The sequence below is a fragment of the Erythranthe guttata genome, chromosome 14 (genome assembly GCF_056151865.1).
Source record: "Erythranthe guttata isolate IM_541 chromosome 14, IM_541, whole genome shotgun sequence".
In the NCBI taxonomy this organism is placed as follows: Eukaryota; Viridiplantae; Streptophyta; class Magnoliopsida; order Lamiales; family Phrymaceae; genus Erythranthe; species Erythranthe guttata.
In genome coordinates, this window is record NC_142546.1 from 15,012,932 (window position 1) to 15,081,713 (window position 68,782).

The 68,782-nt window shown below is 34.4% G+C and overlaps 12 protein-coding genes across 15 annotated transcripts in view; 5 read left to right on the plus strand and 7 right to left on the minus strand.

The window, feature by feature from the left end:
- Positions 1–424: 424 nt before the first annotated feature.
- LOC105952352 (benzoate carboxyl methyltransferase) lies at positions 425–2,223 on the minus strand. The gene is made up of 4 exons (XM_088813941.1): positions 2,069–2,223; positions 1,411–1,803; positions 1,077–1,334; positions 425–971 (listed from the first exon to the last, which is right to left on the minus strand). Exons 1-4 carry the CDS (start codon positions 2,189–2,191, stop codon positions 615–617), a joined length of 1,131 nt encoding a protein of 376 aa, XP_088670067.1. The 5' UTR covers positions 2,192–2,223; the 3' UTR covers positions 425–614.
- An 18,555-nt stretch (positions 2,224–20,778) lies between these two features.
- On the minus strand, positions 20,779–24,012 carry LOC105952434 (benzoate carboxyl methyltransferase). The gene is made up of 4 exons (XM_088813942.1): positions 23,796–24,012; positions 23,306–23,698; positions 21,274–21,528; positions 20,779–21,153 (listed from the first exon to the last, which is right to left on the minus strand). Exons 1-4 carry the CDS (start codon positions 23,877–23,879, stop codon positions 20,800–20,802), a joined length of 1,086 nt encoding a protein of 361 aa, XP_088670068.1. The 5' UTR covers positions 23,880–24,012; the 3' UTR covers positions 20,779–20,799.
- Positions 24,013–26,063: 2,051 nt separating this feature from the next.
- LOC105952380 (pyrophosphate--fructose 6-phosphate 1-phosphotransferase subunit alpha) lies at positions 26,064–27,691 on the minus strand. The gene is made up of 4 exons (XM_012975923.2): positions 27,323–27,691; positions 26,757–26,854; positions 26,552–26,642; positions 26,064–26,322 (listed from the first exon to the last, which is right to left on the minus strand). Exons 1-4 carry the CDS (start codon positions 27,371–27,373, stop codon positions 26,197–26,199), a joined length of 366 nt encoding a protein of 121 aa, XP_012831377.2. The 5' UTR covers positions 27,374–27,691; the 3' UTR covers positions 26,064–26,196.
- A 1,603-nt stretch (positions 27,692–29,294) lies between these two features.
- LOC148765277 (uncharacterized) lies at positions 29,295–32,194 on the plus strand. The gene is made up of 2 exons (XM_088814457.1): positions 29,295–31,904; positions 32,000–32,194. The coding sequence occupies exon 1, from the start codon at positions 29,340–29,342 to the stop codon at positions 31,440–31,442; it is 2,103 nt and encodes a 700-aa protein (XP_088670583.1). The 5' UTR covers positions 29,295–29,339; the 3' UTR covers positions 31,443–31,904; positions 32,000–32,194.
- A 1,763-nt stretch (positions 32,195–33,957) lies between these two features.
- On the minus strand, positions 33,958–37,851 carry LOC105952432 (signal transducer, putative (DUF3550/UPF0682)). The gene is made up of 10 exons (XM_012975982.2): positions 37,576–37,851; positions 36,703–37,090; positions 36,367–36,567; positions 36,026–36,262; positions 35,854–35,917; positions 35,559–35,765; positions 35,183–35,274; positions 34,837–35,019; positions 34,450–34,586; positions 33,958–34,344 (listed from the first exon to the last, which is right to left on the minus strand). Exons 1-10 carry the CDS (start codon positions 37,701–37,703, stop codon positions 34,161–34,163), a joined length of 1,821 nt encoding a protein of 606 aa, XP_012831436.2. The 5' UTR covers positions 37,704–37,851; the 3' UTR covers positions 33,958–34,160.
- Positions 37,852–41,375: 3,524 nt separating this feature from the next.
- Positions 41,376–42,683, plus strand: LOC105952379 (RING-H2 finger protein ATL52). Its single transcript, XM_012975922.2, has one exon. It carries the CDS (start codon positions 41,503–41,505, stop codon positions 42,508–42,510), a length of 1,008 nt encoding a protein of 335 aa, XP_012831376.2. The 5' UTR covers positions 41,376–41,502; the 3' UTR covers positions 42,511–42,683.
- A 504-nt stretch (positions 42,684–43,187) lies between these two features.
- Positions 43,188–49,870, plus strand: LOC105972464 (AMP-dependent synthetase and ligase family protein). Of its 4 annotated transcripts, none has more exons than XR_016029492.1 (17): positions 43,188–43,628; positions 43,864–44,343; positions 44,537–44,733; positions 44,816–45,019; positions 45,208–45,879; positions 46,018–46,571; positions 46,657–46,732; positions 46,852–46,938; positions 47,207–47,250; positions 47,348–47,456; positions 47,596–47,663; positions 47,791–47,875; positions 48,302–48,366; positions 48,475–48,534; positions 48,632–48,676; positions 48,798–48,886; positions 49,472–49,870. XR_016029492.1 is itself a non-coding variant. In XM_088812902.1 (17 exons), the coding sequence occupies exons 1-17, from the start codon at positions 43,289–43,291 to the stop codon at positions 49,689–49,691; spliced, it is 3,387 nt and encodes a 1,128-aa protein (XP_088669028.1). In that variant the 5' UTR covers positions 43,188–43,288; the 3' UTR covers positions 49,692–49,870. The 4 variants fall into 4 exon arrangements, 1 of the variants encoding a protein (XP_088669028.1); XR_016029494.1 differs by having other exon boundaries at positions 46,852–46,933; XR_016029493.1 differs by having other exon boundaries at positions 46,852–46,933; positions 47,604–47,663.
- A 1,346-nt stretch (positions 49,871–51,216) lies between these two features.
- LOC105952378 (cytochrome b5) lies at positions 51,217–52,258 on the plus strand. The gene is made up of 3 exons (XM_012975921.2): positions 51,217–51,379; positions 51,577–51,643; positions 51,906–52,258. The coding sequence occupies exons 1-3, from the start codon at positions 51,299–51,301 to the stop codon at positions 52,016–52,018; spliced, it is 261 nt and encodes an 86-aa protein (XP_012831375.1). The 5' UTR covers positions 51,217–51,298; the 3' UTR covers positions 52,019–52,258.
- A 1,231-nt stretch (positions 52,259–53,489) lies between these two features.
- Positions 53,490–55,041, minus strand: EMB2768 (Tyrosyl-tRNA synthetase, class Ib, bacterial/mitochondrial). The gene has a single exon (XM_012975980.2). The coding sequence runs from the start codon at positions 55,039–55,041 to the stop codon at positions 53,602–53,604; it is 1,440 nt and encodes a 479-aa protein (XP_012831434.2). The 3' UTR covers positions 53,490–53,601.
- Positions 55,042–56,154: 1,113 nt separating this feature from the next.
- LOC105952428 (Sec23/Sec24 protein transport family protein) lies at positions 56,155–60,872 on the plus strand. Its single transcript, XM_012975979.2, has 13 exons — positions 56,155–56,781; positions 56,961–57,239; positions 57,595–57,768; positions 57,904–58,065; positions 58,286–58,428; positions 58,546–58,621; positions 58,701–58,876; positions 58,977–59,058; positions 59,260–59,337; positions 59,512–59,673; positions 59,763–60,026; positions 60,182–60,286; positions 60,404–60,872. Exons 1-13 carry the CDS (start codon positions 56,317–56,319, stop codon positions 60,545–60,547), a joined length of 2,310 nt encoding a protein of 769 aa, XP_012831433.2. The 5' UTR covers positions 56,155–56,316; the 3' UTR covers positions 60,548–60,872.
- Positions 60,873–61,102: 230 nt separating this feature from the next.
- On the minus strand, positions 61,103–64,251 carry LOC105952427 (transcription factor bHLH91). Its single transcript, XM_012975978.2, has 5 exons — positions 64,061–64,251; positions 63,069–63,943; positions 62,190–62,588; positions 62,005–62,106; positions 61,103–61,151 (listed from the first exon to the last, which is right to left on the minus strand). The coding sequence occupies exons 2-4, from the start codon at positions 63,894–63,896 to the stop codon at positions 62,005–62,007; spliced, it is 1,329 nt and encodes a 442-aa protein (XP_012831432.2). The 5' UTR covers positions 63,897–63,943; positions 64,061–64,251; the 3' UTR covers positions 61,103–61,151.
- A 2,233-nt stretch (positions 64,252–66,484) lies between these two features.
- LOC105952426 (transcription factor bHLH91) overlaps positions 66,485–68,782 on the minus strand; it is a 3,838-nt gene continuing 1,540 nt past the window's right edge. Inside the window, exons 2-5 of the mRNA XM_012975976.2 lie at positions 68,641–68,782; positions 67,529–67,918; positions 67,349–67,450; positions 66,485–66,670 (exon numbers count right to left, since the gene is read on the minus strand). The exon at positions 68,641–68,782 is cut by the window's right edge and continues 744 nt beyond it. Coding sequence (XP_012831430.1) covers positions 67,349–67,450; positions 67,529–67,918; positions 68,641–68,782 — 634 coding nt within the window. The 3' untranslated portion in view covers positions 66,485–66,670. The remainder of the gene's footprint in view (positions 66,671–67,348; positions 67,451–67,528; positions 67,919–68,640) is intronic.

The following is a 68,782-nucleotide window of genomic DNA, read 5'->3' on the forward strand; positions in this document are numbered from 1 at the left end:
ACAAAGACGAAAACAAGTTCAACTACTTTTATGTTTTGCGTTTTTTTTCCCGATTGAATTAGACTCAAGGTCAAAAATTGTATTCAATACTGTTGCCCCCAATCTTACTGACGAATTGACACTAAATCACGTATTCTTTTGACCTCTTTTTTTTTTGTTGTAATTTTCGCATTCGAATTCTAATCGCATTGATTCAATTTGCATTAGAAAGACAGAGAACAAGTTCTACTAACTTTCGTGCTTGTGTTTACGAGCTTTTATTTGGATAAATCCAATATAAGTTTTACAACATGACCAATAACGGCCGTAGTGTACATACATTGTCGATGGTTTTCTCATTTCTTAGTTAAGGAGATGACCACGGTAAGGAACGGTGGTGCCTCCCTAGCAGAGTGAAGCCCTCCATCGCAAACCTTTCATACACTTAATCCGTAATGGAGCTCCCACAAGTTCCCATTTAAATGAAAATAAAAATATTACAAATTCGTACAATACACTGGATGAGATACATTAGGTAGATCTGTATCATTTATTAAATGAACGACAAAGATCTAAACAGTTTAAATTTTATTGTGTGTAGCATAGATCAATTAACCGCGCGTGGTTAATAATATTCATTTCTTAGTTAAGCAAATGACCACATTGGGGAACGGCGGTGCATACTCGGATTGAAGCTCTCCCAATTTCTTTCCGTACCTTCCGTAAACCTCATCCATGACGGAGCTCCCGAAATGCGCGGCCAAGATTGGCTCGGTGAAAGCCCGAATGAACTTCAACACAAGTTCCCCAATTCTATACTTGTCGTCTAGATTATCGGTACTCGTAACATGAACATCCCACGGGAGCACAAATTCATCGAGTTTGTCCAAATTAAACGACCCTTCACTAAGAACTATTTCCTCGATTTCTTGCTTGCGTGGTGCGTACATAGGCAAGTTGAACGAATACAAATCGGCCTCCTTGATCAGCCCCTAATTATATGTAGTCAATTAAAAAGTGAAGAAACAAATATCTACTAATTGTCGAATACTTATGTATGTATGTATGTATGTATATATGTATGTATGTATGTATACCTCAGCGACCATGTCAACGAGTGTATCGGCTAGAATAGTGAACTGTAAGCACTCGATATCTCCTATAGATCGACCATCGATGCTTCCACCGGAGAAAGTCAACACCATACGACCCCCCTTGACCACTTCTAGGCCCCTTGACTCGAGAAAATTGGTCAAATCTTTGTTATATTGCTTCGAATACGCTTCAAATACCTCCGGTGGACTCTTTTTAGCTATGTGTATGTTTTCTTTGTTGCTTTCCACTCCTTTAGGAACCTATATGAATTTTTATATAAATATGTATATATACAAGAAATACATATATATATTTATATATGAAATAATTAATTACCTGGGAGAGCCAATGAAGACTATAGGATGAATAAACAAAATCGAGGCTATTGGATGGGAATAGGCGGCCGTAGAACGAACCCGGCAAACCCGATACGAAGCATCTTGTACTTGGATTACTAATGTCGAGTTTTTCGTAAAAATCGGGGAGCATTTTGAAGAGGTTGTTGAAGTCATTTCCATGTAGATCACTCAGAAACACTTCATACTCATTATTGTTTTCTTTGGAGAGATATTCGATTTTTTCAATTATACGAGAAATTACGGAAAGACTATTAGGGCCCGATGAACAGCCTAAATCAGCTATCTTGAAGCATTTTGGGAAGCCGATATTGGTTATCATATCTTTGATTGCTTCATCCAGTACATGCAATGATTTCGATATCCCTATTTTCTGCAACATTATTTCAAACACATTATTAGTTAATAACCTTGCTTAATTAATAATAAATTTTCTCGACCCCGACTCGAATGACGTGCTGAATAATAATTCGATGATTTAATATTTCGCTAAAATTAATACAATTTTGCCGGTCCCAATTGTACTAATTTACATAACTTGAGAGAGAGAGAGAGAGAGAGAGAGAGAGAGAGAGAGAGAGAGAGAGAGAGAGAGAGAGAGAGAGAGAGAGAGAGAGAGAGAGAGAGAGAGAGATTACCTGTGGGGCAGAATTGTTGGTGTAGCTAGTTTCACCATCTCCAGCATTCATATGCACAGAGAGATTATTACTATTTGCTGCCATTGTTTTTGGTATTTTGTGTGTGACCATGCACAATTGCATATCTTGAGTCTTTTATATAATAGACTTGTGAAATAAACTCTTCACTCTATGGAAGCTCAACATCAAAAAGTCAATGATTCCCTAGATTTACGTGAAATTGTAGTTTAATGCAACTACACAGAGTCACGCATAATGGAAGCACGGTAAAAAATTAATTTCTACGAATTAATTATATAGATCAAATTAACATTCGGAATCCACCGAAAAACCCTGGAATCCACTAGAAAAAACTCTAAAATTTTATTAAAATTCAAAATTCTTCTCAAAATAAAGTCCTAAGGCATCTATTTATAGTAAAAAAACTGAAAACTCTAATTAAACTAAGAAAATACTAAAAATTACCAAAAACGGTAAAAACGAGTTAGAGTTTGATTCTAGTAGATCTCGTAATTTTAGGAACAACCCAATCTACGGAATCCTAATGCCCATTTTTTTTTTCTTTTTTCTTTTTTCTTTTTTCTTTTCTTTTCTTTTATGTTGCAACAGATTTGGATCTGGTCGGACAATTAATTTAAAAATCTGTTATAAAATGATTCATTCAAAACACGAGGTTAAAAAATTAGTACAGCTTGATTGATGCTTCTTGAGCGTTGACTTTTGGAACCAGGCATGTGGACAAATCCTTTCATTTGATATTTATTCTAAAGGGTCCAAAAAAAAACTATTCTATATCTATACTTATACTTATTATTATTATTATTATTACTACTTATAAAAGTGGGAATGTTAGGGGAGGTTTCTTCCCTTTTTTTGGATGACCAAAATGCCCCCATCAAAATTAAAATAATTAATATTAATTTATAATTAGTCTTTTAATGTATGTTTATGAAAATAATTGATATTTTTTAGAGTTCAATGTATAAAGGCATCTGAAAAGATGAACTCATGTATCTATTAAATGTTAGTCATATAAGAAATTCAAAGAAACTCAATGGTCGATAATTCAATATGAATTTCAATTTTGCATCAGTTACACCAAAGAAAGAAATAAATGATCGTAACTTCCACTTTCAAGTTCTCATTCATCTTTTCTTTCTCTTCTCGATTTCTTTTTCGTTTTCTTCTTTTTTTTTTTTTTTTTTTTTTGTTGTTTTCAGTTCTATGCTTAATTGTTTGAACCCTAAATTTTGAGAAATTGATAAAGTTTTCTAGATTAATGAAGGAATAAATCCTCCATATCAAGATCGGATTGAATTAGGGGTGAGCAAGTCGGACCCATCAACCCGCTACACCCGTCAAACCCGTGAAAAACCGCCCCGTTGGAACCGGACGGATAGATCCATCCATAGGATTGGGTCCTAAAATGGTGAAGAACCGTGGGTTTGGGTCTTAGACGGGTTCAATTTTTTTTAATACCCGTGAAACCCGTCCCGCCCCGCCATACAAAACGACGTCGTTTTGTTTACATTATATAGTATAATAAATTAATAATATTAATGAATAAATAAAGTATCTCTAGTGTATCAAATACATAAATCAACTAAACTATAATTGTGGAAGTAATAGCTATAAAGATTATGAAAATCTCTAAGAAAATGTAGGAAAAAAAAAGCATATATATACAACGGTCAACACACGGCAGAAAAAAAGGAAGAAAATGGTGTTGAATGGAGCTGAATAGCGTTGGTTATGCTTGAAAAAGCTATATTTATTTTATTTAAATTTTGTCTTTTAAGTTATGAATTAGTTATTTTTAGTTTTATATTAATTTTTATTTACTCTTGACATTTACATTATTTATGTTTGGTTTCAATTTAAAATTTTAGGTTATTCATTTTAGTTTCTAATTATTCTCCCGTAAAACTTATAAATTATATATAAAAAAAAATAGTTTAGACGATAACGGGTTTCGACCCGTAAAGGTTGGGTCCTACTACAAACCCGCCATGGACCCGCCTATCATAAACCCGTTAAAAACCCACAAGTTCGGTTCTTCAAAATCAAGAACCGTTGTTTGACGGGACGAGGGCGGGTTCTGATAGAACCCGCGGGTTTATGGCCCGCGCACACCCCTAGATTGAACCTCTATTAATAAAGTTCATAAGTTATTTTGCATATTTTTCCCACTTCTATGTACTAAGTTAATTTTTTTTATTCATTTGAATTGATTGACCTAATGAAACATGTATAGGTTATATGCATGGGGATTATTGATTTAAAATTATTTCTACTCAGGTAATTCAAAACACGTGTTTCAGTTTCATAAAATTAATGGTCTATGCATGGGGATTATTGATTTAACTTTTATCTACTAAATTTACTTGCAATTACATTTTATTTTTCCGTTCAATTCTTTATTTATGTATTGGCAGGTAAGATTCATTGTGATATAGTTTGTGACTAAGAATGTTATACGTGAAGTTTGTACGGACTTTCTATTTCAATTGACTTATTCTTGTCATCTCAAATTCACGTATGTACGTTATCAGGGACTCATAACAAAAGAAAGAAAATGTATTGATCCTGCAACTGCTTTATTTGCTTAATCCAAAGGTGATGTTGCACGACTTTGGGTTTAGCCAGTGATCCAATCTCATCAAAGTTGTTAGTCTTTCTCCACCAAGACTAAGCTATACATTTTCTGGAAACCATAATTTAATTTTTTATTTACGTGGCTCTTGGTATTCCACATCCCGTTTATGAAAACAAGAATTGAACTGCCATGTTATTAATCTTTGCTAATGTTATGAATTGTGAGTGGATAAATAGGAAATAATCTGTTAAATGAGCTTTATATTGCTATTGGTAATTTTGCATTAGATGATTATATTGGATTGTCATGTTTTAGTTACTCGGAGACTTCACTTTTGGTGGCTTGACTATCTCTATTGGTTAGTGATATAAATTTTAGGGAAAATTCTACTTTTCCCCCCTTTTACTTTGGCTCGGTATCACTTTACCCCATTTGCCCCATATACTTGAAAAATTGTCTCAACGTGGTCCTCGTTGTTAGTTGTCTGACATTTGACCTTAACGCCGTTTGATCTAAGCTCTAAAATTACAAAACTACCACCCCTCCCAATTTAAATAATTATTTAAAAATAATAATAATAATAATAATAATAATAATAATAATAATAATAATAATAATAATAATAATAATAATAATAATAATAATAATAATAATAATAATAATAATAATAATAATAATAATAATAATAATAAGAATAATAATAATAAGAATAATAATAGTAATAATAATAATAATAATAATAATAATAATAATAATAATAATAATAATAATAATAATAATAATAATAATAATAATAATAATAATAATAATAATAATAATAATAATAATAATAATAATAATAATAATAATAATAATAATAATAATAATAATAATAATAATAATAATAATAATAATAATAATAATAATAATAATAATAATAATAATAATAATAATAATAATAATAATAATAATAATAATAATAATAATAATAATAATAATAATAATAATAATAATAATAATAATAATAATAATAATAATAATAATAATAATAATAATAATAATAATAATAATAATAATAATAATAAAAAATTAAGAAACGAGAAAACATAGTCAGCGACGTCTGCCACCATTTATTTATTTATTTATTTTTTGGATTTTTTAATAATTATTTAAGTTAGGAGGAGTGGTTTTTTTTGTAATTTCCAGGCTTAGATCAAACGGTGTTAATGTCAAATGTTTGAAAACTAACGGCGATGGCCATATTGAGACAATTTTTCAAGTAAAGTCATATTCAGCCAAAGTACAAGGGGGAAAGTGGAATTTACCCTAAATTTTATGCACTTGACTAATGGTTTTATGTTGTCTAATGGTAGACAAATATAACATGAAATTAAAAGTTATTTCTCATGTAATTTATTTATATAAACTTGTTTCCGTGATTTTTATTTTGATGGCAAAAATTTTAATGCCCCTTGTTTGTTTTATCTTCTATATTATTAGAATTTTTAGTGATTTTATTTGTTCATGAACTTCTTGTTGGGTTTCGGGCACGCATACGCAGCGGAAAACAAAAAATTAATGTGATTTAAACGACTTTAAATCACACAAGTACATGCCCGACAAATTAAATCAATTAATTGCGTACCTTTGCGCTTCCAGCGAAATTAAAAACAACATACATGCTAAATATTTAACCGAATTTAAATCAATTAACATGCTCGCGTTTAAACCAATTATCATGCTTGCAAAGATTAAAACGATTACACACAATCACATAAAATCATACGATAGCAAACATGAAATCAAAGTTTAAACGAGAATGAATCGAAACTAGGGTTTCGCGTATTTACCTCTTGAAGCGTGAGGTAGGAGCGATTAGCAAGTCGAGATTGCTACGGAAACCATCCGTACAATCGGGGCAGCAGCAATGCGGTGGCAGCAGCGGCAGATTGGCACAGCGGCGCGTGTATCTCACGCGCGGGCTTCGAGGCGGCGCGTGTGTCGCGTGCGTCGTCGGCTTGATGGCTGTTCTTCGATTCTTCAATCTTCCTCCTCTCGGATTTCACCTCGTATACTTCGATCTACTAAAACGTGGCACTAGACACGAAGTAGTTAGAATTAACGGAAGAAAAAGAAAGAAGAAAAGAGTACCGAAAAGGATCGGCCAATTGATGGCCGATTCCGGTCACGGCGGAGCAACGGCGGCGCGGTGGTGGCCGATGGGAGAGAGGCCGAGAGAGAGAGAGTGTAGCGGCTAGGGTTAGGGTTGAGTTGTTGTGTTTTGTGCAAGACATATAAATCAAGTATCTATATGTCTTGCATAAAACCCTAGCGGGCTTAAGTTGGACCGGGCCCAACAGCTTAAGTCCGTTAGTATCTTTACTTGCTCGTCTCTCTTAATTCAATGACCGAAAAAATTGCAACGATTACATTTTCGGATTCATTATAACTTCCTCGTCATTACGAGTGCCATCTCTCATTTTCCAACTTTCCAAAAGTGGAAACCCTAGTTCAGTGCACTTTCTAAATTTGGAAACTTCCCGATTTAGAAAGTTCACTAATGCGTTCGCCTATTCTTTTCCTTTTCTTATTCTCATTCATAATTCCAAATTACGAATGTTGGACTCAATCATATTGACTTCCAATCATGCAAAGATAAACTATTTTATCTCTGACCGTTTATTCAAAGATCTCATGTGCACGAGCAGTGTGACCCTCGATGGTTCAGGTGTAAGCTAGCCGTGGGCCCACAACCCTTTGTGGTCAAAACTCGTCCCCTTCGAGTTACGATTAAGATGAAGCTCGTTTCACCTTAATCACCCAACGAATCAAGATTGGCGTCTAGCAACTACGCGTCATGATTCCCTAGATACAAATGAAGTGCCTGCAAGAACCTTCAGATATAGTTAACGTACAGTACGGTCCCTTCGATACATATGTCCCGATCGAACTAGAGGCATTGGTTCATCGAGACCTCTTTATATGTTCGATGACGGTGCGATCGTTCTAAGTGTTGTAATCCTTACGTGCATGACTTAGAGAATCGAATTTTCTAATCATCACTTAGTCAGCTCTGGCCAGAGACTTAGAATGATTACAAACTATCAGAACACACAGGACATCCAAGACTATTCTAGCGATCGAATCCCCGACTACAATGCACAGACCTCCCACTAGATTTCGGACTGCACGAACACTGGCCCTTGGGATGGTCCTCGGTAGAACTCAGGGACAGGTCACGATACAGCTGGTCCTCTAGTGAAGTCCCGGTGATGTCTAAGTCATAAGGACTAATGGTGTACAACTATACCATAGATATCTCTACTCGATTATTGGGAACCACTTAGAGATTTCTAGGGTGAGGGAGTTCAGTGAACTCGTCAACTTACGAGCACCCACTTATGCATGCCGATATCACAATACCGTTTACTGATGAGATGCAGTACACATACACTAAGTGCTAGTCTTAATGGGAAAGGCCGATATCCTCATTAGTGGCGTAACCCTTCGACTAGGAACACGTTTAACAGTTATAATACTTGAGTAAATATCTCACGATCCTAACGATCAATTACTAGTACTTGTAATAACTGTAAGGACTATATCTATGCTTGTGACAAAGGGACAAAGATATAGAATGCCAAGGTGTTTTATCATTAATACGAATAAAGGCTCGTTTATTACAATAATAAAAACGAAAGACCACAGCCACATGTTGGCTTGTTGGTCACCTACTCTAACACTTCTTATATTTTCCAATTCATATTTTTCCCTCTAAATATTAGGGTCCAATGGCTATAGATAGTTTCCTTTTCAATTTAGTAAGTTTTGTGTTTACTCCAAATTAAAAATCATGATTTAAGTTTTAGGCTTTGATTGAATCATCAGTCTCTTTCTTCTTCGTGCAGACAATACCTCCCACCTTATGTAAAACACTTGTATTCGCTGTCGTGCTCTCATAAAAAAAATTAATGTTATTAGATATTAAATTCCTTTAACACAAATCTTCGATCTGGTTCCCATTACTATTCAGGTGAGTTTTAGGGAGATATTATTATAGAAAATCTACGAGCCATTCAAGGGGATACTAGAGTGAATTATGCCAGTTTACTTTATATGCTTTATCACCATTATTATTGGAGATATTAGTGACAAATGATACACTTCACTAATAGCTTAAACTTTCGGTTGAGATAGTCATTCAACATGGTATCAGAGTCAGACCAAATGAAAGGTCATGAGTTCGAATCCCACCGCCATCCATTTCAATTATTTCAAGTGCAAGGCTTCAAATGTAATTTGCTTAAACTTTAGGGGGCGAATTGAAGATATTAGTATTAAATAATAATAGCTTAATTTTTGGTTGAGGTGGTCATTCAACAACTATATTTGGTTCGTTTTTTCCTTCTTTTATAGCAAGTCAATGTGATCCGTCAAAACTACAAGATAAGGATGTTGGATTTACATCATTTTTCTTAGACATAACAGGCATGGGAAGTACAACCGTACATGTGAAGTCAACAACAAATGGATTCTCCGATCCATGGTGTAGTCACATGATGATGAAACTGATAGCTGAAGGACAAAATGAAGCCATCCAAAATGCATAGGCATAAATTTCAGCTCAATCTTTTATTCTCGAATGGTTTTACTAAATAGTTAGTTTAAGGAAGCTAAGTGAAGAAATGGTTGTACATGTAGTCCGTTCTTTGTTTTGATATTTCATGACATACCAATTGTTGAAGACAAATTATTTTAGTTTCATTAATATATTTCATTGTTTTATTTAACATTGTAGCAGGTTTTACTGTATACATGCCAAGATTATGCTCTTGATACGCTCTTTTAGAATGCATTCAAATAGACATTCAACTCAGTGCTCTAGAATAAAGAAGGCACATTTTACTACCCTTGAGATACAAGTTCACTTGAGATATATCTTTCAATCTTTGTAACATATCAAAGATAACATTGTATGCAAACTTATGGACAATATCTAAAGTTCTTCCATGAATTATTTATTCTTTATAATTAGACATAGTTTCACTTTGTGAAATTATTATGTCATTATTTTGACAGGATGATGGCCTGGTACATAGTATGTCAAAGTCAAAATGCCCTGAGGTATGTTATTAAAATATGCAAGTCTCCTTTTTGTTTATGAGAACCTCTCATCTTCTATGTTTCGAATTTATCTAAATTCTCTAACTCTGAAACGATCGAGACCATTATAGAGCTACTCTAGACTTGCGGTCATGTGGAGTGATACTCTTTGTAAAGGTTGCACGAACCTAACCTTCTCTTTACACTACTGTGAAGCATATAGACCAATTAAATTTGTGTAGAGTATGTTTGGAACATAATTTATATTCATGCTCTTTGCTAGCTGGAAATTATGTTAATGCACAAGCTTCTAAGTTTTTTGTTTCTTTTTCTAATGTATGTTTCATCATTCAATAAGAAAAAAAAAATGGAATTGGTTAAAGAGAGGGTAATCCATAATAAGCAGAGTACTGTTGCATAAGGACTAGGTGTCCCATGAGGAACATTACAATTGGATGATGCATTTTGGTTATCATGAGTACATTTGCTGTCCCACCAGAGAGTTATAAGAGTTGTATTAGTTTTCAATCATTTCACATAGACATCATTAACTTCAACAACTATCATATTACAATAGCAATACTAAACAAAATCTCGTAATTGACTGCAGATCTGATCATAAATCTCGAAAAATATGTTTTCCTAGGATTCACCTGAATTTCAATGTATATGCAATACAAAGAAGATAAGAGAAGCATTTTAAGTTTGATTTGATGTAGTTTACATTTCTCCAATATTTCTAGAAGTAGTGTTAAGTGTATATTTTTACACTTAATCGTACCTTTTAATTGGAGCTTTTGGTGTGTTTTAATGATAATTGGTGCTTAAAATGTCGATTTATTGTATTTTAGGTACAAATTGAAGAATTGGATAAGTATGGGGTGAAAACTGCAATTTTGGAGAAAATATGGGCGAAAAGTGAAGAAGTAAAAAATCTGAAGAATTATAGCCCAGACGTCCCTCTGAGAATTACACTTAAATCTCAGACGGTCGACCGAGAAACATAGGCCATAGGCAGTCTCTGGAATTGAGACGGCGATCCGAGTTTTAGTACATAATCTCAGACGGTCGTCCGAGAAGGCGTAGAAGCGCAGTAAATGAATTTTAATTGCACAGGTAAACTACCTTCTCCTCCAAATTTTTCACATTATATAAGACCAAGCCAAGCACATAATTGGGCATCAATCTTTTACGCAATTTCAAGAGCAACGAAGCAATAACAAAGACGAAGAATTCGAAGATTACAAGCATAGTTTATCTTTTTATGAATTATTATTTTGTTTTTACTTTAATCATGAGTAGCTAACTCTTTAATTCATAGGATTTTATTTCGAACTCTATGTGAGATTTATGAACCCAATTCTATGATTTAATGCAAGTTTTAATTCCGAATTATTTCTTCTACTTGTTTTATTAAGTGCATAAACTTGATCACATTATGTGCTTTTATGTTATTGTTAATCGCATGAATCGGAAGATCGGGTTAATAATTAGAATTGTGGTAGAAGAGCCTTTGTGGTATTAACATAGGAATATAGTTAATCTCTTAGGTAGCCATTATTGAAACTTGTGCTTAATGTTGTGTTCTAGGATTAATTGCGTACGAATACAGTAATTGAATCTAGAGTATTAGAATCGTAATACACGCGGAAACGGGTTATGATTAATTTAGCATCTTAGGTTAATAATCTGAGTTAATTACTTGCAGAATTGAAGGGATTGAGGGAGTAATAATCACATAGGGGAGAATTATCCTAGGTTTGCTTTCTCTGGTTAAATGTTCGATTTTACTTGCTTTCTTGCTTTTGTCTTTTTAATTTGCTTAATTGAGTTTAGTTAATTTAGTTTATTATTCATCTTTCGACTGTGTAGGGTGGGCTTGATAATAATTGATAGGATTTAGCGTCTAGGATTAAGTAATTAAATATTCTCTGTGGGATCGATATCCGGACTTAATTGCCAACTATATTACTTGTACGATACGTGCACTTGCGTGTAGGTATTACCACCAACAAGTAGCAATATGTTTTTGGTCTAAAACCAATTGACTCATATTTAATAAAAGGCATCTTGCAATCTAATATGGACACAAAAAAAATATTTTCACCATATAATAATATTACGACATGTGCAACGCACGTGCACCTTGCTAGTATTAAGAAAAAGGTTGAATACTCTTAATCGTAGTAATATATTAGGAAAAATCAGCAAGAACCCCTTCATTTAGGAAATGTAGTTAACGAAAGATTCCCTCCCAAAAATAATTAGAGAAAATCCCCTTATTTAATATTCCACCCAAATGATATTTTCATAATTTCAAAATTATAATTAATTATCAAATACACCCTCTCTCCTCTTTTTCCTCCTTCTTCTTCTCTACGTACATTTTCCTTTCTCTCACCTCATTTTTCCCCCTCTTCTTCCTCTTTCTCTCTCCTTCTTTTTTTCCTCTACTTCTTCTTTTCACGTACACACACTCTCTCTCTCCTCTATTTTCCTCCTCTTCTTCTCCTCTGGACAAGTGGAAAAAGGTCGTCACTCATATCATCAACGGGATTGAAGCCGTATGCACATTAATATCTTTTTTTATTTTTATTTTTTCTTACAATAAATCGCGTAAGAAATTAAGAGAGAAAATAACAACATCCAATTTGTTTTGATATTAATTTCTGCAAATATGTCATGAGTCTGAGTGGACCTCTCAGAATTTCTTGTTGATTGTGACAAGATTACAGTTTGTTGTGAACAAAGTATGAATTTCCAGATTCTTCATCTTCTTTCTTTTCTGTGTTTTTTTTTCTCTTTTCTGCTTGTTATATTTAAATGGAGTTCTTCAGTAAAGTCGTTAATGGAGGATTTCAATTCTTGAAACTAGGAGACTAAGAGATCGAACTCCCACTATATGGTTGACAAAGTGTGGTGTGGCGGCGGTGCGGTGACGATGGGGAGGTAGATTTATGGTTTTTTGGTGGATCGGGCGGATAACGGCGCCGATAATAAAATTCGCGCAGACTGGAACCTTAATCGACTATGTATGTTTTCAATAGTCGATTAAGTTAATCGATTATGCTCTGGTAGTCGATTAAGGTTGACCAACTCCAATTTTTTTTTTTTTTTATATTTTTTTTATTGATTCCAATTGTATAAACCAATTATAATATTTGTATATTTTTTGTTTTTGTAAAATATAGTTGATTTTGTATTATTTTGTAGTTGTGATTTGTTATTTTTAATAGTCAGATTCTTAATCGACTATGCTTAAATCTCATAGTCGATTAATATACTTGATAGAGAAAAAAAAATATTAAAAAACTAAAAACTAAAAAAAAAAAAAAAAAAAAGGGCTAATGAAGTTGTGGGTGCATGCATGATTGGTGATAGTGTTGATGAGGTGGTATGAGCATAATGGAAAAAAGGTTGACTAAAATTAGAAGGGGTTTTTCTGAAATAGTGCAAAATAGTTTGGACCTCTCTCTATTGAAAAAAGTATTAAGGAGTTATATCAAAGAGCCCCAATATATTAGCTACTTTTTATTTCTTATTTTAATTTAGTGCAACAAATTTAGGGTTTAAGTCATAAGATATAATTAATTTATTTTTGGTATTAAATTAAGGGTAATATATATTTGCTCTTATTTTTTTAATAGCAGTGAATAAAGCTGAATTGAGTAAAATGATAAAAAAAGTATTCTTTTAATTTTTTTGAGCAAAATTTAATTTAACCAACTGTACGCTATTTTGTTCGATTGTTTTCTCTTAAATTATTTGTTTCAAGTAATTCTTTTGATTACTTGTTTTTGTTACGTATATTTACTGTACACTATTTGATATAGAATATAATGAGTCATTAAATTTAATAAAATATTTCATTTAAAAAAATATTATTTTACACTATATAGAATATAATATAATTTATTATTTTAATAGAACTTTTCATAGAAACAACATGTAACCGTGGTAAAAATATTTTTTTTTTACAAAAAAGAAGAAAATCAATATTTTTAACAAATAAGAAGAAGAAATATGAAAAGAGTGAGGAGAGATATCACTTCTATTTTAACGGATTAAATGGAGTAAAAGACATATTTAAGGGAGTTAACCAATAAGTGGCAACTATGATTGTGTCTACATGTACACATTCATTGGCATCCGTGTTTTTCATATAAACGGACCATCGGATCACAATGGGGGAATACGATGCTACACCCGGTGATTTTCACCGGGTGGCTTTTTTCTTGACATGTGTCCTTTTTTATTTATTTTATAATTATATTTCTAAAATTTATTGGGCCATAACTGAACCCGTAGTGGGAATCTTATTAATTAGGGTGTCTGGTTATATTCACCAGGTGTAGCATAGAATTTCCCGTCACAATGCTATCCCTAAACAATAATAAATATTAAAATATCCTTGCATTAACAATTTTATAATTAACTAATTAAGAATGATAAGAGGTCAAATTAAAAAAAAAATAAAAAAAATTAATGCTTTATTGAAATTGATAAATAATTTGAGAAAAAAAGTAATTAAATAAATAAACATCATAAAAAGACATATAATAAGGCACGAATAGAGTTATGTGCACTAATAATTCTCATTTTCTCTATGCCTGGATGTAAAAGTTGACAAGTTTTTTCGTGTGGTTGTAGGGAACTCCTTCCACTATTACACGATACATGTCCACATGATTGCCGGATTTTGCTTTGATGGTCATTCGTACATGCAACTTTACACCTTCCGCGGCTGTGGCTCCGGTGACAAAACCTACGTATTTCAAATCCTTATGCGCCCGCCTGTTGTATTCTTGCACTGCAAACGGGCCATATTCAAGGGCGTTAGGACCATTTGCCGACATTGGTATCCAAACCACATTAGCAGAAGAATCCATGACGGACTGTTGTATAGGAACAATATAATAGAACTGGAGAGGCAGATAATAATCGTCTCTCAATACATATTAATATATATAGTACATGCTGGAAACCCTAACTAATCAGACAAGGAAATTAAGAAATATACATACCAATATTACAAGATATGTATAATACAAAAATAATAATAATAATAATAATCACACATATTTTATAAATATATAAGCAAGGTAGAATCCTAATTCTGCCGCTCAATTTTAGTTTTCCTTTTCTTTTTCTGCAACTTTCCCTGTAATACAGCGTCGATACGAATTTTTCCTTTTTTCTTGTATTTCTTTCCCCCTTTCATTTTCTACCTCAACGTACGGCCAACTTTTATCAACTGGCGTCGATTTTCAATTGTTTACCCCACTCACTATCGCTGCATACAAAAAAAATGTAATGTATATATGGGATCTCTGCATAATAAATCCATATTGGATTAAACAAACCAACAAAAACGTGAACTATCCACTAATTACATTCTCTATCTGTACTAAGCCTTTTTCTGTTTATATAAACCTAGTTTACAAAAAAGTCTAAAAGATTAAAATACTCCCATCACATTTTAAAATGCTCTTATTTCATCCTTCAATTCAATTTGACCTAAATTTTGACAAATTATTCAATTTAATCAACACTCAATTTGAGTACAATTTCATCCGTCGCTGTCGTTGACCGTCGATCTCCAGCGTTGACTTTTTTTTCTTCTGTTTTTCCCGTCGATTTCGACGTTGACTTTTCCACTATAATTCGACCCGATTTATTTTTTTAATTTTTTTTTTACTTTGAAGATCATCAAAAGATTTGAAATGCGTATTACATGATTTTTAGATCCATCACAGTACTGAAAAATAATTCATCCACAACACGATGACATAAAATTACATTTTGATGTTTTCTGGGCATTGACTTTTGAGCAAGCCAGGCCACTCTAAATCGGGTGTTCACGGCTCGGTTCGGTTCGGTTTTTGGCTAAAACCGAATATATCGGTTTTTGTAAAATTAAAAACCGTGTATGTCGGTTTTTTATCGGTTCGGTTTATTTTGGTTTCGGGTTTTTTCGGTTCAAGAGTAACTATATACTCATGAAATTGTACAAACAAAAGAATACAATTACAATTACTTTCATAACTTACTAATGCAATGAAAATATAAAATTTTTAATCTCATAGGACTTAACGTAATTTAGATGATGTATTATGCTTCATTTTTTTCCTACTTTCATCTACCACATTGATCCAGACCAATTACCGGACCAAGAAGCCCAAAACAGAAGGCCCACTAACGAAGGCCCGAACGAATTAAAGAATAGTTACGGATGGCCCAAGAAAGGAAAGCACAGTCCTTCAAACCCACCCCCGCTCCGTCACAAAGCGACAAAAGATGAGATCGGGGTCCCGAGGAGACTAGCGTTACTCGGGAAAACCATTAAAGGCGGAAAGACACAGCAAGCACATGAAGGAAGACATAAATGCTCTGACAACATCCCAGCGCGCATTAAATGTTCTGGCAGAAGCATTTAATGCCCGAATGACTAGGTGCGGCCGGAAAATTGGGAAAAGTCGAAAAGAGGACTACTTAACACGCCTGAAACTGACCACTAGGAGAGTCATCATGATCCGGGCCACCTGTTCTCCAGCAAGTAGAGTAGGCCGCTGGCCGAGATTTAGGGCCTTGGAGGTATGGGCCTGCCAAGGTATATAAAAGGAGGTATAAAGTCCATCCAAAGGACCAGTTTTTTTACACATATATTCTTCTTTATAAGCAATATGCAAGTTTAATAGAAAACCTTTGAGATTACACGTGAGCCTCCACTGACTTGATCGTCGGAGTTCTAACTCCGGCTTCAGTCCGGTTTCCTTTCTTGCAGGGCCATCAACCTCTGCGAAGAAGACTCAGGATCATATTTCTTTCGAACGGATCACACATTATTAAAACCATGAACTCAAGTAAATTTTTAATTACTAAATAAATAAAATACAATGTCTCAATTTATGAACAAAATGCTTAGAATGAGACAAGTAATTGAAAGATAGAAAATAAAAATTAGGGTAAAATAATACATATATTATATGAAATGAAGTAATTTTATAACTTCGGTTCAGTTCGGTTTTTCGATTCGGTTATTTACCTTTCCACCGTACCGGACCGAATAATTTGGTATTTCAAAAATAAAAAATCGTACATGCGGTTTGCTATTCGGTACGGTTTAAAACGGCTCGGTTTTTTGTTTTTTCGGTTTTTCGGTTTTTTGCTCACCCCTACCTAAATCTATTGTTCGTCGCGTGTCCCAAACCGAACAATAATAAGCATTAAAAAAATTGTACGTAGTTCATGTGAACCGGTGATACGTGTTCGTTTTGCATGTTTATTACGTATCTAATCCTCGAGTTTAATTTGGGTCTTTGTTCGACTTTATTTATATATACTATATATGGTTTCCTTGTTTTATTTCAGATTTTTTGGAAAGAGAAGCTATTTTTGACGATTCGAGACTATTTAGAAACAAAGCTAAATATTTGCAAAAACTGTATTCAAGTGGATTGTGGCGGTGTTTGGTATTTCAAGCATAACATGAATCATGGAAATTGGAACGAATTAATGAAAGTTTAGGTATGAACCATCAATTTTTTTTCAGTCTAGGTGATAACGTGCAAAACTTATTGAAGTGCAGGGAGCAAAATGCCATTAACCTTGTTTTATATGAGAGATGATTTTTTTGGAAACAATACAATCCAAAATCTGGGATAATTACAGGTTTGGTCCCCAAAGGTTGCACGTTTTTAACTTTTGGTCCCCATTTATCGCCGTCAACAAAATACATACTAACGTTGTCACATTTTAACACATTGAGTCCATTCATCTGTTTGACCGTCAAGAAGTAACGGTCAACGGTTGAATTAGGGTTTTTCTTTAGGAAAATTGCAATAAGACTCATGTATTCTTTCAAAATATTCTAAAAACCCCTAAAAATTTATCCAACCTTAATTGAACCCCAATTTCATCAATTAACAAATTTTAACCAATGACCCCCCGATTTTGACTTTATTTTTAACTCAGTTGACTCTTTTTTCGATTGTCTTTTTTTTTTTTTACCACTGTTGGCCGATGTTGAATGTCTAGTTAATAGCGTTGACTTTTTTTTCTTGATTTTTATTTTATCTTTATTTAAATTGTTGAGTAATGAGAAAAATATAATTTAAAAAAAAAAGTCAAAGCTCATAACCACGAAGAAAAATAATATCATAAAAAAAAGTCAAAATAAAAGAAAAAAGAAAAAAGTCAACGCAACTCAACGACGGAAAAAATTTAAGACAAAAAAAAAAAGATAAAAATTAACGGTAGGTGCTATCCCCAAAAACCGTTATACTAGAGTGGTTATCTCATTTCCAAATTACTCTGCACATGCCTAGTTCATCTTCTTCATATTTTTTTGGGAAGAAATTTGGGATGCACTAGCGATTCCACGAAGTAAAACTTGAGAGGAAGAAATTGTGAATTTTGCGAATTTTTTAAATTGTATTTTGGCCCCAAAATTTTAGATAAAAACTTTGTTAGAAGTTTGTAATTTTAATATTACGATACTAGATATTAATATAGTATTATAATTGTGTTATACAATAATAATATTGTGTTGATCAGAAAAAAGAGTCACAGGAAAAAGTTGAATAAAAATCAAGAAAAATAAAAAAGTCAACATTGTTAACCGACAATCCAATGTCGGTGAACAACGTCAAAAACAATATTTAAAAAAAAAAAAGTCAATGCCGAAAAAAAGATTAAAAAAAAATCAACGGCGGTCAACGGTCAGCTATGATGGTGGTAAAAATCGGGGTCGTTCCTCAAAATTAATTAAATGATGAAATTGAGGTTAAGGGTTGAATAAAATTTTAGGTATTTTTAGAATATTTTAAAAGAATGCAGGGGTTTGAATGCAATTTTCTTAATGAAAAATCCCAAATTCATCTCTAATTCAATAGTACCGTTATTTCTTGACGGTCAAACAGTCTGAAGGGCGCAATATGTTAAAATGTGACAACATTAGTGTATATTTTGTTGAGGGCAAATTACCAAAACCCCCCTGAGGTAAGCCTAAATAACGAAAATCCCCCACGTTCTCGTAATTACGAAAACCACCCTTGACTAACGGTTGACCGAATTTTTTTTACCGAAAACGTGAAATGTCTATTATATCCTTCTTATATCCTTCCGTTAAATATGTGAAAATAAAAGAAAAAAAGATGAAAATGTGGTGGCGGTCACAGGCGACGGAACGAACGACGCCCCTGCTTTAAAAGAAGCCGATGTGGGACTGTCGATGGGAATCCAAGGCACTGAGGTGGTGGAGCTTCTGAACAAGTTTGCCGACACCGTGAGGCTGAGCTTTGCGGAGTGGGGTGTTTGTGTTGCTATTGCGGCGGTGACGTGGCCGATTGGTTGGGTGGTGAAGTTTGTGCCTGTTGGGAAGAAACCGGTTTTCAGTACTCTTACGTTGTGGTTCGAAGACGCCTGGATTAGTTGGTACTGTCGACTGTCGAGGAATGTAGCGGCGGGGGCTGGTCGCCGCCTCTGTTGTGGCGGCTCGGCCTCGTTTGCCGGTGACCGATACTCGGCATCCGCGGTACTACAAACATTGGTGTAGGGAAGTTTCTTTCTGAAGTATACAACCAATTTGTGATGATGGATGAATAATCTTCACATAATTACAGTTTGAAAAAATTACATTAAAAACGTGGTTTGAACAGACTCAAGGTTTGGTCAACCGTTGACTCCTATTTTTGGACCACCATGGCCATGGGCCTGGTCTTGGTGGCTCACTTGTGATGATTTATTGCTTTTATAAATTTATTTATTACTTTGTAATTTGTATTGATAATTTGATATTATAAATTTTTTATTTTTTTTATTTATATATTTTAATTGATTTTATTTATCCAGAGGAGTATTTATACGGATTTATGCTTTTAGCTTGAATGATGGTTGTATTTCTCGAATTGTAACATATTTAATTTTATATATAAAAAATAATTAAATTTTGAAATCTCATCCATTGATTTTTTAAATCCAATAAAAATACATTGTACATTCATAATGATTGATTATATTTGGGTTTAATTTAAGAAAAATAAGTATTCTGCAGACACTTATATATTTCATGAAGAGTACATATTTATGACCCCTCATTAAATAAAATGCTTACAATTACCCCCTAATGGTAATTTCGTGTACAAGGGCAAAATTGGTATTATCGGAGGAATATTCGGGAGAATCAAAAAGATTCTATCGAGTTTAACACCCTTAGAGCGATTTGTAAGATGTCTGCATACCTCAGGGGGTTTTCATAATTACGAGAACGTGGGGGGAATTTTCGTTATTCAGACTTACCTCAGGGGGTTTTGGTAATTTGCCATTTTGTTGAAGGTAGTAAATGGGGGACTAAAAGTGAAGAACTTGCAAACTTTGGGGGTCAAAACTGTAATTATCCCTCCAAAACCATGTCTTCAAACATCTCAAAAGGTCACATACTATATAAGCTCACAACATACAAATCAAGACATATTTCTTATACAAATACAAATCAAACAATGAGAGTAAACTGCAAAAACTACCCCTGTGTAATCTTGAAATAGCAAAAACCCCCCTGTGATAAATAAACTAGCAAAAACCTCCCCTGTGAAATTATTTAAATAGCAAAAACCCCCCTATGGAACTATTTGAGGGTTGGCTTGATATAAAAAGACACAAATACCCCTGGAGTCTTGCAATTAATAAATTCTTATATTTTATATATATTTTAATTATTTTATTTAAAAAATAATCAATTTAGTTGTTTACTATTTTTTTAATTTCTAAACAAATAAATTAAAAAGAATAAATATAAATATAATATGTATATATATAAATACATTTTGAGGGACAATTTTGTCATTTCAAGTCTAAAAAATCAGCTGGGGGGATTCTGCCTTTGACTAAATTTCACAGGGGGGTTTTTGCTAGTTTATTTATCACAAGGGGGTTTTTGCTATTTCGAGATAACACAGGGGTAGTATTTGCAGTTTACTCCAAACAATGATCAACCTTATATTGTGATCTTATTTCCCCCCACCCCCTCCCCCCCATCACACACACACAATTCTTTTCATTTCTTAGTTAAGGAAATGACCATATTGGGAAATGGTGGTATCTCCTTGGAATCAACCTCCACCATTTTCTTTCCATACCTTTCAAACACTTCATTCATAATAGAGCTTCCAAAATGTGCAGCCAATGTCGGCTCCGAAAAAGCCCGAATGAAATTCGTCACGAGTTTCGCCCAACCGTTCTTGTCTAGTTTAGCACTACTCGTAACATGTACATCCCACGGGAGAGCAAATTCCTCGAGTTCGTTCAAATCAAACGACCCTTCACTTCGAACAATTTCCTCAACTTGTTCCTTGCTTGGTGGATATATTGGCAAGTTGAATGAATGCAAATCAGCCTCCTTGATCACCCCCTAAATAATTCAAAAGACGAGAATTTCAGAAGGAATTTAAGTAAAAAAAAGTTTTATTTATATATTTATTTATTTATTACTGTAGCAGTCAAATCATGCGTGGTGTAATTAATTATCTACCTCTGCAACCATTTCAGCAAGGGTTTTCCCCAGAAGCGAAATCAGTGTGGCTTGTTTTAACGAGGCATGATCTTTTAGTCTTCCACCAACAAACGTCAATACCATATGGCCCCCTCGTACCATTTCTTCGCCCCTTGAGCTGAGGAATGCGGAGAAATCTTTGCGGTGTTGCTTTATATACGCCTCAAATATCTCCGGTGGACTTGTCTCTGTTGTGCATATGTTTTCTTTATTACTCTCCAGTCCTTGTGGAGTCTATTAATTAATTTATAAACGGAGACTATTAGGCCTCGTTTGGTTGGCAAGATAAGATTAACCAAGATAAGATTAAATAATCTAATGAGACTCAATTATTTTATTGGAGCTTGAAAGGTGCAACAAAAAAAACTCATTAAAAGGCAAGATAAGCCAAGATAAGGCAAGATAAACCATGATTATATAATTTTGGCGGGTCGACCCGGCAAGTTATTGAGGATACCAAACATCAAATTAAGTCCAACTATTTAGTTAATCATGACTTATCTTGGCAACCAAACGGGGCCTTAGAGTAGAAAAGTAGAAAAGACCGGATTCAATCAAACACAGAGACAAGTACTTTATTATAGAATAACCAGAGATAGCTGGGAGTTGATACCTAGCCTCTACTATTAGGGGTGGGCAATCGGGTCGGGTTATTCGGGTATGACCCGACCGGATCGGGTAATTTTCGAATCAACCGGGTTTTTTCCGAGTTCGGGTACCCAGTGCTCCCAAACCGGGTCGGTCCGGGTATTAGCAATTCTACCCGGGTACCCGTTTAAAAAAAAATTATATATATATGTTGAATGACCATCTCAACTAAAAGCTTAAGTTGTTAGTGAAATGTATCATTTAATATTAATATCTCCAATACGCCCCCTCAAGTGCAGACGAATTACATTTGAAGCCTTGCACTTGAAATATTTTTAAATGGGTGGCTGTTGGATTCAAACTCATGACCTTTCATTTGGCCTGGCTCTGATACCATGTTGAACGACCATCTCAACCAAAAGCTTAAGCTGTTAGTGAAATGTATCATTTAATATTAATATCTCCAATATATATATATATATATATATATATATATATATATATATATATATATATATATATATAGGGCAAATTACGGCCACCCCCCTCATGTATGGTCAAATTACGAAAAAAACCCTATTGTTTGGGTAATTACAACCACCCCCCTCCTTTTAAATATTTTTACGTAAAATTTATGTAATTCGGTTATTTATCGAACCAAATCGTATATTTAGTTCGTTTAACGGTATGAAATGTTGGCGTACCGAAATTTTGGTTCGGTTTGACCGAATTAACATCCCTAAATTTACCTCTTGAGGGGTCTTTTCGTAAGATAAATATATAGTTGAGGGGGTGGCTGTAATTACCCAAACAGGAGGGGGGTTTTCGTAATTTCACCATAGTTCAGGGGTGGCCGTAATTTGCCCATATATATATATATATATATATATATATATATATATATATATATATATATATATATATATATATATATATATATATATATATATATATATATATATAATGTAAAATTGGTTACTGTAAATCTGTAATACTGTTTCTTTGTAATTTTTTTTTAATGTTTTTGTGATTAAATTGTTTTTATGTAACAGATTTAGTAATTCTTTTGTTTTTATGAATATGTGTATGCAACAATTTGTTACATACACGTATTCATAAAAACAAAAGAATTACTAAATTTGTTAAATAAAAAAAAAAGAGAGAGAGAGAGAAAAATAGTAAAACCCGAATCCGACCCAAAATAATCGGTTAAATAACCCTGTTATTTCCGGTCGAATTTGGGTAATATTTTTTTTGCAAAAAACCCGAATAACCCGACCCGAATGCCCGCCCCTAACTAGAGCATAAGTCCAGAATTCAAATTCTGCCCTTCCCCTACTATCCCAATTTCTAGCAGGAGTTGAATTAAAAAAAAAATTATAACAAAAATTCGTAATTATATTCGAAAAATAATAATAATTACCTGAGAGAGCCAATGGAGACTGTAGGATGAATGGACAAAATCGAGGCTATTCCTTGGGAATAGCCTGCCGTAGAACGAGCCCGGCAAACCCGATACGAAGCATCTCGTACTTGGATTATTAATATTGAGTTTTTCGTAAAAATCGGGCAGCATTTTGAAGAGGTTGTTGAAGTCATTTCCATGGAGGTCACTCAGAAACACTTCATACTCATTATTGTTTTCTTTGGAGAGATGTTCGATTTTTTCGATTATACGAGAAATTACCGAAAGGGCGTTAGGGCCCGATGAACAGCCCAAATCAGCTATCTTGAAGCATTTCGGAAAGCCGATATCAGTTATCATATCTTTGATTGCTTCATCCAATACATGCAATGATTTCGATATCCCTATTTTCTGCAACATTAATTAGAAACACATATGTGAGAGAGAGAGAGAGAGAGAGAGAGAGAGAGAGAGAGAGAGAGAGAGAGAGAGAGAGAGAGAGAATTACCTGAGGGGCAGAATTGTTGGTGTAGCTAGTTTCACCATCACCTGTATTCATATGCTTACTACCTTCATTAGTATTCACTGCCATTGTTTGTAATTTGAGTTGCTATTTTTCTCTCTGTTATTTGACTAAGTACAATAATGTACCCATGCAAATATTGAATGTTTATATAGACATAATTGGTTCACTTGTGAAATTTATTTCAATGCCCATTTTTTTTTTTTTTTTATGTTGCAACAGATTTAGATCTGTTTAGACAACAATTTACAAATCTGTTATAAAATGATTCATTCAAAATACGAGGTTAAAAAATGAGTTAAGTTTGATGCTTCTTGAGCGTTGACTTTTGGAACCAGCGATGCGGACAAATCGTTAATTATTTTGTAGTTCATGTAATATTTATTTATAAAGGGATCGAAATAAAAAAAACTCTTTTACAAAAAAATATACACATTATCTGGAGGTGTGTAAAAGACTACAATACCCCTCACATTTTAATATGCTCCAATTTTATCATTTAATCTCAAGTTGATCATAAATTTCACAAATTATTCAATTTTGATCAAAAACTTAATTTTGGCCACAATTTCGCCCGTCGCCGCCGTTGACCGCTGGTCTCAACGTTGACTTTTTCTTTTCTTTTCTCCTGCTTTCTTCACCGATTTGCGACGTTGACTTTTTCCACTACAATTCGTCCCCATTTATTTAATTTTATATTTTTTTTTAATTTGAAGATCATCCGAAGATTTGAAACGCGTATTACATGATTTTTAGATCCATCACAGTACTAAAAAATAATTCATCCACAACAAGATGACATAAAATTACATTTTGATGTTTCCAGGCATTGACTTTTGAGCAAGCCAGGCCACCCTAAATCTATAGTTTGTCGTGTGTCCCGAACCGAATAATAATAACTATTAAATTTTTTTTACGAAGTTCATGTGAACCGGTTATACGTGTTCGTTTTGCACGTGTATTATGTATCTAATCCTCGAGTTTAATTTGGGTCTTTGTTCGACTTTATTTATATATACTATATATGGTTTCCTTGTTCTATTTCAGATTTTAAGTAAAGAGAAACTATTTTTGCCGATTCGAGACGATTTAGAAACGAAGCCGAGAATCAAGCTAAATATTTGCAAAAAGTGTATTCAAGTAGATTGTGGCAGTATTCAGTATTTCAAGCATAACACGAATCATGGAAATTGGAACGAATTAATGAAAGTTTAGGTATATATGAACGTGCAATTTTTTTCAGTCTAGGGGGTAACGTGCAAAACGCATAAAGTTCAGGGAGAAAAATGTTATTAACCCTATTATATATGAGACGTGATTTTTTTTTTTTTATGTTGCAACAGATTTGGATCTGTTCAGACAATTAATTTAAAAATCTGTTATAAAATGATTCATTCAAAACACGAGGTTAAAAAAATAGTAGAGTTTGATGCTTTAATTTCTGGGGCGTTGACTTTTGGAACCAGCGATGTGGACAAATCCTTAATTATTTTGTTGTTCATGTGTCTTGCATTATACACATACAATAATTCAAAGCAGATTAAATTATATATGTAAGAGGAAAAAGAAAAATAAAAAAATAAAAAATCATTGTATTGTTTTTTAATATGGATAAGAGAGATTCGATCAACTTCCAAGTTAAAAGATTGAATATGTATACATTTTTAGTAACAACTTGTTTGGCTAAACTTATAAGCTGTCAAAAAATAAGCTGTTTCAGAACTTTTTTTTTTTCTTAAAGTACTTATACTCCACTTTCTTATTTAAGATCTTATAATGAGTGAAAATAGCTTATAAGCTCTTTATCCAAACACTTTAAAGATTGATTCCAAAAATAAGATGTAACAACTTATCAACTTTTAAAAAATCTAATCAGACGTTAGAGATTAACCTACGAAGGTCGAAGCTAAATTTTGTAAGTTACATTTGGATCCCAATGATGTCATAATTTGGCATAAAAACCAAACAAGATAAAGAAAAAAAAAACTTCCATCTATAAGACGAAAAAATGGAATTTTTTAATCCGTCGATTCCGATCCAAAAAAATGGGATTTTTTAATCAATCGGTTCCGATCCAAAGAAAATGGATTTTTTTACTCCGTTATTAGTTCCGATCTAAAAAAATCAATTTCGAAACAAGAATTCTCATTCCAATTTCTGATTTTTCCCATGTTTTAGGATATCTGGAAATGCTAATTTCGATCCGATAGGTTCGATTTCCACTTCTATACATGTAATAAAAGATAACACAAGAAAAAGAAGATAGCATCTATTAGATTACACAAATAGTATTATAAAGAAACAACACAGAGAAAAAAAGTTGCATTAAATTTACAATCTATAGAGAATTACTATTCTTACAAAGGGGGGCTGTTCATTAATTGCCTCAAAGCGACGACTGCATGTACCGTACGGAAGATACTGCAGAGAGTGTCTCGACGAGTGAGGTCATCGAGCTCAAAGCCACGTTCAGTATTTCCGAAGAACAACCGGGTTTCGTAAGTTTCTTCACCTGAAAAAATCGACGCAAAAATGAATAATAAATTAAAAATAAAATATGAAGACATAGAAAATCATTGCCAAACATGTCACAAACTAAAAATAGAATTTTCCGAGGCATTCAAAAATAAATATATGTTGTGACTCGAAAAATGCCATGGGTAAAAAATCGGCTCGAAAAGAAGAAAAAAAAAAAAAAAAAAAAAAAAAAGATGCATAAATATTTAATTTAAATACTATACCATGTCGATATACAAATGAAGTTCCTTAATCTTTTCCGCATAATCCATTGAGCTATCTTTAATAAGTTTTTGGTCCTCTGGACAAATTTTGCTGTCGCGTAAAAATAAAATAATAATAAATATAAACAAAACGAGAAAAAAAACAGTATGAAAATAAAATAAAATAAGATGACAAAAAATAATTTACGGAAAATCGATTACAAACCTTGGTTCAGTGTTCCAACAACTATCATTTGTACATTGCGGCGGATCGTACGATTTCCGAACAGAGTGTCTGTATGATATGTCTACAGCAGCTTCGTCCTTACGGAAAATCAAACGTCAGATTCATTCTCTTCGAAAAAATATCGTAACTTGCTACATTTTTACACATAGAAATCGGAATAAAATGTGTAGTGTTCGTCAATTCAAATCCGATAATCGCAAACACTATATACATTTTATCTATTTATTTAAAAGGAGTTCTAATTCCAATTTTGTACTCCAAATTTTTTTTTTTTAATTGTAATTCCTCCATCTAAAATAAAACAAAATTCCAATATTGAGTTTTCTCACTTTCATCAGTAAGATATCTGTGAAATTACCATTCTGACCCTACATACAAACACATTTGGATAATTTTTTCATGGTTCTATATGAAAGAATTCGCTCAAATTCGGAAACTTCAAACCAAAACCCATCTCCAAACAAACCCTTAAAATTTCACTATATGAATGCATAAATTGAAATAACAGATGCGTAAAATAGTGTGTAGCAGTGAAATTTAATTACCAGAATTTGAGTTGATTGGCACTTGGAATCGCACTGTGGAATCATTTCCATTGAGCCCTTAAATTGTTTAAACAATTGTCACCGGAGCAGAGGGCTCCGGCGATGCTACGCCGCCGGGCTGACTATGTATTGCGGAAGAGTTTTTATTTTTATTTTTTATTTTAGAGTAATAAGAATGGATTTTTTGGATTGGGATTTCAACTATTTTTCAAAGATTGTCTTTATTATGTCAATATTTTCAAATTACGAAAATTCCCCTCATATTTGGGTAATTATAGTTTTCCCCTCAACTATATTATCTTGCAAAAATACCCCTCCAGAGGTAAATTTAAGGATGTTAAATCGGTAAAATCGAACCAAAATTTCGGTACGCGAACATTTCATACCGTTTACCGAACTAAATATACGATTTGGTTCGGTTTACATAAATTTTATGTAAAAATATTTAAAAGGAGGGGATGGCTGTAATTACCTAACCAAGAGGGGTTTTTTTTTCGTAATTTGGTCATACAACAGGGGTGGCCGTAATTTGCTCTTTACTAATATTAATAATACATTTGCTTTCTTTGTATATTTAATAATGTGAATTAGAAATACATTTTATTTAATTAATTGATGTGCATTAAAAATAAACTAAGGCATATTACGGTCAACCCTGGAGTAAGGTCAAGTTATGAGAAAAAAAAATCATCTTTTTTGAGTAATTATAATCACCCCTCAACTATGTGTTGTCTTACGAAAAAAAAAACCCTTCATTCGGTAGGTAAATTTGACATTGTAAACTCGAACGTGTAAACCAATTCATAATTGAAGGATGAATGTAATTACACAAACACGAGGAGTTTTCGTAATTTAACTTTATGTCAGGAGGTGGCCGTGATTTGCCCAATAAATTAATCAGCATCAACCTTAGAGTGACACATAAAAAGAAATAGACGGAGTATGTTGTTACAAGGCTTTTGTGGAATTATATGATTATAATTGGTGGTTAGACAACTTTGGATTTTTAGATAATTGCATTCTCGCCCTTTTTTGGGGTCCTATACTGAAGTTGGATTGTACTTGGTGGACTGAATTTTTGAGGTTATTTCATAGCTACCCCCGCCTGGGGACTGTTTTGCAATTACCGAACCTGCTGAATTTTTGAGGTTATTTCATAGCTACCCTCACCTGGGGACTGTTTTGCAATTACCTAACCTGCTGAATTTTTGAGGTTATTTCATAGCTACCCCGCGTGGGGACTGTTTTGCAATTACTAAATCCACTGCATGGAGTTATGTGGAGAAGCTGGACAAGTTTGCTTAATTGCGGTTTAACCCCCTGGGGTCCCTTTTGGAATTATCGAAACTTTTGCTGTCTTGGCACTAGAAGTTGTAGTTTATTCGGATAATTACACTTTTCGTCCCTATACATTACCACTTATACGATTTTCGTCCCTAAACAAGATGAAGTTACAATTTCCGTCCCTATACATGTCACTTTTATGCTGTTTCTGTCCCTCCGTCCATTTGTCCAGTTAGTTTGGACGGAAAAATCGCACGTGCGCCGCACGTGACACACAAAAGCACCTCAACACCTCAAAACGTTCAATAATGCATTACACGTAAACACAATCTGCCCTAATTCTCTTTTGAATCCAAATGCCCCCTTTTCTAAATCCCTAATTTCTTCCACATCTCACCTGTAAATATATCCCTAGTTTCTTGAAGTAAAAAAGTGTTCAATCACCAATATTATCACTGATCACGATTTTTGGAGTAGATTACAATTTCTCGAGTGGAGCTACGGAATTGCGACAAATACTAGGGTTCTTCATCTAAGGACAACAAAAATATCGAGAAGAGCTTCACTGATGCTAGAATGTACTCCGAATTACGGTAAGTTTCTTTTGTTTAAATTTACTTTTGTTTGAGCGAAATTGTTTGCCTTAGCTGATTACTGATTGAAGTTTTTTTTTTTTTTTTTAATTATTTTAAATAAAGCTTGTGTTGGGGAATTAACATGTTTCACCATTAAAATGAGACATGGTGGAATTATGAAGCACTCTCCAAAAAGAGAGTACATAGGAGGAAGTCTTGAATGGTTTGATTTTGTCGATATAGATCAAATAGGGATGTTTGACTTTTGGGGTTTTGCTGAGGAGCTGGGGTACACTGAAAAATGGAGTCTTAGGTTTTGGCTTAAGCATGGAAAAAGTTTTGATAAACACTGCAAGTGTATTGAGACTGATAGTGATGTGTTTAATATAAGAGGGCATATTCCAAAAAATTGGGAAGTTGAGATATTTATTGAACATCTAAATCTGGGAGTGGATGTGGAGGGTGAAACTGGGGGTATGTTAGTCAATGAGGCTGTTATAATTGATGATGCAGGGTTGGAGGGAGAGAATAGTGAATCTGATGAATTTAGTGAGGATGATGATGTGTTTTATCAAAGTGATTATGACATGGAAGATGATGATAAATTGTTTGAGCAATTTGTAGATCCTGAGGCTGAGTTTGGGGGGTTGGGTAAGGGTAAGTCTGTTGCAGATGATGATTTCATTAGTGAGGAAATGTATAATAGGCTGCAAAATGAAGAAGGTGATGAAGATTGTGTAGTTAGTGATGATGATTTTGACAGCTCAAATGATAGTGATGAGGATGAGGGTAAGGGTAGAATGAAGTTCCCCAAATTTAATCCTAAAACTGAGAATAAGAATCCAGACATCATGCTAGGCTTGATTTTCAGTTCCAAAAAAGAGGCAAAATTTGCTATTGAGTCTCATTGTTTTAGAAGGGGTATGATGGTAAAATTTTCAAAAAATGATGCCATTAGACTCAGGGCTGTGTGTAAAAAAGAGGGTTGTGGATGGTACATTCATGTCTCCAAAATGCAAAATGACCACTCTTGGCAAGTGAAAACCTATAACCCAATACATACTAAATGTTCCTGGAATTATAACAATACAAGCCTTAAGTCTGGTTGGATTGGCAAAACATTTATGAAAAAATTGAAAGACAATCCAAAGTTGGGTACAAATGAATTCAGAAGTGAAATTTGTACAACTTTGAAGGCCAATATAACCAGATCACAGGCTTACAGAGCAAGAAAAAAGGCAATTAAGATAATCCAGGGAACTTTGGAGGAACAATTTTCAAAAATTTATGATTATTGTCTAGAAATTGAAAGAACTAATCCAGGTTCTACAGTTATCATGAAGCTGACTGAGGAGAGAAGATTCCATAGGTTGTACATGTGTTTCAATGCATGCAAGGTTGGGTTTAAAAATGGTTGTAGGCCTATAATTGAGGTAGATGGTTGTTTCTTGAAGGGTGGGCATGGAGGTCAACTATTAACTGCAGTTGGGTTAGATCCAAACAACAACATCTTCCCAATTGCATATGCAATAGTTGAATCTGAAACAAAAGACAGTTGGATCTGGTTTGTGAACTTGTTGAATGCAGATATTGGATTTGAAAATGAACATAATTGGACTTTTATGTCTGACAAGCAAAAAGGGTTAATTCCAGCTTTTGAAACTTTGTTTCCCAATGCTGAAAATAGATTTTGTGTGAGGCATTTACATAGCAATATGAAGAGGGATGGATTCACTGGGTTGGCAATCAAGACAGCATTATGGGGGGCAGCTAAAGCAACCAGGGTTGAAGAATTTAATAGAAAAATGCAAGAGTTGAGAGACATTGATGAAGATGCCTATCAATGGTTAGTGAAAAAGCCTCCTCAAAACTGGACTAGATCCCATTTCAGTCCACATCCTAAGTGTGACATCCTACTGAACAATATGTGTGAATGTTTCAATAGTTTCATTCTTGAAGCAAGAGAAAAACCAATAATTTCTTTGCTTGAAACTATTAGAAATCTGTTAATGACTAGGATGCAATCTAACAAGGAAAAAGCTGCAAAATGGGAAGGTCTCTTGTGTCCAAAGATAAAAAAAATCTTGATGAAGATTATGGAAGAGGTTGGGGAGTGTATACCTATGAAATGTGATGATTATCATTTTCAGATTATTGGTCCATTTGACCAACACACTGTTGACTTGTTGGAGAGAAAGTGTAGCTGCAAAAAATGGGATTTAAGTGGCATACCTTGTAAACATGCATGTTCAGCAATATAGTGTAGAAATGAGGAGCCTGAATCATATGTACATAATTGTTACAAGGTTGAGACCTATTTACAGGTTTATGAGCCTCCAATCTTAGGCTTCAATGGACCTGAATTGTGGCCCAAAAGTTCATTAGAAGCTCCACTGCCTCCAAACTACATTGAAAAAGCTGGCAGGCCTCAAAGGCTAAGGAGGAGAGAACCTGATGAACCCCCTGCCCCAGGTGCAAATCCACATAGATTGAGAGGAATTAAAAGAAACAATAAATGTAAGACATGTGGGGGCACAAACCATAACTCAAAAACATGCAAGAAAAGAAAATTTTCTGCAGTTGAGCAGGTGCAAGCAAGTCAAAGTGGAACTGGAGATGCAGTTGGCCAACAAAATGAGTCTGTATTTGAAGTTCCTCAAGATTACTTGGCCACTCAAGCTTCTGTTTCAAGTGTACCACCACAGAGAAAAACAAAATTACAGGTTTCAATTATTTTTTTTATTTTTCAGTATGGTTAAAATATATTTATATTCTTTTGTGAATTAGTATTTAATAAACTTATTTGGGATAATTACAGGTTAAAAGGCCTTCTCAAAAGAATGTGAATGTTAAAGGAAGGACAAATACAATTGCTTTTCAAGCCAGCAAATCATCTCCAACAGTTAACACTCCTGTTATTGTCAAAGGGGGACTCAATTTTATCACTCTGAACAATCTGAAAGCAAGTGTCTCACATTCCAAGTCTGCTGGTGCCTCACATTCCAAGTCCAAGTCCAAGTCTGTTGGTGATTCTTCATCCAATGCGAAGTCTGTTGGTGGTTCTGCATCTAAGGCTGTTGGTGGTTCCAATCTTGCATCTTAGTCTTAGATGGCATTTTTATTTTGAAGACAATCTTGTGTTTTTATGAATATGTAATTTTTTCTATGAAGTACTTTGAATTATGTAGTGTTTTTGGGAACTTGCAGTTTAGTTTGATGTACTCTAATGTGAGATGTCATATGTTATCATTTGAAAACAAATTTGTAATTTGAATCATGTTTGCAAACAAATCATATGTTTGTACTTTGAATGATGTTTTTGGAATCATGAATGATGTTTTTGGAATCAATAATGTAGTCTATGTTTTATTTTATTTTTTGTAAGTGATGCTTGCATTTATTTTGTTAATCTGTTAACATGTACCAAAAATGCAAACATAATTGAAATACAAACTTGCATTATATTGGACAAAAAAAACAACAATGTTATCACAAACAACTACATCTTAACCACTAATATTAATCACTGAAAATTCTAACCACTAATTTTCATCATTACAATGACAATTAAACAACCTAAGACAATCAAAAGAACTTTCAAGATCTTCATTCTATTGTTATACATCACAATTAAATTTTCCATTTTCTTTATTTTTCTTTCATAGGACTTCTTTTCCTTTGCCATCATATCTTCTTGCTTTGCCATCATATCTTCTTCATTTGACCTTATATCTCTTTTTTCCTTATAGCTGGCCAATTCATCATTCAAACGGTCTATTCTTCTTATCAATCCAGGGATAATATTCTTTGATCTAGCACACATTTCAGGATCATGCCATTTGAACACATCACAGTTTTTAACTCTCTGTTCCAAAAGAAACACAATTGTGTGTGACAAATAATATCAATACACACACACACACATACACACACACACACACACACACAAAAATTACCTCATAGTTTGGACACGCACGGAATCTTCTTCCAGGATTACTAGGAGTCCATGAGGTCAACAATGGCATCTCATCTCCACATTTACAATAAAACACTTCATTTCTAGCAGATCTTGAATTGTAGCTAGAACCACTATTTTGACTCATCCTTCAAGCTCCATTCCCCAATATAAAACAACAAATTCTTAATTTTTGTTTCCAAATTAAAATCTAGGATAAATAAAGAGAGAAGAAAATTTACTTCGAATTCGCGACCGCAAGTTCTGAAATTATCTACTGCGCTGAAGAAGCTTCAAAATTTGAATTGCCCACTTTCTAATTGTGCTTTCAATGATGAATTCATAAGGAATTGAGAGATTTCGAAAATTGGGGCTTAGGGTTTTCCAGAGAATTTTGGTATTTATAAAATTATTCTAATAATCTGAACGTTTTGAGGTGTTGAGGTGCTTTTGTGTGTCACGTGCGGCGCACGTGCGATTTTTCCGTCCAAACTAACTGGACAAATGGACGGAGGGACAGAAACAGCATAAAAATGACATGTATAGGGACGAAAATTGTAACTTCATCTTGTTTAGGGACGAAAATCGTATAAGTGGTAATGTATAGGGACGAAAAATGTAATTATCCCTAGTTTATTTATCTTTTACCCCATTTTGGGGTGCATTGTAATAGGCTCGATAGGGTCGTTTCTCATTTTTTATTACCATCGCAAGGGTACTCTTTTTCCTTGTGTTAAGCCCACAAGGTTTTCACGAGGCCCCCAAACGCTTTATCATAAAGGAATAATAAAATAGTTTTGGCCAAACAAAAAAAAAGGATATTTTTCTATTTTTAGAGAAAGTGAAAGAACTTGTTAGAAATATTTCAAGAAGATGAAAATACAGCAGCCCCAATTTTTACAATGATACAACAAAAGGGATCAACAGAAACCAACAAACAATTGTGTCTGTAACTAAAAGAGCTTTCTAAACATTCACAAAGAACTCTTAAAAACATATTTTTTTTAAGCTTTTGTTAATTTTCTCATTGTGAGAACTTGAACCTGTTGGTTACCCCAAACATGTCGGCTAATTCTAACACAGCTTTTTGGCACGTGGGGCCCAATGCTGACGTGGCTTCCGGAAGAAGAGGCACGCATTCGGGTTGAAACTCTATCTTATCGAAAGATGGCGAATACAGTGATAGTACGGCTCGACAAAATACAAATCTGCATCATAAGAAAGCATATATCATCTTTAGTAGCATTCCTCTAATATGAACTCAGAATATATATATATATATATATATATATATAGACAATAGAATCAATTACCTTAAAAGGATACGCCTCAAGAACGGATCACTTAAAATCTGAGACCAGACTGGATCGAGATTCTTAGTTTCTACCAATAATGATCCCAATTTATTTAATGAGAGCTGGAGCAGCTTTTCAGCTTTACTATATAAGTCCTGAAAACAAAAGCAAGTCGTTAAGGCCTCGTTTGGGGATGTTACAGGAGTGAAACTTCAACCCCAAATATTTGACAAAGCTTGATTATATTGTCTATCGAGCTTAATCATAATTCCCAAACAAGGTCTAAGATAATACATATTATGAGAACTGATTAGGAAAGCACCTCACCGGAAATACGGGGTACTCTTTTCCTTGTTATTAGTAAAAAAAAACGGCTAAAAATAAAGAAAAGATTAAGTGACACACCTTTTCAATATCGGTGCCAGTAAAACCTAGCAAAAGAATGAATGACTGCAAAGGAGCTGTGAGAAAACTGGTGAACAAGCTTCCGCCAGGCTGGCGAGAGGATTCGACAGCTGGCAAAGGTAATGATGTGGCCGGAGATAGTAGAATTGCAACGGGTTCTCCTTTTTCCGCACCACTCATCGCCTGTTAATGTGTCGTACTTTAATTAGTTTTTGAGTTTTGATTTTATATATATATATATATATATATATATATATATATATATATATATATATATATATATATATATATATATATATGTGTGTGTGTGTGTGTGCGTGTGTGTGTGTGTGTGTGCAAGACTTACTTTGAATGCTTTACTATTTCCACTGTCAATCACTAAAAAGAGGGGCCTTCTTGTGAAAGGCAATAAGTCGGACGGATATATGCAGTTGAGACCTGAAATACATAATGCAAATCTCACTCGGTACATTTACATTAAAAAAATGATAAAAAATTATCACTAGGAATTCCTTGATCCCTTTCGTGTGAATTAAAAGTCAAAAAAAAAATGTCACTAAGATACAAGTTAAATATATCTTGCATTAACAGCTCAAGCTTAAAAGTAATGAATTAACTATTGCTTTAATGTATTAATATATATACTTAAGGAAGATGAAGAGCTTACATAATATGAAATACATAAAAGATAAGCGCATAATAATACGATTCATTTACTGTACCTCTTTGTACAGGAGGACCAATATGCAAGCAATCAGAAATATTACGAGACTGATTTACACTATCATATCCACTTGTAATCGAATGAATATTGCTCGAATCCGAATTAATGGAACTAAACTGAAATCCCCTTGAAAGGTTTTCAATGTAACCAACAGAATTTCCGGAACGAGATGAAGATGGCATAGGCATAGCATGTTCACCGTTTCCTGAGGCACGTATATTTATGTTTAATATATAGACTATGTTAAAAGGAAAAATAACGCGTAAAATTATAAGGATTAATAATTATATTACCTGCTGAAAGGTATATTAAGAGAATTCCATCGGAAGGAAGCTCCTCGGACACTGTCCCCAAGACCTAAAGACATGCATTATTATAATTTTTTAAATGAACGATTTACAAATTATATTGGATTGTATGAATATTATTGCAATTTTACCGTGGCACAATAAAATGAATACTCACAGCTAGGAAATGTGTGACACATGGGCGAAACAAGATGGCTTTTCTTGGATTAGGTGGCAAAGTCGGATCGGTTATATCCTGATTGACTCGACTATGTCCAGACACTCCATTTTGAGTAACGCCAGATCCAGTTACAATAGTGGGACCCACGCTCGACTGATAAAACGAACCGCTCGGTTCCCACTCTAAAGTTTGTAGCATCCTAAAAGTGTCGAGTGTGAGCTCCGAAAACTTTACCTGGTTCGCAACAAAGAGGAATAAATAATATTTGAGATTAAACTATTTTTAGATATTAAATTTTTTTTCTGTGGGCTCCAATAAAAAATAAAGTCAACGCAAACCTCGTTTGGATGGTAACTGCACAGTAAAGCATCTCTAAGTCTTAGCTTTCGTTTGGCATCGGGAACTTGTGGGAGATTATCTGGATGAAGTTCCAATACGACGCTGTACCTTAAAGGCCTTATATTCATAAATGATGTGTCGGCTTTTAGGAATTTCACTATTTCTTGAATTACGAGCTTCCATTCTTTAAAGTCGGTTTCCTGGAATAAGACCACAATAATAAAATAAAATAAATAATAATAATAATAAAAAAAAAAAAAAAAAGAACACATCACAATATCACAATACACATAAATCATACGCTAACAATCAAATACGTAGACAAGAAAGATGACCTGGAAAGTCCTTTTGCATTCGTCAAGCAACATTTTAAGCTGATTAACCAACTGGTAGACCATTTCTCGGCGGTTCAACACCAAACAAACTGTCAGAAACCGAGCAAGAAACCTCAACTGTTTGCTGGCAAGATTCACATCCTGATGTAACCCGTCCTTGAAATACTCCCTCGTCAAGATTGCCTCGTAGAATATGTAAGATTCCGACAAGAAATTTGCCTCACTAGTTCTCATGTACTGTCCGAAGTAAAGCTGTCCTATTCGAGAGGCAATTTCACCTATCTCCCATCTCTTTAGCCCAGATTCAACCAGCTTCTGTCGATTTTCTTGTTGGAATTTCCATAGCTGAGTGTAGACTTTAAATACTTTATAGAAGTATGTATCGTATCTGGAATTTCATAAGAAAAGAAACATCGTCTCGGTTTCACTAACACAACAACGTAATAATGGACCAGAAATCCAAATATCAAGGTAACAGCTACTCTTACATATTGAACACGGAAAATAATCGAACACTATTCACCAAGCCCTCATTAATCGAAAAATCGATGCTAGGTAAAATATCCATGTTGTGTATTCTGTAGTCCGTGCCCAAAATCGAGCTTAAAACCCAAACATTGTACGATAATCTTCGCAAATAAACATGGTAAAATGTGATCATTCATGTGATTAAACCTAATTTCAAACACATTTCTACCGGACGTATTGCCACTACAAAAGCAATAATCAAACACATGAGCTCGGATGAAAAAAAAAATGGGCAACACGAAGAAGTCAAGAAATCACAAAACAAATTGAAATTCCCACTGAAGAAACACAATCAATTCGAAATTGCAAATTAATTCGAGACAATTAGTGTTAGGGTTTGAATACCTGGTTCTTTGATAGTAGGGCAAATCGCGGATCTTAGAGAACTTCTTGTCGGCCTTGGCCACCAGAGACCAGTAAACCTCGCTCACCGGAATTCCATCGCCGCCAATCTGAAACTCGTTCTGCAGCATTTTGACTTTCTCTCTCTACAATTCGGCGAATTTTGTCTTACTGTATTGAATTCGAATCGAAATTGTAAACAAACTACTAGCTGTGATATAAACCAGAGAGAAACAGTTGTGAAATTTGGGGATATGTGGAAGAAGGTGAAACAATATTAAAAGAGAGAAAATCAAGTTCCGAATATTTTATATTTGGGTCAATTTCATTTTCCCCCCTCATACTCTCAATTGCATCGATTTTACCCCCTACACTTATACAATTGTCTCAATGTACCCCTCTCCTTCGATTTTCACGATTTTGACTTTGACGCCCTTTGGTCAAGGTCTGTAAATTACAAAAACCGCCACTTCTTTCTATTACACTTTCGTTTCTTCTTCTCCAAATTGCGTTCTCTCTTTTGAATATCTATAAATTCCTTGCCTTCTACTTATTATTTAAAACTCATTGTTCTCCTTTTATTTTACAATTTTTGGTTCTTGATTTGTGCTACAGTTAGAGCTTGAATTTGGGGATCTCTTGGAAGGGGGAAGGGGGAAGTGGGTTTAATTGGGAGAAGAAGAAACATAAGTGTAGTAGAAAGAAGTGACGTTTATATAATTTACAGACATTGACCAAGCGGCATCAGAGTCAAAATCGTGAAAATTGACGGAGATAGCTACATTGTGACAATTGTACAAGTGTAGGGGTGTAAATGAATGCAATTGAGAATATGGGGAGTAAAGTGATTCTAGGTCAGGGTACGAGGGAGGAAAGTGGAATTTACCCTTTAAATTTTTTATCAATACTTTTATTCCGAATTTCGAAAGTTCCGTTTTCTCCGATTTTTTTTTAAAGAGTTGGAGTACACATTAGATTCTGATTTTCTATTCAACTTTAATTTGCAAGAAATCCAAAATAAACTCCGAAAATTACACTAATAATATCAATATTTTATATTATAGGTGATTGAAAAAATTGAAATTTCATTGAACAAGTTTTTCATTCCAATTTAGTAAAAATAAAAATATTATTTAATGAGTTTCAAATTATTTTTACTTAAAATTAAACTTTAAATGGGGTATATGTGATAAATAAGAAATATGAGAGGTGTCTATTTAATTAGATCTAACATTAGGGAAGGATAGTGTAATTTACTTAATATTAAGGGTAAAAGCAGAATTTCAAAAAAGTGATTGGTAAATAAAGGTAACAATTAAATCTCAAGGAGATAAGCGTAGTTTTCCAAACTAGAGAGGTCCTAATTGTAGTTACCCCAAATTTGAGAGAGATATGTGTAAAATTCTCTAAAATAAGCTGCATTAATTATCTGGAGGCAAAAATGCAGTTTTTATCCTTCAAGTTTACACCGATTTCATATCTCGTCCCCAATGTTTACAATAAAAACATTTAATCCCTTATATTGCAAAAATTCATCACTTTTAGTCCTTTGTGTCGGGAAGTTCCCGTTAAAACTAACGGAATCAAGGTGTGACCATCACTGCCTTAACTAACAGACTAATGTTAAATTATCGAAACATGAGTAACCAAATGTGTTTTTTGTGAAAATGGGAACCAAATATGAAATCGATACAAACTTGAGGAATGAGAAATTATACTTTCCCCGTTATCTGGACGTAGAAGAAAACATTAAGCATCCAAAAGTATATAATACAAACAAATTGAACGTAGAGTAAGCTCAGATCAAGAATCATTTCTCCTTAACGCAGTAATTCATATATTACTCAGATAGTCACACATGGTTAGTCTACTGTTTATGTCTTTCGTATGATTTACGAGTTATTATACAAATGTATAGATTTACCAAGTTAACAATACGTTTGACTGCGAATTTCTTCATTACCGAAAAAAAAAAGTTTACTATTTTATTTTTGGGACCATTAGTAGTATTGCATGGACGGCAGTAAACAATCTTTGTGATTTAATTATATATATATATATATATATATATATATATATATATATATATATATATATATATATATATATATATATATATATATATATATATATATATATATATATATATATATATATATATATATATATATATATATATATATATAAGAATTATTAGCTTTAAGTAATTCCCATTTAATTATTTAAAAAAAATAAAATAAAAACAATTCCCATTTCTTGTCATTTGATTCCACTTTCTGTGGTGGCCGGTGGCCGGTGGGGGTGGCGGTTGATGACATATAGGGTCAGAAAATGTGGTATTTTATAATTTTATATATATATATATATATATATATATATATATATATATATATATATATATATATATATATATATATATATATATTCGTACAACATTTTATAGTTGTATGAAAACAAGAATTAAGTAGTTTGGTTGAATTTGCTTGGGTGTATATTAATGTATATTTTGTCTACTTGGATTTTAATTCTTGGACCAAATAATAAGATAATGCTATAATTGAACTCTCTTTTTTTTTATTGCAAATAATTTGTAAATAAATATGAAAATAATTTATATTTTTTAATTAGTTTGATTTACAAATTGGATTGTTTTGTCAAAATGGTTTGACACGTGGTCTTATTTGGGTGTGGGTTCTTTTTCAAGTATAGTGCACTCCACACATCTACATTCACCAACTAACCTTAATTCTACTTGAAACTAATAGAGATTTTTTTTTAATTTTTTATTTTAAGTTTAGATTGATAAATAAAAAGCTTAAAAGTAAAGGCATGGTGATAATAAAGAAGAAAAGGAAAAAAGTAAATGAGAAGCTATTCTTTATTTATAAACCTAAATACCTTTCTTTTTACTAGTTTCTAGCCTTGTAAGATCTTCTATCAAATTTTTAAAGGCTCGTTCGGTTACCGCTATAAGGTTTTACTGACTAGATAGTAGAAGTTAACAACACATTTGGTTGACAAGATTCACATTTATTCAAAACTGCTACTAAGTAAAATCAAATTAAAGTCCGCTATTAAATGTTACTATTTCATTAAATTAGTAGCACCCTTTCCTTCAAAGATTAATTTAATAGGGGGTGATTAAACAAATAAAATACGATTTATTATTCAAACATAATTTAACAGATCTATACTGCGAATCCAACCAACCGAACGCTTTTAGTAACTAAATAATTGATAAGTCAGTTTATAATTTATACAATCTCATCTAATCCGATATAGGTAGTCGAGCGAGACCTTGTAAACTAAAAGTAATCCTTTGCAAAGGGGGAAAAAAGGGTATATCAAGTAATGATCGAAATTAAACATCGAGAGAAGTTTGTGCAATTTTTCAGAATTTTGAAAGGATTCAAAATGTAACTAGATCTAAATTTGAAAGGATTCGAATGTAGTTAGATCTAATTTAGGGAGACCGTATTTGCAATCTACACTCAAAAAATAAATAATCCAACGAGTGTAAAAACGTCAATTGATTATATATCAAGTCCGATTATTTTTTTTAATCTAAGTCGAATATCGAGGAAAGTTTGTATAGTATTTTCCAACCGCGACTATAATTATACCTAACGTCAGGGGAGGTCGTTATAATTCTTTGGTGTATATCTAGATTTGTAAGTATAATATTAAAAAGTACTTATTGAAATTTTTGTTTTTAAAAAAAGGTCATATCAACTTCCAACTTTCCAAATTTAACCTTGAAGTTAGTTTTCTTACCTTCTAAGCCCTATTTGCTTACACTTTTCCCAACCTCCAAGATCCCACAAAAAATTTCCTCTTGAATATTAATTTTTTTTTATTACAAACAGAAGTAGAAAAGAATTGCAGATCATAGTATAGATTCTTGAAAAGAAAAAAAAAAAAGAAAAGAAAATGGGATCTGCGGGGAATCAAAATCCATGGGCGCCATACAACAACTACAAGGACTGCACACAAGGTGTTTGTTCAATTTACTGCCCACAGTTCTGCTACTTCATCTTCCCTCCGCCGCCGCCGGACGCCGACTCCGCCGCCCCATTCTCCCCTCTGATCATCGCCATTATCGGAGTGCTAGCCAGCGTCTTCCTCCTCGTGAGCTACTACGCGATCGTCACGCGCTACTGCAAGGGGCGAAGAAACCGGACGGCGACGACAAGCCCGGATCAAACCGAGCCGAACCGCGACCAGTTTCATGTTGACTCAGCATCTGGATTGGACGAAGCCCTAATCAAGAAGATCGCAGTCTGCAAGTTTGTCAGAGGCGACGGCTTGATCGAAGGGAGCGAGTGCGCCGTTTGCCTTAGCGAGTTCGAAGAAAACGAGCCGTTGAGGCTCTTGCCGAAGTGCAGCCATGCTTTTCACTTGCCTTGCATTGATACTTGGCTGAGATCCCACTCGAATTGCCCGTTGTGTAGGGCCCACGTCGTAGTTTTAGCTAATCATTTGCCGATTGCTCAACCCTCTTCTTCGCCGCCTCCTCTTTACGTCGATTCCAATCAAGATCCAGCGCTTAACGAGTTGGTTTTGACGGTGGATGATCGAGAGATTGTAAGCCCGATTAGCGATAACCGAAGCCCGTTTCAAGATTGCGACGAAAATGCAGAGGTTGTAATAAAAGAAGTAACGAGTGAGAAAATTGTTGGAAGTGATTTTAGAAGATTGATTTCTTTGGGTACGTTTCCGTTTCAACGCAACCTTTTGATATCCGACGTTTTGAAATTTGATGAAATCGAAGATTTACGAGTGGAGAAAGATCGATCTTCGAAAGGAATTGGTTGTTCGAAGGGATTCGCGGTGGAGGAAAGGAAATCGAGTGGCGGTAATATAAAGAGGTCTTTTTCGAGTGGCGCGTGCATTTTTACGGTCCGTGATAAAGGAAAGAGTTCCTTACTCCCCCATTGATTAATTTACGCGGCTTCGGTGAATTTAAAACTCTCTTATATTGTAAAAAATTGTCAATATTTACCTACATAAAGGGAATTAATGAAGTCCATGTTCATAAGTTATTTGAGTATATATATTATCGATTTTACATTATCGAAGAAGGAAATAATCGAGCTGTTCATTTGTTTCTTCTCTCGATCGCTATATCCGCAATTGTTTAGATTTTTGCAACCGTAGCAGTTGTTAGCACCGTTGATTTGCTACAAAAAGTTGTTTTGTAAAAATCGTGTTTATTTTACGTCGGTGCTCCGAAAATTCTGATTTATTTCCCAAATTTACACTTTTTTTTTTATATAAGTAGTATTATGTATTTTATGCTTTAGACCATTAAAAGTTGAAACTTATGCATATTACCACGAATCGAGCTCAAATAATTTGATTTTCGTACACATGATTTTAGCATATTTCTTTATTTCTTATCGAGCTCGAGCTCAAGCTGAACTTTATTACTTATCAAACAAGAATATATATTACTTATTTATACATCTATTTATATTCATTATTATTACGTAACACAAACTATATCACAATTACCCTATTATGAAATAATATTATTACAATTAACCCCAGAGGGTAAAATTGGTATTTGTTGCAAACAAACTTGAGGGGTTCTTTAGCTAATTATGGATACATGAGGGCGTGTTTAGTAAACCAACCTTAGTTCAGGGGTTTCTAGTAATTTACACCGTTTTTCTTCACACTTGACTCCGGCTGCACAAAGCGCCGCTCAGAGCTTATGGCGGCCGGCGAAACGGCGGAGCACAAGCCGTCGGCGTGTTGCATATCACACGCGTTCTACAAAGCCGCTTCTAAATTCCCCCATAAAATTGCCGTTATACACGCCTCCGGTTTCGCTCGAATTACCCGTGATAACACCGCCGCCAACGCACCGCCGCATGACGATGCTATCGAATTAGCCTCCGTGGAAAGAGCATCTTCTTCCCGACCACCAGTCTACGACGGCGACGAGTGCTTCACTTTCTCCGATATTATCTCCGCCGTCGATAACCTCAGTTCTCGACTCAGGCACATTCTCAACGGCGCCGACGATCCATATCTTATCAAAACCCAGCCAGGTAGAAATTGGGGGAAAAATTTAGCACATTTGGCCGATTGAATTGGATTTTCATGATATTATATTATTTGCCGAAATAAAATAAAAACACTAATTAATTAATTATATTAACTGAAATTATATTAATTGAAATGATGTTTTTCATGATTGGTCAAAGTATATATAGTTAGAATGATTTCTTGTCTTTGCATTTTCTCGTTTCCTGGAAGTTAAGCTTGATTTCGAATACGTTGCAGTTAACAGTTTCAGAGAAGAGTCTGCACAAGTTTCCGAAGAATCGTTGCAGTGTTTCTCGACTAAGTTTCGGAATCTACGCACTCCGAAAGTTGTAGGGATATATATGGAGCCGTCGGTTGAGTACATTGTGGCTGTTCTTTCTGTTTTAAGATGCGGGGAAGCGTTCATGCCTTTAGATCCATCTTGGCCAAAAGCGATGATATTATCACTCTTGTCTTCTTCAAAAGCTAATCTAGTTATCGGGGTCGAATCATCGAACGAGGAGAAGCTTTTTCACAGGCTCGATACGATAGGTTGGCTTGTTAGTGAAGGAAATCGCCCTGTTTTATGTGTATGTATGAACGATATTATCAAAGAACAGTCTCGTCCGTTAGTGTTGGAGTGGCCTTGTGAAAATGAAAGGTTGAGATCGTTCTGTTATTTGATGTACACGTCGGGATCTAGCGGAAAGCCTAAGGGTGTATGTGGCACTGAAATAGGTGCGATTTTTTTATTAAGATTAAGAGGGTGTTTGGCTAAGTTTGTTTTAAACATCTGATAAGTTCTTACATCTGATAAGCTATTTTAAGAGCTGATAAGCTGTTTTGACTTTTACGCAAAATTTTCAGGATTTCGGGATTTTTTATTCTTTATTTATGACAATGTTCTTATGCCAACAACCCCTTATTGTAGGTCTTATTAATCGTTTTATGTGGATGCAAGAAACGTATCCTCTACATGACGGAGATATAGTGCTTTTCAAAACATCAATAAGCTTCATTGATCATATACAAGAGTTTCTTGGAACTGTACTTTCCACTTGTACGTTGGTGATACCTCCTTTCAATCAGCTAAAAGAAAATATATTCTATATTACGGATTTTTTACAGGTACACGGCTTAGGATAACCTACGAGATGATTTTAAAATTTTATTTTCTGCTTACTATTAGAACTAACTTACTTTTTTCCAGGGATACTTGATTAACAGGCTTGTAGCTGTACCCTCTTTGATAAGAGCAATCCTTCCGTCTTTGCAAAGTCGACGCTTCAGAAGAATTCAATATTCTTTGAAGTTATTAGTGCTAAGTGGTGAAGTCTTACACCTTTCCTTGTGCAAGACGCTTCTGAAGTTACTCCCTCAAACTTCGGTTTTGAATTTGTATGGGAGCACGGAGGTTAGATCTGAAAACTTAATACTTCAAGATTTTGAATTTCGATTTCTTTCACTGGATACTATTTGATAATTGTAGAATAGGGCTGATGTGGAGCCGTGGATGGTGGCTTATTTTGCCTTATGTGGTCAATTATTTTTAAGTCGTTTTACATGTTATCGAACACTTGTGTGAAACATGTTTATGTTAAGGTGACAGGTGACTGCACATACTTCGACTGCAAGAGATTGCCACTGATTCTTGAAAAGGAAGAACTTAGCAGTGTGCCAGTTGGCTTGCCTTTATCTAACTGTGAAGTGGTCCTTGTTGGAGAAGATGCACCGTTGCAAGGAGAGATATATGTGAGCGGGCTATGTGTTGCAGCGGGTTACTTCGACTATCCATATCTTATCCCTTTAGCGGATAGAGTTCAAAAGTACTTCAAAACGGGAGATTTTGCCAGAAAGCTGTCGAGTGGCGATTTCGTTATTATTGGTAGAAAGGATCGTACATTGAAGGTCAATGGTCAAAGAGTCGCTCTTGAGGAGATCGAGACTGCATTTCGCGACCATCCTAGTGTAGTTGATGCTGCAGTGCTATCCCGTGAGGTTGATGGAGAAATCTTGCTTCTTGAAGCTCATGTGGTGATGGAGGAAAAAAACGAGGATGATGAACTTTTGGAATCTTCTCTTAGGAACTGGCTATTGAATATGCTTCCTCAGGTTATGATACCGACTCGTATATTGTTGACCAGATCACTACCTTTGACCTCATCTGGAAAAGTTGATTACATGTCGTTGGCTGCTTCGACGACGTCAGATGAACAAGACAGGATTAATGTCAAAGAAATGAACCAGGATAACCTCATTCAAGTTATCTTAAAGGTTCTATCTGCAAATTGAAGTATTTTAAAGCATGCTTTAAACCTTTTTACTACTCATGCATGCTTCGGGGGTGGGGTGGGGGCACAATTTTCCAGGCTAAACTTCTTTTAAGAAGTCTTCTTTATTTTAATTTTTCAGGTATTTTCTGATGCACTGATGGTCGAAAAGGTTTCTGTGGATGACGATTTCTTTGAGATGGGTGGTAATTCTATATCCGCAGCCTATGCTACTTTCAAGTTGGGAATCCATATGAAGTTGTTGTACACTTTTCCGACCCCACGTAGGCTTCAAACGGCACTTTTATCATCCAAATTTAGTGTACAAATTGATGCTCATTCGGGAGTAGATAGTAATATGGATAATTACAATCCCATCAAAAAATTGAAGGTCGAATCGAAGGAGCAAAGTCCTAGGGATATATTATGGAATCCCGGTGCAGTAGTGCACACAGAATGTACTTTTAGTCGATGCAACAGAAGCACACATGGAGTACAATGTGAGGAAAATTATTCAAGCAACGCGGCCTCGTCAAAGATTAGACCAAGAGATGGAAAAGGGTTTATGCAAGTACAGTGGAAAGTTGACATGGAATCTTGTGTCGATGCATCACCTCTTGTCGTTTTTAAAGGAAGTCGTGTTTGTGTTTTCATTGGATCTCACTCACGCAAATTTGTTTGTATAGATGGCAAAAGGTAATTTCGGGGGTTCTCTATCAAATTTTATATAATTATCTTTTTGTATCATTGGAAATTTTATATGACATTTAATTATTTTTAGTGGAGTTGTTCAGTGGGAGACGAAACTCGAAGGACGGGTAGAATGCTCTGCTGCAATTCTTGACGATTTCTCTCAGGTTTTTTAATTTATCTCATTTTAATTATTTTGATTTGCATAGTATCTTCTTTTCTTTCCTTTTTTTTTTCTTTTTTGTTGTTGAAAAAATCTCCCAAATTGACGAGAGTGATTTTATAGGTTATAGTTGGATGTTACAAGGGAAAGATTTATTTCCTTAACTTTTCAAACGGCAGTGTCAGTTGGAGTTTTCAAACGAATGGTGAGGTACTATAGTTTCCTTCATATTCAACAATATAATAAGCACCATGTGATGCAAACTTGTTTAAATATGAATTAGTATTAAGGTTCTTATTAACTTGTAAGAAGGAGTTGGTTCACTGCATCTTATTACAGTAAATTTCGTTTAGTTTGAATTGTCTATTTTACTCGTTTCCCGTTGCAGTTAATCGTAAAACTGTTTAACCTCGTCGGATGTTTTTATTCATATTTCTCTCTTCTTTTTTTCTTTTTTTTTTTTTCTGAACTTTTCAAGGTAAAATCACAACCTGTGATCGACAAACGCAGACATTTGGTTTGGTATTTTTTTTTTCTTTCTTATTCCTTAATATAGACTTCTCTGTTCAGAACAATATATCATCGGGTTCACAATGTATTGTCCTTATTTTCTTTTCAGGTGCGGATCTTACGACCACAATTTATATGCGATCGATTACAGAAACTACTGCTGTATTTATAAACTTCCATGCGGTGGCAGTATATTTGGTTCACCTGCTATTAACGAGGTGGGTTTTGTAAAGTCATCGCAACGTAATTAATTACCTCTTTAACTTATCAAAATAACTTTTCAACATGCTTTTCTCTTTTCTTCCGTCTGTATTAACTACGTACTAAATACTTCTTAGCTTCTAACCGTTGTTTCAGTTTTGCAGATGCAGGAAAACCTTTATGTAGCATCCACCGGTGGTCACATTACAGCCTTGGAAATTAAGGTTTTTCTTACAATTGTGTTTGAAAATTGTATTTTCAAAAACTCTCGTATGACTTTCGTATGGCAATTTCAATTAACTCGATTGTTATAGTGTTAATCCGTGATACGGTAATTACCTTTTCATGTAGACAATGCCCTTTAAGAAGTTATGGAAGCAAGACATAGGAGCCCCTGTTTTCGGCTCTCTCTCGATCAATTATCCGAATGGAAATGGTATGTACACAATTTTATTTAACCCTATATCTTCTACAGTTCCTCTTGATCCCCTTTAAGGCCTCGTTTGGTTTCCAAGATAAGATTAAATAATCTAATGAAAGTTCCAATAAAAAAGGCGCTGCAAAATGCAAGAAAAGCCATGATAACATAGTATTTTCGGGTCGCCCGGGAAGTTATTAAGTATACAAACATCAAACAAAGTCCGATTATTTAGTAAGTCATGGCTAATCTCCCCAACCAAACAAGGTCTTAAAAATCATTTGGATGTTACTTCTTTCATCATCCTCAATAGTTTCTCCTGCAATTTCTAATTAGCGATTTTGCTTCTTTTTCTTTATATGCCGGAGCACAATCTTATCATTGTTCACGTCTTTGCTTTCATGGATGTCTTATTCTCGTCTTTTTGGTATTCATCGTTTGCAGTCATTTGTTGCTTGGTAGATGGTTCTGTTGTTGTTCTCAATCCCTCTGGCTCTGTCGTATGGAAGGTACGCACTCAGCAATCAGTTATCTGCTGTCAAATAAATCTCAATTTCAGATTCTCGTATAATTTCAGTCAATCTCTTTTCTTCATATTTTCCTCGTTTCTGTAACAGGTCAAAACCGGTGGGCCAATTTTCGCTGGACCTTGCGCATCTCGAGCATTACCTTCCGAGGTCAACTCCTTTGACCTATAAGCTCTGAATAAACAATCACAAGATTTGGTAATATATATATCATTTTAATTGCTGTACCTACTTACATCTCATGCAGGTCCTCGTGTGCTCCAGAGATGGAAGCATCTATTCTTTCGAAACGGTGAGATTAATTTCTCTCCAATATATGATTTTATCTTAAAAAATCAGTTCTTAGTCACGTCCACAATCTAATCGTTAAAGATCTCCGACAATTTCGATTTCAATATGATATTTAATTACAGGAAACGAGTAACCTAATCTGGAAGCATTCAATCGGAAGTCCAATTACTTCTTCTCCTTATGTAGACGACAACTCCCCTATTTCAGACAGGTAATAATGATTTCTTGATCTCTCTTTATTACACTACGGAGAATTTCGTAATCGTAAAGCCACGTTATAAGCAGTGGCGGATGTAGCCATGGTCTAGGGTGTGCAGTTGCACACCCTTGATTTTCACTAAATATTACTATTATACATAAAATAACAGAAAAGGTAGTTGGTTGAAGTGGTAAAGATATGTCTTTTTCTATTAACAGGTCATGGGTTCGAAACCCACCCTCACAATAATGGAATTTTTTTGAAATCTCAACATTTTTCAACTTTTTGGTCTTTAAATATTTCCACAATTCACCTAAATTTTATAAATTATAAATTTTTGGTCCACTATTTTTGAAATCTTAACATTTTTCAACTTTTTGGTCTTTAAATATTTCCACAATTCACCTAAAATTTATAAATTATAAATTTTTGGTCCACTATTTTTATAAAGTGATATTTTAATTTTTTATTCTACAATTTCGAACCCCCTTGGCAAAAATCCTGGATCCGCCACTGGTTATAAGGACCTCTACACACACACACAAACACAAATTTAAAAAAAAAAAAAAAAACTGTAATCCTAGTCCTTCGTTTCAGGTTAATATGTGTATGCGACAGTTCTGGTAGTATTTACGTATTAAGAGTCGACTCGAATGCTATTGGGGATTCGGAACAAAATACGGAAAATACGGTACGAGAATTTGCTCGGTTAGATCTACAAGGAGATATCTTCTCTTCTCCTGTGATGATTGGGGGCAGGATTTTTGTGGGTTGCAGAGATAACCATGTGTATTGTATTGCCCTTGGTCTCGAATAATGGTATAAAGCCTCGTACGGTTAGTAGGATACGTCGTGATTTTAAATAATTAATTCTTATTTGATATTAAAAAAAATAATTAAGGCAAACTTATCTTGATCCAATTATGCAATTAATTAAAGTTTCATAGGATTGTACGATTAACGAACCAAGCTTGAATATATATTTTTGTTTGATAAGGTGCAAAGTTCGAGATCGAGCTCGATTAGTGATAAATGAAAAATGAGTTCATTAGAGCTTGATTCGTGTTCGGCTCGATCAACTATTGATTGATTGTTGTTCAAAGTTATGTTTTCGATCATCAATTGCTAATATATATATATATTCTAAATTAACGAACGAACAAAACAAGAGTTCTAATATTCAAAAATCCTAATTCTCTTGTTCAAATCGAACAAACCTCCATAGTCCGCAATCCTTGTTCAATATTCAAAACCCTAATTCTCTTACTCGTAAGCCATGGAGGTTTATTGTTCTTCTTCGCAGTAAAGGGACCAAGCGTTATGACGTAATTGCCCTTGCCCTAGTGGCCTCGATAGTCTCACCCTCTTGTTGAACGGTGCAGACATTGAGGCCCACTGCTACTGGGACCGGATCAAGATCCGACGGTTGAGATTGACCGAAACCAACGGCATCGCGACATAGACGCAATGCTTCATGTAGAGTCATCCAGTAACCCTCGAGCCTGCCCCAAGATTGAATGAGCATAATAATGCATTCATCGTCCCCTTCCTTCAACACTACTACACTGAATTTCTCCGAGCTGATAACCTCGTCTTTGTCGTCATCATCATCATCATTATTAGAGTCCTAATCGTTGTCTTGTTCGTCTTAATGATGAAATTAGTTCTAATCTCGAAGATTATCTTTTTAACTCCACGATACAAGATGTAGTCTTTGGTATTTGAAAGAATGTCGTTATCAATCGAGAACCGATAATTGTATTCATATCCCACTCGACGACCACCACCACCACCATCCATCGACCGACCGAAGATCTTTAACCTTTATAGATAATATTAATATATATACGTAAGCACAAACAAACAAAAAATAAATAATAGATTATCGATTTTGAATCGGGGAAAGATTAAACACAAGCAAAATACGTAGAACAACGTCGACAAAAATAAGGTGCATGGACATGATGAATCAAAAGGTAGCTTACCTTAATCAAAGATGATGATAATTCGAAGAGAACTAATTTATTTATCTGATCCCACAGAAAAAAAAAAAAAAAAAAAGTGAGGCTCGAGGGGAGTTGTGTTTATGTATATATATAGTGAGAGAAAAATAAAACCTAGGAATAACTTAATTCTACTTGGAAACTAAATCTTAACTAGAAACAACACACGCGCTCACCCACGCGTCCGCCCTGTTTCTTGTTTCAATTTCGTCTCTATTATTATTATTATTATTATTATTATTATTATTATTATTATTATTATTATTATTATTATTATTATTATTATTATTATTATTATTATTATTATTAAAGGCAGTAGATCACGATCTCTGTTGATGCAGAATTATTGCAATTATTATATGTATATATATTAACCCATCTTGTTGGGAGAAAGAAAAGGAAACAGACTCTCTGAAGAAAAATGGCAGAAAAAGTTTACACCTTTGAGGAAGTAGTCAAGCACAACAACAACCACGACTGCTGGCTTATCATCTCCGGCAAGGTCAGATTCGTCGGAATTACATTTATTTTATTTATACATGGAATTATAACTATTGTTTTTATTTATTTTTTGTTTGATTTGCGATCTTGTTCGGAATCTCGATTTCTGAACATTGAACAATGCTAATTGAGATTTGAAATTTTTTGAAGTGGGAACTGAATCATAATTTGTGAATCAATGTGTATATTCATTCATAGGTGTACGATGTGACGGCATTTCTAGCGGATCATCCCGGTGGTGATGAAACCTTGTTGGAGTCCACAGGTATATTAACTAAACAACAATAAAACGTTAAAATTACGTAAACAAGTTAATTTTTTTTCTTCTTTTTTTTTTTTATCTCAAATTGTTGTCGAAATTGCTCGTTTAATTAACGAGAGTTCGAAGAGGGTTTGCGATGATTTTGGTCTTTTTGAATAAATGTTACAAATGAAGTACAGTCGCACTGTAAGCCAGTAAAACACGCACTATAAATAGTATTTCAGTTAAGTTAATCATAAGAAAAGTTAGTTATATATGTATGCAGGAAAGGATGCAACAGGTGATTTTGAAGATGTTGGGCATAGCAAAGATGCAAAAGATAAGATGAAGGGACTTTTGATTGGTGATTTTGATGAATCAACTCTTCCTCCCCAATAACTGCACTTCTTCCGGTTTCGCAGTTGTTGTTTCTTAAGGCCTCGTTTGGTTGTGTAGATTGGCCATTTATGAATTAAATAATTGGACTTTGTTTAATATTTGATATCTGATATCTCCAATAGCTTGTCGGGTCGATCCGTGGATATTATGTTATCATAGTTTATCTTACCTTCTAGACATGTTTTTATTGAACCTTCTAAGAACGAATAATCAATTGAATTTCATTAGTATCTTATTTAATCTTATTTTTTATTAATCTTGTCTTGGCAAACAAACGTGGTCTTAGTCTATTCTCTTGTACTATTCAATGTATGGTTGAGATATTCCGCAAACAATGGCATCTTCATCAAGACAATAATTATTAATTAGGATTCCAATACTGCATTAAATACATATTTTTCTGTTTTATCCATATTTATTCACCTCTAAGTATTAACTCTCTCTTATCACATCGTTAAACGATCAATGTTATTTTATGTGTTTTCCCTAAAATCAACGCACGTTTATTGAGATTCTTGATATTTGTGCAAAGCTGAAAAAACGACAATTATTTAAGAATGAAGGGAGTATATCAAAACACAAGCTGCAAAAGGGCTTAAGAAAAATGAAATGGAAAATACTTGAAGGAAATGGCTCAACCATTTTTGGCGAACGAAAATATGTGTTCTAAACTGGTTCCTTAACGCTAACATATGGAGATCAAACGAGTTTTAAACGAATCACTCGAATTTATCGACTAGTCAATATTAGAGTAACAACATGTAACTACCATAGTATAATTATTTTTTTCCTCATCACTATGTTATCATCAAAAGACATGTCACTAATTCAATCAATACAGTGAACAACATAAAAATTAATCCACGACAGCTTAAGAAGTTCGGGTTTTTTGTCAAAATCACCTACGATAGATCTGCACCACGAACACATAAGTTTGTTTAATCTTAGGCGTACTAAAAAAAACCGCAACATACTTCTAGGTAGAAGATTCTAGAACACGGCTTCGATGGAGCAATTTTGCAGTCAGTCCAAATGAAACATTATTCGTCAACTAGGTCTTACCATTGTAGGAGAGAAATACCGACTACCAAATTAACTAACTACGGATATAATTTCTGCGTTATATTTGTTAAGAACAAGCACGTTTGGCCAAAAGAAAGTTCAAGATTCTTCCATTATTAGTGAACTTAATCGGAAATGTATACCAACTAAACGAGCGCTTTTGACTTTACGGGGTCGAGAAATACATAAGAAGATTCGGATGGAACAAAAAAATTTATCAAGATGCATCTCAAAATCCTAAACTACAAAATGACTAAAACGATCTACCGTAAGCCAAGTATACGCATGGGGATAGTCGTTATGAAGTTAGCTTTCTAGAACATTCTCAGGGCAATCGACACCAAAAACCCAAGTATAGGCAATTTTTTTCATGACGGGAAACGTAAGATTATGTGATGAAAGAACTGCGTTTTCCACTGGCAAGCCGAATTATCTCTTCACCATAAAAAAATCTAACACAGATTCCGATGATAGAAAGTATATCGTACCTTTAAAAAAATTCAAAACTCATAAGAAGCTAATCAAGATATCCTCACAATCATCTTGTTCTTCTTCCCGGCTGATAAAAGAATAACTTTCCCATCCACAATATCGTCAATCTCGATTCTCCTACCCTCACTATCAACTCTGTTATTATTCAAGTAAAGCCCACCTTGCTTCAGCATTCGCCTCGCAGCCGATTTACTATCGAGCAAGCCGCTACAAACGGAGAGATCCAAAAGCGATAGATTCAAAACCCGATCCTTCTCCAAAGAAACCGAAGGCACATCCTCCGCAATACTCTCGATGCTATTCCAATCCAATTTCGTTTCCGAACCAGGCCTCAATGCCATAGTGGCCTTCATTGCTTCCTCCAATCCTTCTTCGCCATGAACAAAACGCGTCACCTCCTCTGCGAGCTTTCTCTGGGCGGAATTCGGTACGTAATTTGGGCCACGCATTTCGGTCTCGATTTGCGAAATTTCGTCGATGCTGAGGAAGGTTAAGATCTTGAGGAACCGGACAACGTCTGTATCGGAAATCGAGAAGAAGTACTGGTAGAACTGGTAGGGGGAAAGTAACGAAGGGGAGAGCCAAATTGCACCGTCTTCGGATTTTCCGAATTTGGTGCCGTCGCTTTTGAGGAGAAGGGGGAAAGTGAGTCCGTACGCTCCTTCATCGGTTTGGAGGATTCTGCGGATGAGATCTGTGCCGGCGGTGATGTTCCCCCATTGGTCGCTGCCGCCGATCTGAACGTTGACGCCTTGATCGCGGAAGAGGCGGAGGAAGTCGTGGCCTTGGAGTAATTGGTATGTGAACTCAGTGTAGCTCATGCCTGAATCCGATTCGAGCCGCTTCCGTACGCTGTCTTTCGACATCATCGTGCCGACTCGGGCGAATCGGCCGACCTCGCTCAGGAAATCGAGCAGCTTCACGTCTTTCCACCAGTCGTAATTGTTCAGAATTGCGATCGGAGATGTAGACGACGGTGGTGAAATTGAGGGGTTGTTGCGGCCTAAAATGGCGGTGACGGTGGCGGAAATTGCGGAGATGTTCCTCTCGAGTGAGATCGGGTCGAGCTCGGGGCGCTCGAGGCTCTTGCCGGAGGGATCTCCGACGCGAGCGGTGGCGCCGCCGATTAGGGCGACGGCGTTGTGGCCGCAGCGGAGGAACCAGGAGAGGACGATTAGGGCTAAGAGGTTGCCGAGGTGGAGGCTCTCGGCGGTGGGGTCGAATCCGCAGTAGACTCGGAGGGGAGGGTGGTTTGGGCGGCGGATGGCGTCGCCGGTGAGGGACTCGAGAAGGCCTCTCTCTTCGAGGATTTCGACCACATTACGAGATGAGGAGTGGAGGCGGGTATGGCAGATGAGCGGAGAGCGGCGGAGGAGGAAGGGAAAGCGGCGGACGGAGAAGGCGGCGGTGTGTATTTGGTTGGCGGCGCTGAGAAGAAGTGTTCGGCTCAAATTAGCAGCGAAAGCCATTCTTTCATCGGCTCATTTACACCTGTACTCTCATCCTCTCCTTTTTACTCCTATTTTTTTAAATTGAAATATATTGAATATTAAATTAGCTTATTATTTTTTGTCAAAAAAAAAAAAAAAAAATTGTTTATTATTTCCAAATAAATTTACTTTATTACTACATTATAGATATAATAACGTTGGTTCGTAAATCTCTTTTGCCTGGATGCATATACAGGTCGGTCTCTAGTGTTATACCGTAGCTCTGCTCGTCTACGTTGCTACTTTTCTAACCTTCTGTCTTGAAAAATTGACGTATATAGTGAGATTCAACAATTATGCATTGGAGCGTTAGAATGTTCTCGTGCACCATAACCATCAGCTTTTTTTTTATTGTAATCGAGACTAACGAGACTTTGTTGGAGCTTCTTGCTACTGTAGCAATAAAAAGTGGAGCTACTGATCCAAATATGTTGGTTCTTCAGTAACTAGTAGAAATATTCATTATATCTTTCAGTTTCTCCTCTTTAAGAAATGGATAGAATCTCTGCGCTCTTAACTTTGTGGTTTCATCAAATTCTAGCTAAGTTTGATGCTCTTCATCGTTGATCATGGAGTAGCTCCATCAAAAAAGGCGAGGAACTAACTATTACCGAAACTTAAAAGGAGTACATGGTTCAAAATATAGTACTGTAGACTGATTTGTACATGAATTTAGATAAAATGAATTTACGAGCTAAAATCCCGGCAAAAAAAAAGGATAGTTTCTGAAAATCACATACAAAATAGTATACAACATATAATTCCTCTTAAATAATACATTATCAATTTTATAACTATAAGCCATATCTATATTTCAATTTGTAATAGTATTTGAATTTAAAAAAATATATAATATAATAACAATCAATGTATTATATTAGTAACTCCTTTAAATAATAGTTTTTTCGTAAAATAATGTGCTAATTTCAATCAAATAATAATAATGAAAATAATAATAATAATAATAATAATAATAATGAAAATAATAATAATAATAATAATAATAAGTCCTTGTTGTGCTGGCTCTTCAGCCCAGTCCGAAACCATCTGGGATACCCAACTAAAAATAGTAGATATATATTTTAATTTTATATAAATTGAAATTAATTAATAAAATAAAAAACTTATTACTGAAATTAATTTCTCATTTTCTTCAAAGACGCAGAACTGTCCTAAAACCGGCCACCACAAACGACGCCGTTTGGCCCTCAATTCCGCCGCCGTTGGCACCGCAGCTCCACCATCCACCGCTAGATGGCGGAATTCCTCGACCTCGAATCGCAAGACTCCGTCCGCATGCCATGGAACGTCCTCCCCGGAACAAAAGCCGACGCCGCCAACTGCGCAATCCCGATCTCCGCCATCTACAGCCCCCTAAAACCCCTCCCCTCCGCCACGCCGCTCCTCCCTTACTCCCCGCTCCGGTGCCGGAATTGCCGATCCGTAATCAATCCGTTTTCTATCGTCGATTTCTCCTCCGCCAGCAAGATATGGATCTGCAGCTTCTGCCTCCAGCGCAACCACTTCCCGCCGCATTATCAGTCGATTTCCGAACAGAATTTGCCGGCGGAGCTCTTCCCCCAATACACGACGATTGAGTACGATACTCAGTCCCCTAACGAGAACCCCCAGCCCGTGAGCAGTAACGTTTTTCTGTTTGTGGTCGATACTTGTGTCATCGAGGAGGAACTAGGGTTCTTAAAATCCGCCTTATTGCAGGTTCGGCACATTATTCTCGAGATTGATAATATATCTTCCGTTAGGTGCAGATGATTATATATGATTAAAATCACAGATTATTTAAGTAACCAGCAGTAAAGATTCAATTTTTTTTTTTGGATTGTTTTGGCCATCTTAATTTATAGCAAATTGTCCTCTTTTTTTCCTATGCAATGCAGGTTTTAGGAATGGTTCCCGAAAATTGTTTAATCGGGTTGATTACATTCGGGACATATGTGCATATCCATGAATTGGGGTTCGGGCAGATTCCAAAGGTTCACGTTTTCAAGGGTACAAAGGAGGTAACCAAGGATCAGTTGTTAGAGCAGATGGGCTTCTTCGGGAAAAGGCAAAGGCCAACTACAGGTGTTATCGCGGGAGTTCGGGATGGGCTTTCACAGGAGAGCATTGCGAGGTTCTTGTTGCCTGCATCCGATTGTGAGTTCGTCCTTAATTCGGTATGGTTCCTTAGCACCAACTTGCTATATATTTGTCTTCTACTTCAAAAAAAGAACTACATAATGTGTTATATGATAGGTGAAGTTTTTCATCTGGTGTGCAATCACTACTTTGTTTCATTCCTCCTTTTTATCATGGCCTTGGAATGATTTTCTATCTGTAACATTGATCGTCGAATTGGATAGCACCCCGTGTAAATATTCGTTTATGCTCACTACTGTTTTTTTTAATTGAAATTTAAGCATTTTTACCGCTCAAATTGTTTCACGATAACATATTTTTCTCAGTACGATTGGTTGAATGGAATCTTCAGCTTATGACATTTTCTTTTGCTTTCTTTCCCTTGGTTACAAGATTTTAGAGGAGCTTCAGAAAGATCCATGGCCAGTGGCATCAGATCAACGGGCTGCTAGATGTACTGGTACAGCACTGAGTTTGGCTGCTCATTTGTTGGGAGTATGTGTTCCTGGTTCCGGGGCTAGAATTATGGCATTTTTAGGTGGACCCTCAACCGAAGGGGCGGGATCTGTAAGTTGACTTTCTGTTCTCCAATTAGATTCCAAAATATGGTGTTGCAAAGATATTCGCTCGAATTTTTTTCACCTCGTAACTTTACATGTACTATGGAAATGATTACACTGAATCCACTCCATTTTTATGCAGATTGTGTCTAAAAATCTGTCTGAACCTTTGCGGTCTCACAAGGACCTGGACAAAGATTCTGCTCCTCACTATCACAAAGCTGTGAAGTTTTACGAAGCACTTTCGAAACAACTTGTTCATCAGGGGCATGTGCTGGATATTTTTGCTTGTGCACTTGATCAGGTATTAATTACACGTTAGACAATAAAATTTGTATTTTTCGTATTCAGTTATTTCCTGAACAACTTTTGATTTACCTTACTAAGGATGATTCTAGGAGTGCTTTTATGATGACATCTTGATGTTATCTCAAATATGCCAAATAAAAATATAATATAAACTTATACGATGTTGTCATGGAAATCCATAATCGGCACACCTTTCTGACACACATATGTACCAGGTTGGAGTTGCTGAGCTTAAGGTAGCAGTAGAAAAAACTGGAGGGCTCGTTGTTCTTGCTGAAAGTTTTGGCCATTCAGTTTTCAAGGATTCTTTAAGACGCGTTTTTACTTCTGGCGATCATGATCTCGGAATGTCGTCAAAGTAAGGTTTCGATAGGCTTTCGTTTTCATCCTGTAGTAATATTTTCAAGAGAATCACCGAATTTTGCTACATTCAGTGTTTGCCACTAAATCATGTTTCTGTCACTCTTTGTGCCAGTGGTATATTTGAAATCAGCTGTTCAAAGGATATCAAAATTCAGGGAATTATCGGCCCATGTGCATCGCTCGATAAGGTACGACCTCTTTACGTTATGAAATGTCCCTCTCCGATCTGCACAAGGTTGATTTTTAACAATTTATTGCTTTGTGCAGAAAGGTCCTTTGTGCTCCGAAACTGTTATTGGCCAAGGAAACACCACTGCATGGAAGATGTGTGGCCTTGACAATACTACTTCCTTGTGCATATTCTTCGATGTTATCAAGAAAGAGAGCCCCGATATTATTGCTCAATCAGCTAACAACCAGTTCTATTTCCAGTTTCTGACATAGTACATACCTAAACCGATTTTATATTTTGATAATATGAGCTAGTTTGACCTTTCGGTGAGGGTTTTTTTTTTCTAACTTTTCAGACCTATTGTTCTCCAGTTATCAGCATAGCAATGGACAAATGAGACTCCGTGCCACTACCCTTTCGAGACGATGGGTTGCTGGGATAGGAACTAAAGAGGTAAGCAAACTTTAGTGTTTCATTTTCTATCTTTTCTTGTTACTGTCGATGAATTTCGATGACCTAAGATTATTTTTTTTTCAACGAGCACGAACTTATAACCACCTTCATTTCCTTTTTATGGAGAATTTTCGTGTTGCTTTTGTTTTTACTCAATGCACAATACGTACATAATTTCCTTGCTTGTGTTATATTCTGCAGGACATAATATCTGGATTTGACCAAGAAGCAGCTGCGGTAGTAATGGCACGCCAAGTCTCTTTCAAAATGGAGACTGAGGTGATTTACGAGACTTCTTTAATCTTATTTACAGTTTTATTACGTGTTCCCTTTTAGATTCAATTTGCATAAGCAAAAGAAAAAGGCTTGGTTTAATTCATTTATTTGCCTGTTTTACTTTGTTCTTCTTAAATCATATATATTTTATCATGTTTACTTGATGTTATTCTTCAGGCTGAATTCGACCCCATAAGATGGCTGGACAAATCGTTGATACACATGTGTTCGCAGTTCGGAGAGTACCAAAAGGACAGCCCATCTTCTTTCAGTTTATCCCCTCGACTATCGATATTCCCTCAGTTCATGTTCAATTTACGACGTTCACAATTCGTCCAGGTAGATAGATGACTATTTTTCTGTTATAGATTCATTTTAATTTCCTCGAACAAAGAATGATTCGATTTTTGCTTGTCTTTTTTATTCAGGTCTTCAATAACAGCCCAGACGAGACAGCGTACTTTAGAATGATTCTGAACAGAGAAAACGTTTCTAATTCGGTTGTTATGATTCAACCTTCCTTGATCTCCTACTCGTTCCACTCTGGACCAGAACCTGCTCTTCTTGATGTGATTTCAATTGCCGCCGATAGAATACTTCTTTTGGATTCGTATTTCACCGTCGTTGTTTTTCATGGTTCCACTGTTGCCCAATGGCGTAAAGCTGGTTATCATGATTTACCCGAACATCATGTAATTCTGCTAATTAATGACAGTGGCTATTCCTATTACTGATTGCTTATTTCTGTAATAAGATTGATAACCGGTTACGTGTCTCAGATTCTTGAAACTGGTTTTATTTCATGTCTACTTCCTCAAATATTTATTTTATTTTATTTTTGTTACAGGCCTTTGCTAACTTGCTGAAAGCTCCACGCGACGAAGCGGATGCCATAATAAAAGAGAGGTTCCCAGTTCCTCGCCTTGTAATCTGCGATCAGCACGGTTCTCAGGTCTTTAATTTCTTCTCTCGTCACTACTTCTTTCGGTTTACTTCACATTGAAACATTTTGAATCTTTATTACAAAAAAAAAACGCAAAAATTAAACCATTATATGAAAAATATGCAGGCCCGTTTTCTGCTAGCGAAATTGAATCCTTCAGCCACTTACAATTCAAACGGTGCAGTTGCTCCTGGAGGTGACATCATCTTCACCGATGATGTCAGCTTCGAGGTCTTCTTAGATCACCTTCAGCGCCTCACAGTTCAATAGAGTTCCGCTCCGACAATTTTTTTCCCGATGTTAGATAAAAACACCATCAATTTGTAACCATTTTCTCTCGATCGATTTTGTATAGTAATGCATATGAACGATCTTTTTTTTTTTTTTTAATTTTATTTTAAATGTCATCTATTCTTTAGCTTATTATATATGTTCAAAGGCTTTGCAAGTCTGTTTATCATCCTAATAATGTAGAAACTCTATTGGGTTTTCTCTGGTTTTGATGTGTTGTTATTTTTTTCCAATACTTCCGTTTACCGAGTTCTTTGTTTGTTTGTAATCGACTGCGTATTAACGAGGAAGGCCGATTTGTTAATGTTTGTTGTATAATATGATTGCAGATGTTAGTTAATGGTGAAACTGCAAATTTGAGTATGTTTCTGCAACATTCAATTCTACTTGTCCATAGATTTTATTATTACATACTTAAAGATAAATGGATTCTTTGTAATTAACTTCACTATATATATATATATATATATATATATATATATATATATATATATATATATATATATATATATATATATATATATATATATATATATATATATATATATATTGTTAGAGAAATTAAAAGGGCCTCCAAGATTTTCTGCAAAACATAAAGAAAAAATAATATATTTCAGCAACTAATCAAAGTGATTATGGGATCGTCGTCAACATTTTTCACACACTACTACGTGGAATTAATTGTTTTATTTATTTATTTAATATATATTATGAAGACAAATTAAAATAACTGGACTTGTTGTTAGCCACACACACTGACAATATTGTTTTATTACAAAGAGAGCACTTCTGTTTGAAGGCAAATCTGCATGCATTGCTGCATGGCTATATCAAGAAACTCTGTCCAAACTTTTATCTCCACCACTATTTTTATTAGAAAATAAAAAAACAAAAAGAAAAATTCTCTTTAATATTTTATAAAGTTTAAAAATTTCTATTTTTCAATTCAATATTAGTAGTTTTATGAAAATATCAACATAATATTTATTTTAATTTAATATAGTGTGTGCTTTAAAATTTTCAATAAATATTAATAGATAAAGAAATTGTTTATATAATTAACTACATTAATAATAATATTCTCTCAAAAACAATCTTATAAAAACATGTATTCATAAAAAGCCGGTTGGTCAGGTATAGTAGCAACTACCAAATGTACATGGGATCGGTTAAAGTTATAATCTCGACTTTAATAGGTCGGTTTATGGTTAATTATCGAATAAAATTTATAGGTCAAAATTGGTTCATTTTTACCCGGCCTAATAAAAAAGCTCCAAATTATCTCAATTTTTTAGACAAAAAATAGCTAAAACTATGTAAACAAACAAATAATTTAACATCTTAATATTGTCTAATTAATTATATTATATGTAACAATTCCAAGATAATTAATTAATTAATTATAAATTGAAAAAAGGGAATTTAAATTAACTAACCTAATAGCTACTAGATGGTGGAATTGCAGCATACTGTTTATCCACAACTTCAATCAGCTTGTTTGCCACTGCACTTGCATACACAATTGAACCTTCACAAATCTTGGGAAAAAAAATCATAAACAAATTTAATTTAATTTTTCATAATTAATTAAATTAATAAACTAAATAAATTTAATTATTACCTTGGAGTTAAATAGGAAGCTGTAATAATCCCCAATAAGCCCTCCAGCAACATGGTGAAGATCCAATTGAAGTTCATCAAGAACTTTCGACACGAAAAGCAAACAATTGATTCTCTTTTGCTGAACAAGCTTCACCGTAACTTCGTCGTCGACGATTCTCACATCGACTTCAGTGTTCTTCGATTTCCTTTGAAGCCAAGAGCTCCTTAGCGACGAACCGCTCTCCAAATTACCGAGGGAATTCGATTCGTTTTCGTTTTCGTAGTTTTCCGTCTTGGGCCTCTTCATTCTTTCTCTACTGCACCTCTTCTTCTCCACAAGCAGTTGCAGCTCTGCCACTGACCTCTTCAGCTCGTTTATATAGTTGATCGCGTCTTGAACTATCGAAGCTCTATCATTCTTCAATTATACAAAAAGAAAAAAAATATAGTTTTTTTATCGAAAATAACAAAAGAGTTTTTTCTTACTCGCACGTATTAAGTAAATCAATAAAAATGCATGGTTCAAAGCAAAAATATAAGAAATTACTAAAATACCCTTATCATTTAATTAATTGATACTGAACTAATTATCTTTCAATTAATTAAGAATGGGAAAGGGCAAAACTGAAAAGAAAATGCAATTAATACATCATTGAAATTGTAATGTGACAAATAATTTGAAGAAAAAAAAATCCGAAGGGCCAAATAATATGGGAAGAAGCATATGAAATTACTAAAATACCCTTACTATTAATTAATTGTTCCTCAACTAATCACGCAATTAATGCTTCGTCGAAATTAAAAATGACAAATAATTCAAAAAAAAAATCAAAAAAATCAAAACGACAAATAAAACGAGAAGGGAGTATTAATTATAAATTTATAATTAATATTATACCTTGGTGGGATTTGGAACCAATTTCCTCAAGTCATCAAATTTGCCTTTGAACTGAACCCTTCTGTGTTTCTCAGTGGCAAAGTGTTTGATATCTTTCCCATCTCGATTTTTGCCGACGCAGTCGATTTCTCCGGCCGTAAACTCGAAAACCCCGTTATCGTTCGGGTACATCAATCCTACATTTCCATGATTATTACTATTATCCCTCTCATCCACATTACCAAACAAGCTACACCCACTATTCTTCGCATAATTATTCGGCAAAGAGTGGAACAAATCCCTCAATGAAGGGGGCTGCGGGGGCAGATTCAACGGCATTAACGGGTCGTAAATCACGCTCCCCGAGGCGGAAGTTCCGTCGCCTCCTACATTAGGGTTTATCTCACCCACAAGCCCAAGTGAAGCCAAGAAATTGTCGTTGCTCGAATTTTTATTATGGTTTGAAAAACTGATTGAAGAAGTTGAGTGTAGAGAAGGGTATTTTCGGAAAGGAAAAATGTTGAGCAAATCAGTTGTGGTAGGGTATTGAGCAGTGTTAAAAATCGGATCTTGATCTTGATTTTGATTTTGATTATGGTGATTTTCAAGATTGAAAGCTGCGTTCATTTGTTCTACTTGCCAGTTGTTGTTGATTTGTTGGCCGCCATTGTTGTTGTTGAAGCAGTGTTCGATTTCGAGGTTGAGTTGGTGGTGGAGCTCCATTTCCATGGCGGCGATTTTAGGGTTTTCGTGAGGGTAATTAACGACGTCGTTTTGACCAATTATTCCTCTTTCTTCATCTTCATGTAAATTCATGGCTGGATCAAAATTACTGCTTTGTTCATACATCTTTGTTTTTCTTTTGTCTGTTGTACTTTGTGGATCTGTGTTTGTACCTGAAATAAAGAAAACAATAAACTGTAAAAGTTGGCATATAAACTTACAAGAAATCATAATTACAGAGATTCATAGGGGCCTCCAAATAAATAAATAATAGAAATGAAAACCCTAACCCTTTTGCAGTATCAAAGATGAAAACTTTATTGAGTAGGAAAAAGGATTAGCAAAAATCAAGAAAATGGTGAGTTAGTAGGTTATGTGTATATGTGTATGTATATGTGAATGTATATGTATATGCATGTTTATGTCTAGATATATATGTTTTTGTTACAACATGGCAAACTAATTTTGTTGAAACATTTGTTTTAAATTTTGTTCAGATGACAGCACCAGGTGATTTTCTATCGTTGATCTACACACACTAATGTGGGTGTGTGTATGTTTGTGTGGTAATGATTTACCTGGTGTATTGCACCCGATATAGCATATAGTAAATTGTCATTAGTGTTGCCCTTGCCAATCTCTTTATTCAATAAGCTACTAAACACTTATTGTATTTTGAAAATTCTCCCTCAATTTATCGGTCAACCTCTTGGACTATTAAGAACATTAGTACAATAAATTTTAAAATATTTTTAATAATTCTTAATAAATAACATCTTTATTATTGTGCTATGAATAAATTAAATAAATATTTAAGATAGTTTAACTTTTCATATGTTGGACAAAATTAAATATGTAAATTAAAATTAATACTGTCTGCAACGTTAAGGCTATGTTTGGATGCATTTTTGTTTTGTTTTTATTGTTTCCCAAAATAAAATAGGATTTATTACACTTTTCAAATCATTTTCTCAAAACAATTTCAAAATTTTCTCTCTCCTTTAATCGTAAATGAAAAGGTCAAGTTAAATGAGTAGATAATTTAATTCAATTTTGAAAATTATATATGATAATTATGTTCCAGTTAACTCGATTTTTTATTTTCTTTTTTTATTTCAATTTATCTATTAAAAAATAGAAAAAAAAAAAATTGCAGCTGGTGTGGGCCCAGGAACCAGTCAGTGATTCCGTCCAATCACCATGCATTTTGGGTCACTTAACTAACTTCAACTACGACAACTATCACATCAATTATTTCAATATTTTATTTAATTTCTTATTTAATCGACAAATAAATAATCTTAAATTAATCAATCAAATTATTTAATTGTATAATTAAGTCATGTAAAGCTGGTGACCAGGAACTCTACGCCTAATTTTTGTACCGTTTTTATTGTTTTTTTAATCCAAAAATCTCGATTTTTTCGACGAATTTCCACCTCATATACTAATTTCAATTTTTTTTAAATAAATAATGTTTGTAATAAATATTTGACCTAATTGTGCAAATTCTGTTATAAAAAAGAAAATCAGAAACTGAAAATACCCATCATATATATGTGTAATTAATCATTGGAAAGTAAAAAGGTTGCTCATACAAATGTTGTGATAGGGTCAACAGATTTTATCAAGGATGCTATTTTATTTATTTCTTATTCATATATTTCTATTTCCAAAAAAACAAAAATAAATAAATAAAATTCGAATATTGTTTGGTAAAATTAGGACTAAATTAAATCTAATTACCAAATTAAATCAAGATTGTTTCAACTTGGAAAATATTAAGAGACGTTTTGATTGTTTCCATTGAAAATATTTATTTGTAGAGGTTGAGCAATGCTGAACATGCTTTCTCAACTAGTGGTTGTTGACTCGGTCAACATCTATCTCTCTCTCTCACACACACACATTGATGGAGTCAGTTCGGCAATATTGGGCCGAACTCTCATTTATTCAAAATTATTGAGTCAAGGCCCAACGAGCGATAGGAACTAAGCCTGTTAAGCCAAAGCCTAATGAATGGCAATTATCGAGATGAACCAAAGTGTTCGCTATAAGAAGACTCAAATAATAATAAGGTCGCCCACATACAACTCGTGCGTAAAGCCCACTGGCATTCGTCAGATTGTAGTAAATGAAGATTAATAGGTGGTAGGTGACGAGCTCGGAGATTGACGGTTGAAGGAGAAGATCTCAAGATAATTCTCATTGAATAAATAACGGAAGTGTATAAATTAAACGGATATATTTAACCCTATTAGTGTTACGTTACATTCTTACACAATATAATCAATAATGCAATATACTCGATCTCTTTCAAGTTCTTTCCTTATTTTGGTACTTTCTCCGTCGGTTTAATTTATTTTCTCTATGCTGACGATAGGTGAGATTTTCGAATTGCTAAGAGAGCAGGGTTTCAAAGGAGGTCTTGATGGTGCATTTTGCACAATCACACACATTTCTCTTGGTAATGCATTTTGCTGAAAGTCCATCGGACAACTTAATTAGAGAGTTTAGATTGAAAATAAATATTTTAGATTGAAAATACATTATTCTCATTCACTCCATCTACTTCCAAAAATATCTATTTTCAGTCCAAATTTCTTCAGCTAGCATGTCGATATATCTTCAGTCTAAGTTCTCTATTTTTGGTCTAAACTTATCCAACTAAACTACCCGAGGGACTTTTTTTAACAAATTCAAAATATCCGAACGTAAATTTGAGTATGTTTCTGCAACATTTAATTATACTTGTCCATAAATTTTATTATTACATATTTCAAGATTAATGGAATTCTTTGGAATTAACTTCACTATAATACCCTAATTGCTTCGGACAATTTTACCCTTCTATATATATGTATATATATTATATTAGAGAGAAGGGCCTCCAAGATTTTCTGCAAAACATAAAGAAACAATAATTAATATATTTTCAGCAACTAATCAAAGTGAATTAAACATGCATGATTATGGGATCATCTTCAACATTTTTCACGCACTACTACGTGGAATAAATTGTTTTATTTATTTATTTAATATATATATAATATATCAAGACAAAATAAAATAACTGCACTTGTTGTTAGCCACACACACTGACAATACTGTTTTATTATAAAGAGAACACTTCTGTTGGAAGGCAAGTCTGCATGCACTGCTGCATGGCTATTTCAAGAAACTCTGTCCTAACTTTGACTCACTTTTTTTTTTCTAAAAATTTATTTCAAATTTTAGATAAATATATTAATGGATAAATAAATTATTCATATTAAATTAACCAAATTAAAATTCACATTCTCTCAAAAACATTTTTATAAAAACAGATGATAGTCCCAACTGTATTAATAGGTCGGTTTATGGTTAATTATCGACTAAACTTTATAGGTCGAAATTATGTCGGTTCTACCACCCTAATAAAAAGCTCCAAATTATCTTAATTTATTTAGACAAATTAAAACAAACAAAGAATTTAGCCTCTTAATATTATCTAATCACTCATTAATTATATTATATGTAACAATTCCAAGATAATTAATTAATTATAAATTGAAAAAAGGGAATTTAAATTAACTAACCTAATAGCTACTAGATGGTGGAATTGCTGCATACTGTTTATCCACAACTTCAATCAGCTTGTTTGCCACTGCACTTGCATACACAATTGAACCTTCACAAATCTTGAAAAACAAAATCATAAAAAAATTAAATTTTATTTTTCATAAATAAATAAACAAATCTAAAAATTTAATTATTACCTTGGAGTTAAATAGGAAGCTGTAATAATCCCCAATAAGCCCTCCAGCAACATGGTGAAGATCCAATTGGAGTTCATCGAGAACTTTCGACACGAAAAGCAAACAATTGATTCTCTTTTGCTGCACGAGCTTCACCGTAACTTCGTCGTCCACGATTCTCACGTCGACTTCAGTGTTCTTCGATTTCCGTTGCAGCCAAGAGCTCCTTAGCGACGAACCACTTTCCAAATTACCGAGGGAATTCGATTCGTTTTCGTTTTCCGTCTTGGGCCTCTTCATTCTCTCTCTGCTGCACCTCTTCTTCTCCACCAGCAGTTTCAACTCAGCCACTGACCTCTTCAGCTCGTTTATATAGTTGATCGCGTCTCCAACTATCGAAGCTCTATCGTCCTTCAATGCCAAAAAAATAAAAGAAATTAAAATAATATCAATTTGTTGAAAATTTTGTCAGAAATAACATAAGAGGAGTAGTATTATTGTTATTACTCCGCACATATTAAGAAAATCAATAAATATAGAAAATTACTAAAACACCCTTATGTAGTTGATTATCGTCTAATTACCTTTCAGTTAAGAGGATAAATGGCAAAATTGAAAGAGAAAAAATACAGTTAATGCTTCATCAAAATTGTAAAGTGACGAATAATTTGAGGAAAAAAAATCGAAATGACAAATAATATTAAAATAGCTGAAGAAAATTACTAAAATGCCCTTTATCATTAATTAAATAATTCTGGACTAATTATCTTCCAATTAATTAAGTGTGATAAATGGGCAAAATTGAAAATAAAAATGTGATTAATACTTCATCCAAATTGTGAAAAACAAAATTCCGAAACGACAGGTAATACGATCATAAAAATTACTAAACTACCCTTATCACTAATTAATTGACAAAATTCCGAAACGACAAGTAATACGATCATAAAAATTACTAAACTACCCTTATCACTAATTAATTGATTCTCAGCTATTTACCTTTCAGTTAATTAACAGTAATAAAGGGCAGAATACACACAAAAAAAAAAATGCAACCAATATTTGATTGAAATTGTAAAGCGACAGATAATTTGAAACGATCGAATAATACGAGAAAAGGAGTACTATTATACCTTGGATGGATTTGGAATCAATTTTCTCAAGGCTTGGAATTTGTCATTCAAGAGAAGCCTTCTGTGCCTCTCAGTGGCAAAGTGTTTGGTATCTTTCCCATCTCGACTTTTACCGACGCAGTCGATTTCTCCGGCGGCCGTA

Coding starts and splice junctions, on each gene's coding strand:
- LOC105952352 (XM_088813941.1), bottom strand. CDS start 2,191: ATGCAATTGTGCATGGTCACACACAAAATACCAAAAACAATGGCAGCA. Junction 1,804..2,068: donor CCAACAATTCTGCCCCACAG/GTAATCTCTCTC, acceptor ATAATGTTGCAG/AAAATAGGGATATCGAAATC. Junction 972..1,076: donor TCGTTGACATGGTCGCTGAG/GTATACATACAT, acceptor ACATATAATTAG/GGGCTGATCAAGGAGGCCGA.
- LOC105952434 (XM_088813942.1), bottom strand. CDS start 23,879: ATGGCAGTGAATACTAATGAAGGTAGTAAGCATATGAATACAGGTGAT. Junction 23,699..23,795: donor CCAACAATTCTGCCCCTCAG/GTAATTCTCTCT, acceptor TTAATGTTGCAG/AAAATAGGGATATCGAAATC. Junction 21,154..21,273: donor TTGCTGAAATGGTTGCAGAG/GTAGATAATTAA, acceptor TGAATTATTTAG/GGGGTGATCAAGGAGGCTGA.
- LOC105952380 (XM_012975923.2), bottom strand. CDS start 27,373: ATGGAAATGATTCCACAGTGCGATTCCAAGTGCCAATCAACTCAAATT. Junction 26,855..27,322: donor GCCAATCAACTCAAATTCTG/GTAATTAAATTT, acceptor ATTTTCCGTAAG/GACGAAGCTGCTGTAGACAT. Junction 26,643..26,756: donor TGTTGGAACACTGAACCAAG/GTTTGTAATCGA, acceptor TTTACGCGACAG/CAAAATTTGTCCAGAGGACC.
- LOC148765277 (XM_088814457.1), top strand. CDS start 29,340: ATGAGACATGGTGGAATTATGAAGCACTCTCCAAAAAGAGAGTACATA.
- LOC105952432 (XM_012975982.2), bottom strand. CDS start 37,703: ATGCTGCAGAACGAGTTTCAGATTGGCGGCGATGGAATTCCGGTGAGC. Junction 36,568..36,702: donor AATGCAAAAGGACTTTCCAG/GTCATCTTTCTT, acceptor GTCTTATTCCAG/GAAACCGACTTTAAAGAATG. Junction 34,587..34,836: donor CTGGCACCGATATTGAAAAG/GTGTGTCACTTA, acceptor TTTTGTTTTCAG/GACTTATATAGTAAAGCTGA.
- LOC105952379 (XM_012975922.2), top strand. CDS start 41,503: ATGGGATCTGCGGGGAATCAAAATCCATGGGCGCCATACAACAACTAC.
- LOC105972464 (XM_088812902.1), top strand. CDS start 43,289: ATGGCGGCCGGCGAAACGGCGGAGCACAAGCCGTCGGCGTGTTGCATA. Junction 44,344..44,536: donor TGTATGTGGCACTGAAATAG/GTGCGATTTTTT, acceptor CCCTTATTGTAG/GTCTTATTAATCGTTTTATG. Junction 46,572..46,656: donor GTTTGTATAGATGGCAAAAG/GTAATTTCGGGG, acceptor AATTATTTTTAG/TGGAGTTGTTCAGTGGGAGA.
- LOC105952378 (XM_012975921.2), top strand. CDS start 51,299: ATGGCAGAAAAAGTTTACACCTTTGAGGAAGTAGTCAAGCACAACAAC. Junction 51,380..51,576: donor GGCTTATCATCTCCGGCAAG/GTCAGATTCGTC, acceptor ATTCATTCATAG/GTGTACGATGTGACGGCATT. Junction 51,644..51,905: donor AACCTTGTTGGAGTCCACAG/GTATATTAACTA, acceptor ATATGTATGCAG/GAAAGGATGCAACAGGTGAT.
- EMB2768 (XM_012975980.2), bottom strand. CDS start 55,041: ATGGCTTTCGCTGCTAATTTGAGCCGAACACTTCTTCTCAGCGCCGCC.
- LOC105952428 (XM_012975979.2), top strand. CDS start 56,317: ATGGCGGAATTCCTCGACCTCGAATCGCAAGACTCCGTCCGCATGCCA. Junction 58,429..58,545: donor GATCTCGGAATGTCGTCAAA/GTAAGGTTTCGA, acceptor TCTTTGTGCCAG/TGGTATATTTGAAATCAGCT. Junction 59,674..59,762: donor GACGTTCACAATTCGTCCAG/GTAGATAGATGA, acceptor TTTTTTATTCAG/GTCTTCAATAACAGCCCAGA.
- LOC105952427 (XM_012975978.2), bottom strand. CDS start 63,896: ATGTATGAACAAAGCAGTAATTTTGATCCAGCCATGAATTTACATGAA. Junction 62,589..63,068: donor TGGTTCCAAATCCCACCAAG/GTATAATATTAA, acceptor GTATAATTGAAG/AATGATAGAGCTTCGATAGT. Junction 62,107..62,189: donor GCTTCCTATTTAACTCCAAG/GTAATAATTAAA, acceptor TTTTTTCCCAAG/ATTTGTGAAGGTTCAATTGT.